At 43.2% G+C, this 71,097-nt stretch overlaps 5 protein-coding genes across 9 annotated transcripts; 3 read left to right on the top strand and 2 right to left on the bottom strand.

The window, feature by feature from the left end:
- Positions 1–17: 17 nt before the first annotated feature.
- LOC121698547 (leukocyte cell-derived chemotaxin 1-like) lies at positions 18–8,734 on the bottom strand. Its single transcript, XM_042080735.1, has 7 exons — positions 8,518–8,734; positions 8,014–8,154; positions 7,022–7,162; positions 6,227–6,340; positions 4,396–4,549; positions 3,589–3,704; positions 18–918 (listed from the first exon to the last, which is right to left on the bottom strand). The coding sequence occupies exons 1-7, from the start codon at positions 8,587–8,589 to the stop codon at positions 694–696; spliced, it is 963 nt and encodes a 320-aa protein (XP_041936669.1). The 5' UTR covers positions 8,590–8,734; the 3' UTR covers positions 18–693.
- Positions 8,735–10,115: 1,381 nt separating this feature from the next.
- LOC121698933 (protocadherin-8-like) lies at positions 10,116–14,035 on the bottom strand. Of its 2 annotated transcripts, none has more exons than XM_042081463.1 (3): positions 10,907–14,035; positions 10,585–10,786; positions 10,116–10,467 (listed from the first exon to the last, which is right to left on the bottom strand). In XM_042081463.1, exons 1-3 carry the CDS (start codon positions 13,349–13,351, stop codon positions 10,124–10,126), a joined length of 2,991 nt encoding a protein of 996 aa, XP_041937397.1. In that variant the 5' UTR covers positions 13,352–14,035; the 3' UTR covers positions 10,116–10,123. The 2 variants fall into 2 exon arrangements, with proteins under 2 accessions (XP_041937397.1, XP_041937396.1); XM_042081462.1 differs by having other exon boundaries at positions 10,585–10,789; positions 10,907–14,033.
- A 28,925-nt stretch (positions 14,036–42,960) lies between these two features.
- On the top strand, positions 42,961–54,199 carry LOC121699039 (protocadherin-8-like). Its single transcript, XM_042081637.1, has 6 exons — positions 42,961–43,065; positions 45,734–45,755; positions 50,293–52,604; positions 52,725–52,804; positions 53,161–53,294; positions 53,689–54,199. The coding sequence occupies exons 1-6, from the start codon at positions 42,961–42,963 to the stop codon at positions 54,093–54,095; spliced, it is 3,060 nt and encodes a 1,019-aa protein (XP_041937571.1). The 3' UTR covers positions 54,096–54,199.
- Positions 54,200–55,754: 1,555 nt separating this feature from the next.
- On the top strand, positions 55,755–61,135 carry LOC121698875 (uncharacterized protein CXorf38-like). 4 transcript variants are annotated; one of them, XM_042081357.1, is made up of 6 exons: positions 55,755–55,777; positions 56,837–56,971; positions 57,379–57,501; positions 58,849–58,998; positions 59,613–59,783; positions 60,245–61,135. In XM_042081357.1, the coding sequence occupies exons 1-6, from the start codon at positions 55,772–55,774 to the stop codon at positions 60,404–60,406; spliced, it is 747 nt and encodes a 248-aa protein (XP_041937291.1). In that variant the 5' UTR covers positions 55,755–55,771; the 3' UTR covers positions 60,407–61,135. The 4 variants fall into 4 exon arrangements, with proteins under 4 accessions (XP_041937291.1, XP_041937293.1, XP_041937290.1 ...); XM_042081359.1 differs by lacking the exon at positions 55,755–55,777 and adding an exon at positions 55,809–55,959; XM_042081356.1 differs by lacking the exon at positions 55,755–55,777 and adding an exon at positions 55,966–56,623.
- An 835-nt stretch (positions 61,136–61,970) lies between these two features.
- Positions 61,971–68,537, top strand: LOC121698210 (uncharacterized protein CXorf38-like). The gene is made up of 6 exons (XM_042080093.1): positions 61,971–62,324; positions 62,657–62,788; positions 64,094–64,219; positions 64,544–64,696; positions 64,945–65,112; positions 67,465–68,537. Exons 1-6 carry the CDS (start codon positions 62,127–62,129, stop codon positions 67,603–67,605), a joined length of 918 nt encoding a protein of 305 aa, XP_041936027.1. The 5' UTR covers positions 61,971–62,126; the 3' UTR covers positions 67,606–68,537.
- Positions 68,538–71,097: the final 2,560 nt, after the last annotated feature.

Genomic DNA, 71,097 nt, shown 5'->3' with positions numbered 1-71,097 from the left:
ATGCATAATGCATGGACTTAAAAAAACAAGAACTTTTATTGTTTGCTGCTGCATTTTTAAAAGGCACTTTAATACATATGATGTCATATAAAGACAGCATAGGATTCTCTTGCATTACATCTGAAGGAATATTTTGGAATATTAATTGTTTCCAAGACAGACAGAATATTTTAAATACAGTCATAAGAGTGAATGCACTACCTCTGCTGTTCTAAAGGCTAGCAGTATGCCGATGAAAAATTGCACATGTATTTACATAAAGAACATACAACATATTGCATTTTGGAATACAATTCAGATAAAGATACTTTCATAAATACATATATATCTGTTACTTTTGTCTTCTTGAATGAAGGTACACAATATTGAGTGTCTTAATGAAAGCCAATATAAAATGCCCACTTCAGTTTTCCAAGGACAAGTTAGAATTATGATAAAGAAACTCTGTCCCCATCCTTCGCAACTATGATGCATTTTGCTTTGAAAGTTACATCTGTCATTCTCTACCATTTAATTCTAGTTGAAATGATGAGACACATGAACTAACTGTACGGATCACAACTCACAAAAATGTGTTGCCTCAATGCCAGAGTCTGCACAAGGTGTTGAGGGAACTCTATAATACACTCTCTTACTGGCCATGCACTCTGGCACAGTCAGCTCGAAGGCGTAGCGCTGCTTGGTGCCAGGGCCTTAGAGGATGCCCAGGATGCGCCCGACCCACCAGCGGCAGGGCATGATGACTCGGCATGCCACGCGGCAGCCGCGGTAGTGGTAAGGCCAGGGGTGGTAGCCGCCCAGGGGCTCGCAGATGCGCTGGCACTGGGTGTAGCTTCGCCGGCACTCCGTGCAGCACACACCGGTGTGGTCCAGCATCGGGTCAAAGGTCATGGTGCCCTCCTCACCCTCCATGCCGCGCTGCAGACGCAGAGACGAAGAGATTGAGACCAAGCAATACATTAAAGTGCCTCTAAAACGAATGTTGAATTTGAGCCACGGGGAAAAGAAGGTAGCCATGAATTCATTCAGGAATGACATCCTGGTCAAATTTGAGACCAATGTTATATTTTTAGGCAAATGCCTCACAATTTCATTAACTGTCACTAGCAGTAGCCTACTGCGCTCGTATGTATTTCTATTAGTATGTGTGCTTCACTGGTACTAAACCCACGCGATGACCTTGGTGGTGTTCACGCCGTGCTCTACCAGTTGAACTAGAGGAACATAATATCTTAATATTTCTCAAAACAAACACCTACATAAATAGATTTTTTCCCCCGTAATATTGGGGCATCTATTTTCCCCCATTTGAATCCCCTTAGTAGTAAGCCATGTGGGCTTTCACAGTTTCCTGTTTCTCTTCCAGAGATAACGTCAGATCTCATCCACACCTCCTCTCTCTCTCTCTCTCTCTCTCTCTTTTCCGTTCTGATCCAGCCACAACATCTGGCCCTCCGGGGTTCTAACTGGCCATGATAGATTTCACACACACACACACACACACACACACACACACACACACACACACACACACACACACACACACACACACAAGCAAATATGTATGTGTCCCAGTTTCCCCTCCTTCCCTTCCCTCCTCTTCCCCTCCTCTCTTCTTGCACAGAAGGGACGGGCGGGTGCAGGGATTAAGAAGGGATTGGAGGCTCCGGAAGGGGTTGAGGGATTTGGGGGAAAGGGGTTATACTTTGGTTCGGTTTGGGAATGAGGATGAGAGGTGGGGGGGGGCTGGTGATGGGGGAGAAGGAGTGGGGGTGTTTTGGTGAAGGGAGGGATGGGGGGTGAGGGTGGTGGAGGTTCGGGTGGAAAGGGGGGGGGGGGTTCTTTTGGTGAAGGGAATTGGGAAGGTGGGTGTGTGTCTGGGGGGATATGGGATGGGAGGTGGCGGGGGCAGGATTTGCAGGGCAATGCAAACACAAAGGCTGTGGGAAGGTGAATGGAGCAGTGTGCTGCCCTGTGCAGCGGGCTTGAAAGGGGGCCCGTGAGAATAGACGGGGTGACAGGCAAGGCCTCTCTGACTGACCCCACATCTGCTCTCCTTCCCACAGCTGCCCGCAACACAACGCAGTGCAACCCAACGCGACGCGGCACTCACTCAGACAAGCAGACAGACAGACAGACAGACAGACAGACAGCCACCCTGGCCTAGTCTGGTGTTTGTCCCAGAGCTAAACCTTCACATTCAGATACGGCCACAGAAATAGAACTCATTATAATCCTTCACATGCCATTAGGAAACAGCAACAGTTATTATAAAAAAAAAGTTATTCAGTTTGCCCAATCACCATGCAAGACTTTATAAAGAAACCACCCAAATGTTGGAGACCTACTCCTTTGATTGATTATATGTTGCTATGGTGTGGCTATCCCTTTGGATTTGGGCTGTGGTTGCATAGAGCAACAGTGATGCAGAACTGGAGGCTCTGCTGTTTTTGCCTTTTTCTTCCATTAGGACAGCTGTGCTTTTTCAGGATCCGTACTTTTTGAAGACAGGCAGCCCAGGCAGATGAAAGCCACACCTACCACACATGGAGATGGAGACAGGTATTTGTGGATAAGACTGCTTAATAAATCTCATTGTTAGTCGTTGGATTTTATTAAATGGACGCAAAGAAGGCCAATCATTTGTTCTTCCTTGGATCTTAAACGATTCTGATCTAAGGAGAAAAAGTAAAAAGCATTCTGTCATCCAGCGCCTGTCGTAAAAGAGTATCTGTTCTATCTCTCCTGTCGACGAAACCAATCTGCCTCCTCAGCTACTGCAGCGCGCGGGCTAGCAAGCGAGTGCTGCATAAGTACTTCAGTCAGCTGCTCTGGCATCCCCCGCTCACAAGCCATCAATTAATAAACATACAAGAGTACGAACGAGTCGTATTTTAATTTGACTAGCATTTTTTTGCACCAAGGAAGCTGTCACTGGAGAGGGAGAGAGAGAGAGAGAGTGAGAAAGAGAGATGAACTTGAGTATCATGCAGAGGGATTTCAAATGTCAACCAGTGGACTGACTGATGTGATCCAGCGCATGACCTAAGGCTGTGGGAGACTATGATTTGAAACGACAATACATATAAATGGATCCCCCTGGTGAATATCAACTGAGTCCTTATTTATTTAAATACTCGATTCACCACTTAACTGTACACATACAACTGTGCCTTGTGTTGTATATGATACATCCTTATGTACTGTGAGAATGGCATGAAAGCCTTAATAGTATTCAGACATGCAAATAAGGTGGAGATGGGTGTACTCAAGTGTATGCGATACATTATGCAGTTCCCCAATGTCTGTTAAAATACATACATGTTAATAAACGCTATCTGTAAAGGAGACAAGGGGGCTGCTATTTAAAGGCTGTGGACAACCCTAATGATCCCAAGGATTGGTATATGTGCGTATTACTTGTGTTTAGTGAGGTGTTTGTACCAAGACCTCTGGCTGATTCATTATTTATGATTATGCACATAAATCATCCTCAATCATGTTATCTTACAGACGACAGAAGAGGAACTGACACACATTAAGGATACGCTGAGAAATCCTTGTATTCTCTGAAGGTGTGGCACTCACGTGATAGGGGTTCTCAGGGTTGAAGGGCGGCTCCTCCTCAACCGGCTCCTCGTCCTCCGGACCGACCACCTGACGCCTGGCACGTGACGGGAGGGCTCTTCTTTTCTTCTGCCCTCCTGGCCCAGTCATCGAAAACCACAATTCAGAAGAAATCAGAACCTCCTGCACCCACTTGGCCCAAAGTAGCACAGTTGCATTGTTAATTCACTGTGAAAGTGACCCTGCAGTCGAATGCAACAAAGTGCAATCGATTCTTACAGGCTAGTCATCTCCCTCCTGGGTTGACAGAGAACTTGTGCCTTGCTGGAGTTTTATGAGGCTCCAGGTAATTGCCATTTTAAACCACAGAGGAAAGGGGGACAAGAGACACAAAAGTCAATTCTATCAAATGGAATTCGACGTCTTCTTGAGTTTCTTCATTACATAGCCAAGCCAAACAAGTTTCAAGATTTAGGTCTAATCTAAAATCTTCAAAATCTCTTGGCTATTTAGAAAAGGGTATCAGGCTACCATTGGTGTACAAGTTTTGAGGTTTAGGTTTCATTTGTTAACCTAGAGAAACAGTGAGAGGCCATGTACATCCCAAAAGCCATTTGGAGGGGTGTAGGATGTAAAGTATATTAGTATACAAATAATAAGAGATGATCTGCACACCATGGAGCACCTATTTATGTTTTTTTAAATAAATAATAATAATAATATTTGCAGTGACGTTTAAAGCCCCATGGTTCTTCCTCATCTCTTATCTCTTCATCTGTTAACTTTAAAAAATCTCTAAATATAAAACAAATAAGGGTGACACGGTACCATTGCGGTAGGTGGGCCTGAGCCAGAAGATTGGCAGGTCAGCGCAGAGGTCCAGGATCTTGGTGCTCAGGAAGCTGCTGTCCTTGAGAGGCGTCCCAGAGGCCACCCATATGAGAGACTCCTCCTCAAACTTGGCTGGCATTATCTCGTCCTCCTAGGGGAGGAAATGAAGTGAGTGCACTGTTAAATCTACTCTTGGCAGGAAGAGACGTTTCTCCTTCCCTGGAACTGCCTCTCAAGAGCATCACACGATACTTTGCATTAGTTCTTGTCCTGACCTGAACTAAAGCACACAGGTTAAATAGAGTGGGAATGAGAGAATATGCTTCTAAAAAACAAGCGTCACCTCATAAAACAGGCTGGGGCTGATGGGAGCTGGTGAATGCGTGGCTGTAATCGTTGTTTGTGTCGCACAGATAACATACCATGGCAACTATTTTCAGGGAGGCGTTTAAGAGTTGTGTACGTCTGTTTGATGCCTTTTCAACCGGCTCTGTGCACAGCACACACCACGTGTAAACACACACAAACACACACATACTGCTTATGCATGTATGTGTGTACCTATAAATACATGCACGCAGCAAACATATTGTTTGGGGTTGGTGTGCGACGGCCGTGGAGTGGCGTGAAGACATGCTTTTTGTGAGCGCTCATTCTCACGACTCCGGTCGACTCACAATGAGAGCATTCATCCATTTCCCACTTTTCCTCCACGCCGGCTCGAGCGGAGAGCGCGGCAGAGAGGAAATGCGCTGCGAGGCTGCCGCCGCCACCGCTGCCGCTGACAGGACCACCCTTATCTGCGCTCTGCAGCTCGCGCGCACAACACATGAATATTCACACGGCCATTTACATGCAATCACTTCAAAATGGATGCGTGCTGGGGGAGGAATTTGGATACGGCCAACTTTGCCTTTTGCAGTGGCGGTGGCGGACGCTATTATGGGGGGGGGTGGGGGGGGGGGGGGGGGATGTTGTCGGGAGAGAGAAAGAGAGAGAGAGACAGACAGAGAGAGAGAGAGAGAGAGAGAGAGAGACAGACAGAGAGATAGAGAGAAAGACAGAGAGAGAGGGAGAGACAGACAGAGAGAGAGAGAAAAAGAGAGAGAGGGAGAGAGAGAGAGAGAATGCCACAGCTGGCTGTTCGGGATGCATTAACTGTCTAATTTGGAGATTTGGCGAAGGCAGCGCGCCCTACGAGGGGGACGTAGAGCGCAGGCAGGCTGGGAAGAAGCACCTCAGGCAGTAAACGTGGGTCTAAAGAGGCTGAACGTGGGCCAAAAGCAGGGGACACATGCACAGTCGTTCACTACAGAAAAGGTTTTGTGGAGGATATTTCCACATGAACACAAAAGGGAGGCATCTATCACTTCCGAATGGTTTTGTGGAGGATATATCAACATGAACACAAAAGACAATCTGACAAGCAGGGGATGCTGTCAGTAATCGATTAGAATTGTTTGAGGATATAAACATTAAAAACCTATTCATGAGGGCCTATGATGGATTTTAGGTCCAATCTAACAGTCACTTAATCAGTCCAGGATAACACATCATAATGTTACTTAAGGAACTGCAATCAGGTTGTTCTGAATTAGGGCTTAGTGCTTGCTATGTTTTTTTTATTTTTTTTATTCATGTTTCTCCTTCCATACAATGCAACACACCACTGTGGCCTACCCTGTGTAGGGAAAGAGACATGCATTACATAGCTAGAAAGCATGCACTACATAGCATGCATAGCTGGAAGATATACACTTCTATGGAATGCGAATGAGGACAGTTGAGGAGAGGTAACAAAATCTGTGTGGATTGTGGAACAACTTACCAAGTCAAACATCAATGAGTCCTTGTTCAGGCTCTCCACGTCAGGGAGCTGACCCTTGGCTTGAGTCTTGATATAGCACTTTTCTCCACCGGCGAAGCGGATTCCAGTGATACCCTGTCAACGAATGGTGCCAAGAAAACAAACAATGTGAGGGGCTACTTCTCAAAAAGAGTTGTTACGTAGCAGCACAATAATCACTTTTAGCTGTGCCAGTGGTGACACTGATTATGAGTTAAATAATTAATTTATTCAACTGTGACTCCAGAGAAATGAGGCTCAAATTTCAAGTGGTCCAAACAGATTAAATTTAAATTTAAATTTAAATGGCTTTGGCTTTGGCCTTGACCAACATTGAATCCGTGATCAGCTTTTATACACAGATAACCGTCCTTGACCATGACTCTTTATAGGCCATGGTGTTCCTCAGATACATGACTTCAAACCTACAGGAAACACAATGTAGGAATTGGTATTTATGCTGTGACGTCAATTTACAATGCATTAGATACACCTTCAGTGCACTAGATACACCATTAGTGCTGTTATTCAATGGACAACCATGCTAGGTAACCACCCAGTTTCCACATAGAAAAGTCATAAAAGGGTCATGCTCCCTGATTCTTGAAAATGACATAGTGCCCAGTGGCCATGACAGACATCATTCTCCCCATTATAAGTCAGTACACCATGAAAATGAGTTTGAATCCATAATTCTATGGAAAACAACAACAACAACAAAAAACAGACATAGTGTTTTGTTATACAAATGGCTCACTGGCGAAAGTGGCGACTTACAATGTGAAAGTCATGGACCTCCATGGCCTCATCACTTCCGCTCCCAGTACGGAACCTCTCAAGGTTGTTCACAGGGTCAATCTCCATGGACCCCTCCTCCACCTTCCCATTGATGCTCATGCTGTAATGGACATTGTACACCTACAGGAAATTCCACAAGTCAGAGATATGTCAGAAATGCCTTTTGGGGGGAAAAAAGAAAGAAATCCATGTGAACTAGTGATTTCAAAAGAGAATTGCGTGTACAGTATGACTGTATGTTATGATCGGTGTAGTAGACCACATCTAAACGGCCATATCATGTTTCACACTTGGAGTTTGAATATTCATCACCCTGGAGACCAGGAAAAACATAAAGCGTGAAATATCTCTGGAGACAGAAATTTAACATACAAAAGATGAATGTCCTTGCTGAGTTTGAAACACCATTTCTTTCTTAAAGTTTCTAGTCTCCAGTAAAAAAGTTCTGAAAGTTTCTAGTCTCCAGTTCTAGTTTCTAGTCTCCAGTAAAACTAGTATGATGGATCCAAGTTATTTTTCATGTTATCCAAACTATGGATTCTATATATATATATATATATATATATATATATATATATATATATATATATATATATGTCCTATATGTCCTTAATAGAGAGGTTTCATACCACTTTCAACAAAGGTTAACAATCCATATAGACGTGATAGGAGACAAAAATATCCAATATTATCTTTACCACACATATTTAATGTGGTTTGATTTCCAACTAAAACACTATTTAGGTTTTTAAACATAGACACCATTAATTTGCATTCAGTATATTGTAGGCCTATCTATAGCACCAAATGCTCCATCTTTTGGCACACCTCTCGACCCTGGGGCTTCGGGTAGACCACATTGCAAAAGCACTGGCACTTCAGTCTTAAGGTTAAGGTTGGGGTATAACCTGACAGCTCGGATACAAGAATAACTTTACAGTACAGTTTGAGTAAAAAATAAAAGTTCTTACATGCTTGTCGTTGACATTCCAGAAATAGAAAGCCCCAATGGCTCCAAAAAGGAGAAGCGCAGCTCCAACAATAAGCACCGCAACTCCAACTTTAAGCAGACGTCCCGAGTGAGAGGGCTTGACAGTCACCGCTGTGTAAGCCTGTGCAAATTGAAACAATTTGACAAATTGAGTATTTGGTGCACACAAGTAGCTTTTTGGTATTCTAGATCGTGTGCGCGATAGTGACAAATGAAGTGGACGTGTTCTGGCACAACATCAAAATGACAATAGCCGGGCTACATCATGCCATTTACTAGATCAAAGTGAATCAGTTCAAATTAAAATCTGTCCAAAGGCTGTTGGCTTTTTCAAGCCAGTCAGGCTCTTTGTAGGCTAATTCTCCTCTTCTCCTTTCAAACCTTTTTTCTGTGGATAAGACATTGCTATCAGTATCAGTTTGGCTCGAAAACAACGTGCTCAGGTGTTAAGCGCTGAAATAACGTACAAGTTAGGATTACTTACAGGTGGCATAAACTGCTGTAAATCCTCGGGACCAGCTAAAGCAATGGGTATTTTCTCTGACGTCGCTGCCATGGCTGCGTGGAGACGTCTGCTACGAAAACTACCCTAGTTGTGCTCAGTCAGGCCTTAGACAGGAGGAGGAAAAACTAAGAGAAGAGAGGAAAAAACGCATTTGAGAAGGAATGGCTTGTGTTGCTGCAGCCTATTACCTGCTGGGGGGGCTATCCTGGTTCTTGGCTGGGCCGTCCCAAGTAAGGTATTTGTTTTCAAATTTTGTCAGATGGTTCAGGTTGTGAGGGGTCTGTAGCAGGTCACTCGTGTGGTAGCCAATGGTAAGTGTTGACTTCTGCTGCAGCTTTTGTGGAAACTAACCTATAAAATGAACTGCCCTGTCATTAGATAGCAGTTTAATTCAAAAGACGTCATGAAATAGCAGAAACATATCAACGCGACTAACAACCAATGACAACCCATTGCGCGCATAGCCGCCATATTTCCGCCTAGAATTGGATGCATTTTATGCAAATAAACAAAATGCTTACATTTTTCCATATTGAAAAAAATCAGAACACGTTGTCTTCAATGGTGACAATGCATTTTTTTTCAGCTGGGGCACAAATGTTATACTTGGTTGTCATGTCTCGAACCAACATGTAAAACGTCACACTTGAGGCCTACAATGAATGGCAACATTCCTACAGCGGGAATGGAAAGGCGCATTAGGAGCCTCACAATGTTTACACTACTGTTTGGTCTCCGTATACAAAAATGCTGTGCTAAAAGTGACCAATTTCAGACATAGCAGTCATGCATAAGCCTACGGTGAAGACATGTAAGAGATTTAACATATTCGTATGTCTCGCTCTTAATCTGTGTAGCTTTATAGTATTTTAATGCACTTGGAACCGAGCATGATCCTTTTAATGACGCTCACATCCTGTGGATTCCTTAGTTAAAACAGAAAATCAGCCTCTATCTGTGGCCTTCAGCATATAGCCGGGGTAGCCTACATCAAGTGTGCATCGAGTGTCAACTTCAGCAAGTTCTGGTTTGTAAACAGCGCCATCCTCTGTCCTTGAACAAACTGATAATAGGAAAGTTTCAGCTGTGCTGACAAAGGCGAAAGAGAACAGCATTATGTTCAGTAGTTTATTTTCAATGTATGTGATAGAAACTTGAGCAATAAGAGAAACACATTTGGCATTCAAATATATTCGTACAATGTTATCAACTTGATACATAGGGCTTATTGGCCATACAAATGAACCTCGTGGCCTTTTAAATAATAAACATGCCATTAAAATAAAATACTCTCAGATTCACAATCTGTCTTCTTTTCAATAACATTATAAAAATATACTCTGTATTTACAAAATCCCAATATACATAGTATGTTCAACAAAGTCCACTGATTGGATAGATCGAAATTGGACGAGGACTGACATCAAAATGCACTCTACACAAATATTATATGTTGGCATATATTTTCTCTGTAAAATAATAATGATGATAATAATAACAATGATAATAATATTGTCATACATTTGCAGCAACTAGCTGGTTTCAAATACATAATTAACTTAAAAATAAAGCGCATACAGAAGCCTCAGACTTCATTAGTTGAACAGCGTGATGTCGTGGGTGAATACACAGGAATTGTAATATCATTGATTTCTTGCACCCTCACAGGTCTTGGAGGGGTGACCAACATGTAGTCGTATTCTCTGTGCAAGACTTTCTCATAGACGCTCTGCAGGCCCACGGTTTTGGGTAAATGCGCCTGGTAATAGTTGTCTCTGCGCAGGGTGTCCCTGGGAAGCGAGGCCGTCTTGGCGAATGACGAGAGATGCTGTCCATGAGCCGAGTTGCTATTCGCCCGGGTAGCTGAAGGACTCCAGCATCGATCTGAGTGGCCGAGAATCTTGCATTCACTAGTGCATGCCCACAAACCTGGTGAAAGAACAACAAGAGATTAGTTGTCTGTTCCTCGTTTCGTGCGTGTTTTTGCAGACAACTCTAACCTGGGTGGTAAAATGTCAGTGTTCAATCAGAATCAGATTTGCTTACCATTCTGTGCGTTACTCTGGTCCTTTTTTAGACCATCCCCGCTGATATCAGAATCACTGTCGTTGAAATCGCTGTCTCCTTTCCCGCTATCCTTCCCGCTGAACTGTGGATCTCGTGCTGAGATGGTTGTGAAGGAGTTGCCTTTCCATATGGTAATGGGTCTGAGGGTTTCCTTTCCGTAGCCTGGCAGCGTAGAATATCCCTGCTGAAATAAATCAGAGGAACGTTAGAGACAATCATTTAGTGTTGCAATAAAATACAATGCCTTATAAACATAAATATTCTCTGTAGACTAACTCAGTCAGTGAAACCACTAACTCACCTCGAGTTTGGCGACGTGGGTTTTGTTGTCTGGCTCATAGGTGCAGGTGGCCTCAGTGCCGTCTTCGGAGTTGGAGCAGGTGTCGCTTCCTGTCTGGAGAGAGCCCGCGAAAGAAGGCTTGTTTGTGTAGGGATGCACGTCAAACACGTTCTCGCTGTGGATGGGAATGAGCTGGTCACTGTTGTTCTTCCCACCCTCCATATTCGCCATGCCATCTTTGTCTAGGTCGAAATCGTGTCCTCTCTTGACTGCTTTGCGTTTGTTGCAGGTGGTGGCAATGAGTATGATGGCTAGCAGTAGCAAGGTGCAGCTCCCGGCAAGGACAACAATGATGACAATTGAAAGGTCCCATTCACCGGACTCCCCGTTGCTAGAGTGCCTGAAAATGGTTCGGTCGCTGGGGGGAGCTCCGGCTATTATGGTGAAGTGTATAGTAGCTGTGGAAGTCAAAGAGGGTCTGCCGTTGTCACTGACTGTGACTGTGACTCGCAAGCTTTCGTCGACATCGTAGTTCAGCTCGCGATTTAGATAGATCTCTCCGCTGGCTTTGTTGATGGAGAACAACGAGACTTCGCCAGAGGTTATTTTGTAGGACAGCTCTGAATTGGCGCCCTCGTCCGCGTCCCTGGCATTTATCTGGGTTATAACATAACCCGAAGGGGCATCTTTAGGCAGTAGAACTTCTGCGGAGCCGTTATTGAGGGCGGGCTGTGTGATGGACGGCGGGTTGTCATTCTGATCAACTATTTTTAGGTTGATGGTCGCGGTGCTGTGGAGCTGCGGCGACCCCCCGTCGCTCGCTTGGACTCGCAGATCTAGCTGTTTGATGACCTCATAGTTGAAACTTCGCAGCGCGTACAGTGAACCCGTGGCGGGGTCCAGGGAGACATATGTCGACACCGGTGATCCCATGATGTATGAGTCCGCCAGCTTGTAGGTCACTTTGCCATTGTGCGCCAGGTCCAAGTCCCTCGCCACCACAGTTGTAATGTAGGCACCAGGCGCATTGTTTTCCACGACCGCTACTTCATACACAGGTTTGCTAAAGACAGGGGCGTTGTCGTTCTCGTCGCTCAGTCTGATTGTGTATTGCGTTATCGTCCTGAAAGGCGGAGAGCCCAGGTCTTCAGCCACCACTGTCAAATTGTATTCAGGGATCTTTTCTCTGTCCAAAGGTGATGTGGTGACAATCATGTAGCTGTCCTCGTAAGCCTGCTGAAGTTTGAAGTGGTCATGCCCGTACAGGGTACAGTGAACCTGGCCATTCGCCCCGGAGTCTCTGTCCGAGGTGCTGATTAGAGCGACAAAGCTGTCCTTCGCAGCCGCCTCAGTGATGTAGGCAATGCCCGCTGTGATAGAGGTCATCGGGGTAATGCTGATTTCTGGCGCGTTGTCATTCACGTCCTGCACCTGAATGATTATTTTGCAAATAGTAGGGCTCGGATTTGGACCTAAATCAGACGCCTGGACGTCAAACTCGTACGTTTTCTTGCTTTCATAATCAATGGGGCTTTCGAGGGTCAGTCGTCCAGATTTTCGGTCCACTTTAAAAAGTTGACGGATTTCTGAGGGCACTTGATTTCCAAACCCGTACACAACTTCCCCATTTAAGCCCTCGTCCGGGTCAACTGCGTTAAGATCCAGAAGCAGAGTTCCAACCGGTGAGTCTTCAGGTAAATCGACAGAGAAGTTGTTCCGGTCGAATACGGGGCTATTGTCATTGTAGTCTTTCACCTTGACGTTGATTCTGGTGGTGCCGGACCTGGATGGGTTTCCGCCGTCGGCTGCGACGAGCTCCAGTGCATAGGATGCCTGTGTCTCCCTGTCCAGTTCTTTCATTAGAACCAGCTCCGCATATTTAACCCCATCCGCTCTGCTCAGAACATCAATAGTAAAGTGACTATTGACTGAAATCTGGTAGTTCTGTATATAGTTTGTGCCCACGTCCTCGTCTACAGCCACATCAAGGGGGATTCGGGTGCCCACTGCCGTATTTTCTGAGATTTCAAGGGTAGATTCTCTCCGGGAGAACTCGGGAGAGTTGTCATTGATGTCTTTCACCTCCACTTCGACATGAATTAATTTGAACTGTTCTTTAGAAAAACTGACAACGTCGAAAGCAATGAGACACTGAAGAGAATGCTTACAGATTTTTTCTCTGTCGATTCTCTCCCCGATAGTTAGTTGTCCATCATATTCTCTCAGTCTGATAAAAGAGGAATTGAACTGTTTCATCATCCTGAAATTGGCCTTGCCCCCCAGTGACAGACTGATAGACATGTCCTTGGCCAGGTTGCCGATGACTGTACCTGGGGCGTCTTCTTCATAGGTTTGGTATTTCATGGTCCTTCCATCGATGAACGCTGGCAGAAAAGCCAGTGCGCACGTAAAGGTGAAAATCATCCTCCGTTGCCACGAGAAGAGAGAGTTTCGCCTGTCACCCATGTCCGTGACCAAACTCAGCTGAGCTTCAGCACTAAGAAATAGACGCTTTTATTAAATCAAAAGCACTTGTCAGTTTAAATTTGCCGTAGTTTCATTGGCACACTGTTATTTCTGAACCTTGGATAAAAGTGTATCCCTGGTGCGCACACGTTGGTGCTTGCGTCCTCAAACCTTTAACGCAAATGGAGAGATCTGCAATGGCGGGGGGTTTATAGAGAGCCACATGCAAATGAGATGAAGTGTGACCAATCCCTGCTTTGAAAGGGAAAGGGGCCTTTAAGCCTATTTAGAAATTCCTTGAAGCAAAGAACTTGGCACCAAAATCCACTTCCTGGTTTGTTGTACATTTTATCACATTTTTTGTTGTTGTCTTCCTCAGACTGTATTCGGGAATTTCATGCAAACAAGGTAGTTCAGTCCAAGGGGTCTCTCACCTGCCAAGATGAATATCATTTTATTTGGCACATTTCTAGGACAGAAGTCATTTTTGTGTAGTTGTATTATAATGGCACAGTTTGATCTTCCTTGACTTTGTTTCTGTGAGTTTGAGTTTGTTTCTGTGACATAGATCACTTTCACATTGATTTTATCTATCAAGAAGTATGTTTTCCTCCATGTCTAGTAATCAAATGTATCTGTTCAGATCAAAGTAGCTCTTATACGCATCCACTCAAGAAGCGGTTTTATTTAGATACTGGGCTACTTGAGTGTTTTCCTCACGCGATGTCGTGTGAGTGGAGTTGTAATGTGCTAATGAAAATGGTTGGCCCGTTTTAACATGCATGTCACTCCTGCGTGCCTTTTCCCGTAACCTCGCCTGCTGGAGCAGGTGAAGAAAACCCGTTTCCAATAGGATTTATTTTAAGCGCCCGGAGATTTAGACGGATTTCTATAGTCAGATTATATCAAAGGCGTATGAACCCCTCGTTAGCAGCGAGGATATAATAGCGTGGTGGGGTATCCCTTTGGAGACATCAACGGCTGTATTATTCTTCCGTGGCAGCCTACGGGGAGCAGAACTTCCCGCAGTTTTCACAGAGGGCTGTGCCTAAGTTGAACATAATGAGAGAGCGCCACATGTAGCCTTTGTGCCAGCTCCCACAGCCACTACCACGGCCATAACTCTTTTGACTAAACAAGGAGGAGCGAATGAATTGGCCAGGACTGGGGTCTTCTATTAAAATACGTTTAGAGCTCGGCTGAGTCCGTCACGGCTACTTAAGGGACCCCCCCCCCCCCCCCCCCACACACACACACACACACCTCTTTTGCAAGGCAGCACTTGCCGTTCAACAGAAGGACTAGTATTAGTGGGCACACAAGAGCGAGGACCAATAGACCCATCTGCTCCCGATGCCCACGGACTTGATAAAATTGACTTGACTGCTCGAAGAATGAAATCATTTCACGTTGATGCTCTGCTAAGAAACAACTCTTGCGTATTTTTGTCACAGCTAAACATGCATCCCAATTAAGTATTGAACTATATTCAATTTCTGAAAGATATATGAACTATAGGTTGTGTGGCTTGACAGTCATTATATTGCCCAATACTAACTATTTAAATCTATTTAGTAAGCCTAAGGGCTTGTTCTGTCTGTTTGATAGTGGGGAAATTATGCTGAATGTAATTTACATGATTTAGCTTAGTCTTCAAATGCAATGCAATGTCTAGTGAAAAAGGGCGGTAATCAAAAGCAAATTACATCACGCAGAAGCTTCAGTGGACGGATTATTCTGCATTGTGGAGGCTGTGTGAGCCTCTCAGATTTGTTTGAGGAGACAGATTTTTATAAAACTTTGGGTGCCTATTCTTAAGTCCCTCACAACTGCACCCCGACTCTATTCTCTCACGTGATTGTTGTGTCAATCTGGCCGTCTGCACGCGAGCGCCACAATAGTAGAATTAGGCAAACTGAGCCAAATTCTCGGTAGGCCCATTTGAATTTTTCTTTTTTAAGTTGTAGAGGCCCTTCTATTGTCACTACATTTGTTCTCATGAGGGGTAGGCAGTTGTTGTCTAAAGTCTGCGCATGAGACGTTTGTGTGGAGAGGCTTAAGTCTTTTGGTATGATAACTAGGGGACTTAGCCTATTGTCACTCAGCAAAGCGCTGGGCCAGTTTCGCGGGGAGGGTGGGCATGTGTGTGGGTAGGTGGACATGTTGGGATGGGAAGGGGGGGCGCAATCGATTCACAGTCAAGCCTCTCCTCTGCCGTCGAATCCAGAGCTATCCCCAGTGACATGCTTAACACGCGTGCCATCACACCCTCCAGTAATTACTTCTTAATGCAATTCAAAGTTAATTAGGCCCACTTTCGCAGATAAGACGACACTGAATCCAACCATTTGTAAACAGAGGTGGTAATTGCCCTGTCTGAATGCAATAGTTGCACCTTGCACGGATTAAATAATCAGAATCCGAACTCTTGAACTGAGTTTTTTTTTTAATGACTCCAACTCAGACAGAAGGGAAGGCTCTTCGTATAGGCTCTTCTATAGTGGCTAAATTACTGGCTGACGTCTGAGAACAGCGTTATTTAGGCGAATGTCTGTCTATATTTAATCTTGTGTGCTATCTCCCTATGTTGCATATATCCTTCCGTCTCTGAAAGTCAAATGCACACACAAAAACCTTTTCATTATCTGGCCAAATGAGCGTCCTGGATGCATTAGGGCCTTTTTACTGCCATCTGTGTTTCAAGAGTAAAACACTTTGAATAATTTCTCCATTAGGAAACAAAATACTTAACAACTCATGAATACACCCTTAACACCCGTGCTGGGGGAAAAAACTTTTATGAGCGCGGAGAAAACTAAGAAATCTGTCTTAAACCACTCCCACCTTTCTTCCACTTCATTTCCAACATTATCCAAAGGGGCGGCGTCTTTGTGCGCGGTGAGCGGCAATCTGTGCGGCCCACCCCGCCAGATTTCTAATGATTTTCCAATGATGATTTAGGGGTCCTCCTCGCCTCCAGCTCCTTTCAGTCCTCAGAGAGCCCTTGCATATCATGCCTTTTTGTCTAGGTCTCGCCTCATCGCCCTCATTGCTACGGTGTTTTCACCCTCAGTCACAGCAGGGCAGAGAGGCAGCACATCGTGCCTCTCAAATTTGGGGCTATAAATGCATGGCTGTTCCACTGGAGATTGATGAGGGGGTACCCGCCTTCATAGGGCAACAGTGGGCCTCATCTCCTCACTGAGTCTTATTTTAGTTGGGTTGAAAGAGGAACGGCCTGTGTGCTGGAACTCAACAGGGAGAATTGTACAACAACAATGCTCTTGGTTCTTGCTGAGTGGTGGTGCTGTGAAGCGGTTTCTGTGAAGTTTTGAAAGAGTTCTTCACGTTAGAAAAACATCTAAAGATGATTTTCCATTGGACTCGCAGCAGTGTTCCACAAAGAAGCCCTCACCAGTGGGTTTCAATGGAGTTTAGTGATGTAGAACTTTATTCAGTTTCTGTGGAGACAGGACAACTTTCAGGAATGTTTATGATTACAAGAGCATTGGTTTTCAGATCAACATGGTAGAGGAGTAGACATGATAAATGCAAATATACTACATGCAATGAGTGTAACTGAAATGGAATTGTCTTGCCATATTAAGATACTTTATATAATAATATAAATAACACAATCAGAGGAGATGCATTCCATGAGTGGCAATATCCCAGGACATACCCATTGACTTGATACCAACCCCACACTCACTTGCGTCATATGGATTTATTTTCCCAATCCAAGACATACACTACTCATAACAAGTTAGGGATATCTGGCTTTTGGGTGAAATTGAATGTTTCAGCACAGAAAGCACTGAAACATTAAACTGTTGGGCATGCACATTCAAAAGTTTAGAGAAGGTCACATTAAGTTCACCTGTAAAGGTTATAGTGGATTTTAGGTTCATCCTGATACTTCACCCAAAAGCCAAATATCCCTGACTTTTTGTGAGTAGTGTATATGTACCTAATATGGTATCACCTTATACAAACATATTCTAACATAAAGAGAGTTGCAAACTTCCCTTTTCCCCCTTTTCTCACCATCTTGTATTTCCTTTCGATCTCTTTCTCCCACACACACACACACACACACACACACACACACACACTCTAACTCTTTCCATAGCTCGACATGTCCCACTCTCTTTTACAGTTCTTCTTCTCCTTCTTCTTCTCTTTCTTCTTCTTCTCTCTCTCTCTATCACCCTCCAATCTCCATGTGTGTGTGTGTGTGTGTGTGTGTGTGTGTTTCAGCAGTTGTAGAAGAATATCTCTCAGATCTGTACATTTCATACTAAGCTCTCTTCAGACTCAGCCATCAACATGTCAAAATATTGGCTCCTATATCCCATATGCAATGCTGCTTGAAAGTTTGTGAACCCCCAGACATGGTCAGGTTAGAGGGTCAACTGACATGTACTGTCCGCTTTAGATCTAGCCAAAACATTTTTAAATTGAGGTCTGGACTATGAATTCTCTTGATCTTAAGCCATTCCTTGGTCATTTTGCTTGAATGCTTATAGGGTCATTGTCATGTTGTAAAATCTATTTCCTCCCTAGCTTCATCTCCCTGAATGACATGAGGTTCAGATCAAGAATGTGTTGATAGGCCTGATAATTCATGGTTTCCAGGATGGCATGGAGTCATTTAGGTCTAGAGGCAGAAAAACAGCCCGCACCTCCACATTTTCACCACCATGCTTCACTGTTGAGAGGGGGTCTTTTTAGTGATGGGGACGAGACTGCCTATGCCGAGTCCGAGACAAGACCGAGTCTTTGAAGGGTCGAGACTGAGTCCGTTGGTTTTCAAATACAGTCGAGTCCGAGTCAAGACCGAGTCTTTGAGGAAGCAAGTCCGAGTCGAGACCGAGTCCTTTAGGAGTCGAGACCGAGTCGAGACCAAGACCATAAAAACATGTCAGTTTTCATATTCATGATTTAATATCACCCCAATTACTAATCAACAGTTAGGGGCAAGGCCACTTGGCCTTCAGTTGGGCATATTTGGTGGGGGGCACAAAGGCCACATGTCAGGGCACCAAGGCCAAAGTTAACTATACAGTAGTAGGCTATAAAAATAATCAAAGTTGTATTTAGCCTATTTACAGCAGTAGACCTGAATCACTGTATGAAACATTACAAAAACATGAAACATGACATATTACATAGAACTGTAAATCATCTGATCATCTAATATTTAGATGTCTAGGCTATATTTAATATTTATATTTATTTTATATTTGGCCTGTTATGGAATCATGTATTGAACAATTTAAGCACAGCTCAGCTTTAAGAAACTGATGCAACCTAGATGCATGCTTAGCATTTTTTGATCATTAAGACTTCTTTCACAAACTCTTACTCAGCTGTATATCCTCTGATTTTAATATTTACCTATATCTAGGCAATATTTGTAACATTTATTTTGTATTTGGCCTGTTATGAAATCATGAAGAATGATTTAAACAACTTTTGAAACCTAAAGACCAAAGTTGGAGACATGAATGTAGACCTTGCTGCCGATTACATTTTTAATGTAACAGGAATACTCTGGAACGGCTTACTGTACAGGGGACTGCTTTACACCTTTGTGTTCGGTAAGGTCTGTTGTTTATTCTGATATATGGTTTGTCATGTGTTGAACGAAGGGTTCGTGAAGTATTCCACCGAGATGAATGGGTAGGGAGATGGGTGTAGCAACTTATGTAGATGTTATGATTAAATGTAATTATATTATTTACTTTTCTCGCGAAGAGTTCACCACAGCAATTAGCGTTTAACCGGAATACTCTGGAACGGCTTACTGTACAGGGGATTGCTTTACACCTTTGTGTTTGGTAAGGTCTGTTGTTTATTCTGATATATGGTTTGTCATGTGTTGAACGAAGGGTTCGTGAAGTATTCCACCGAGATGAATGGGTAGGGAGATGGGTGTAGCACCTTATGTAGACGTTATGATTAAATGTAATTATATTATTTACTTTTCTCGCGAAGAGTTCACCACAGCAATTAGCGGCTAACATTGTTTAAAAGCTGAGAAAAAGTTCTTTCATGTGATGTGATACATGTGCCCGTGTGATGAGTAGGCTTAGCGATTGCGAGTATTTCAACTGAGAAGAATGGGTGAATTTGGACGCACTTTCTGTCTTGCCATGCGCTGTCATTTTCTCCACTGTGTAAGACTGAATTAGTTTGCGCTGTGATGCAAAGATTATTTTGACAGGCTATAGGCTAAATAAAAATCGCTATTAAACGGATGCAAAGCAGAATATTGAAAGAAGGGGGCACCAAGACCAACAAGGGGCAAAGACGTGGGCGCCGTGAAATTTCATTTTGATTTTTTTTTATATGAACATAAAAAAATGCGTTGGTCTGAAATTACGAGTCCTTCTCCTCCCACTGTGGTCCGAGACCGAGTCTTTGAAGAAACAAGTCCGAGAAAGCAGAAATCGGTCTCGAGACCGGACTCGAGTACTACATCACTGGGTCTTTTCTTGGTATACAGTGTTGGTTTTCCTCCAAACATGACAATTTGGATTGTGACCAGATAATTCTATTTTGAACTCACTTGTCCAGACAATGGACTTCCAGAAGGCCTCTGAAAGTTGAATCAGGCAGTTTTGTTCTTTCTTGAGAGCTTGAGGCTTCCTTCTAGCAAACCTCCCATGAACATTGTGTCTGTTCCAGTTTTGTCTGATTGTAGACACATGTAGATCTATTACAGAGGTCTGTAACTCTCTGGAGTTTATGTGTGGGTTGGCTTTTACTCAATTTATTATCTTGGTCATACTTTTGATGGGCATCCACTTCAAGGAGATGTTGCTGTGATGTTGAATGCCCTCCATATGCAAATAATTTGTCTTACAGTAGATAAATGGAGCTGGAATCTTTTAGAGAGGGTCTTGTAGCTTTCCCCAGACTGATGGGCTGTCTCTACTCTCTTCTTTATGTCCTTGGAAATCTCCTTTCCTCTTGGCATTGTTGATTCCTGTTGGTGTCTTGGCACTACAGTGGTTTAGTGGATTTCCTCTCTCTTTTATTGATGGCTGCTCAAACCCTTTCCAAAGGAAGTCTGTTTGATTAGTATGCTTAATTGATTGTTTCAGCAACCACAACACTTACTTTTGTATATGAATTTCATCTTTCATAATTGTTTGGCTTGTCACGTACAGTAATTTCATCTAAACAAGTCCATGCATTTGATAAGTAGGCCTATAGCCTACACACCTGACAGTTCATATTTAAAAAACGGTGATGATAAAATAAGAAAATCATGATATAACAACAGAAAACTCCAAACTGTTCAAGGAGTTCACATACTTTCAAGCACCACTGTACACCATAACACCAGAGAACCTGTTATGGTATGGCATATAGTTAGAATTTCATATGAGGAGTATGACTTGCATTTGCATAGAGTTGGATGAGGCAGTCTGGGGCACCAAATAGCTGCAGATGCGCGGGTGTATTTTTGGCAGATGGACCCACATCCCAGGGCAACTCTTTTGACTTCCACCCCCTTAGAAACTAGCAGGGAAAACCTCGGCCAGGATGGAGCGTAAAATCGTTAATATGCCGTAACGGAGTGGTCAACAGCGAGAACAATCAACCAGGTTATATGACCACCGCTTACTGCGTCACGTCGTTCGTTACCACATGAATTATGCCATTGATTGTCCGGGAGATGAAAGACCGCATGCAGATATTCAAAGGCAGTTTGATGGTCTAGTTAGGCCCTGATGACCTGAGGCGAAATGAAAGAAACATGGGAACGCTGACTTTAAATTCCTAATCGAACCCTTAATATTGTTAAATAACATAGCCCCTCCACTAATGCCATTAGTTAATCTAGATGGGTTCTCACTGGCTTATTGGAGAAGTGTTGCAAGAGGGGAAGGTGATACACGTTACTTCATTATCTGCACTTACTACAGTTATAGATGCGCTCGATATGTAACTTCAACAAGCCACATATAGGGCACTTTGACCAATGTGACGCCTAGATCGAGGGCAGGTGCACGCTAACGAGACAATGACATCTGAGTGTGCTTTGTGCAGCGCGTGAGGAGGGTGACATGAGAGAGGGCAGGTGAAAGCCCACATTGCTAATGAGCAATGTATTTAAGAGTTTAAGGCGCCCTGTGCGTCCTTAGTCTCCTTTATGGAACACAAAGGAGGATCGCGGGTGTTTTCGTCGCTAAATGTTCTGCAATGGACGCTCCCAGCGTGAGCTGCATTAAAAAAAACACCCCGCGGACATGTCCTGCAACTATTTAACCAAGAGGAAAACCACAGGGTTGCTTTTTGCTTTAAGCAAACCCAATTCAAAACTCTGAGAGAAGGACATCAAAGACATAGCTCACTTGGTTAAGTGGCATCATGACTGAATGCCACTTGAACCCACCAGCCTATACTTTGACAAATAAACAGTATGCTGCTACACAGAAACTTGAATTCAACCCACTCATTGTTTACACCAACACATTAACGTTTAATCAGCATTTGCGCATTTGTGTAGCCTATTGCCAATCAAAAGTTGCAATTTTGGTTGGTTTTTGCCTGTAAGTCTTCACTGGCTGGAGACAGCAGTCATAGGGCGATCCCAGTAGCCTACCACATCAGAATGCCTCTATTTTCGCCGCTTGGACAGCTCTTGAATCACACTAATGTGCTGTGATCTTCAAAAACCATTATCATGATTTATAAATGAATTGAGGCATTTATTAATACGTGTGTTAATTATTAACACTTGCGGAGCTTACATTTGTGCTTACACGTCTTCGTGATATCTTCCTGGATAGTCACATATGGCTGTTCACTAGGTTAGTAGTTTACACCAGAGCAGAGGCCTGAATCCTGATATGATGCATCATTGAATCTCATTGTACGAAGCACATCTGCAGTAGGCTAGACCTCCTCACAATAACTGCGGAGGCTATACTTTTGTCATTACAACAGGACAGGCATGACCAATTCAATCCGCGCACGGTTTTGAGTGGTCGCAACTTTAATTATGCCATGGTAGGTATTAGGCTACGAAAAGTGTGTCTATGATAAATGGGGCGGGGGCGATGGTAAGTCCATTGGAGAATTAACAGATGTCATAAGTGGCCTAACAATTGCATCATCTGATCTCCGCGCGGCGGGGGTTAAACGTGCGGTAATTACTTGCATTCTTCTGCAAAAACGCCACGCGGGCTCCAGATACACGGGCGAAGCAAGCGAGTCTTGGAAGAGTCGGGTGACTTAATAGGATGGCATGCGTTTAAGAAAGAGACAGAAGATTATGCAAATTTATTCCCCACCTCATGCAGAGTAAATTTGCCACCTACGTCCTCTCAACCACAAAAGAACAATCTGTCACCATCTCCAAAGTAAGGTTTTCAGCCTCCATTGTTTTTTTTTATTTTCTTAAATGCTTCCCTGTGTCTTCTCTTTAGTAATGATCACAGTGTTTAAATGGAATTAAATTGCGCTGAATAAACGCTCAAGGAAATAATAGAGAGTAGGCTATTAATTGTATAATCACGCACTATTTCTCACATTAGCAGAATGGCACCACCATGCTCATAGGGAAACCAACTTAGTTTACTGTGTTATCCATATCCATCTGTGGAATATTTCACCTTCATTTAGCTTCCCTTTCTCAACCCACTTCACCAGTATAACCATGATGCCATTAAATCATAATTATGGCCACACATCATACCCTCATAGATCCAGTCTTGGTAGTAGATTTGATACAGATCTGTTTTAGCTTACGTAAGTTTTGTGTAGCCTTTACATGGGTAGGTCCAAATGATGGACAGAAAGGCAATGAGCCCCCCCCCCGAAAAAAAATAGTCCATAATAGACAGTCACATGTTCCTCACTGAAACCCCCTCTCCTTGATTATGAGACCTTTAAGGTGTCAGGTTGGAGCTGAGCCCCTGTAATTGGCTCACTCAAAGGATGTGAGGCAAGGACAATGCAGTTGAGGAGCCCCCTTTGTATCACTGTGGACTAATCTAGTTTACAGCATGAGCAGGTCACATGGCACTCGGGCCTCTTCAGAGAAGTGTCTCGACCCTGCTGACCTCACGTTCATGTAACACACTCTCAGTCAAGCCACCAGAAACAGCCGTGTCTACTGAAAGGCCGTGTAAAAGCATGACACTGCACCCTGCACCCATTTTTATCAACCATTTATGCAGGAATCCTGGAGCTTTTTGTGTTTGTGTGTGATGTGTAAATGTTTTGGTTGAGGTTTTTTTGATGTCATACGGCGTCTTTTAAAGACCTATTATAGGAGCTAATATTACTGTTCTCTCAGGTTTCTTTGATGAGCAACATCTCTTTAGGATTAAAGTCACCACTGTTAGAAGAATAGCAGGAATTTCACTTGAACACAAAGCGTGCCCTACTTTATGTTCACAAGAAGAATATAAATTAGCCTAAAATGATTTTCCTAAAGCCTGTCAGATTTTAATTAGGCAAAGCTGCTGTGTGATAAAGTAAAAAAAAAAACACTGTCTGTATCTTAAAAGGCATTATTGGTGTACCCCTCTTTTAAAGTTAAGAGCGATCGCTCTTTAAGTTGAAAAATACATGAAATGCATAATTTAAGCAAATGCCCATGAGCTTTCCATGGCACTGTAAGACAAGCGCACACTCCTGATACAAAGTTTCTCTAGTCTTCTTTGCAGGCAATTACCAACCCTGTGGCTTAGGGTGTTTTTTTTATGAAATTATTATTTTTTTTATTTAATATTTAATTGCATGTTTAGCAATCTGATATATCTGATTTCTGTTGTGTGAATATTGGATATGATTTCCAGTCTCTTAGCTTACTGTACATAATGATTTTTTTTAAAGCTGTGCTGTACAAGAGTGATCAGATTGTCAATTGTTGCAGTAATAACAAGAGCACAATGTGCAGATACCAGATATAGAAAAAGAGGGAGAACGAGAGAGACCAAGACAGAGAGAATACAGGAGTGAGAAAAAATAAGGACTAGAAAAGATATAGAGATAGAACAAGGAGGAGAAAGAAAAATGGGGAGAGAGTGGTGAGAAAGAGATAGAGAGAGGGAATATAGAAGAAGAGAAAAGAGAGCACGAATGAGTGTGTGTGTGAGAGAGAGAGAGAGAGAGAGAGAGAGAGAGAGAGAGAGAGAGAGAGAAAGAGCAAGACGAGAGGCTTGGGGCAAGCTACACTAACAAGCACTTTTGTGCTCGGGGCAATAACTGTGATTTTATGTTATTTTTATCAAAATTGACTGCCTAGGGATTTCCAGTTTGGCTGCCCTGCTAATCTCAACATGTCTATCTGCTCAGCGCTGGCCTGTCCTGCTCTTCATCTGATATCTGTAAGGGCATCTCTCCACGGACAACCCTCCTCTGCCTCGCCTCAGCCTCAGCACCACCCCTGGAGCTCCGACGCATCTTTGTTAGACACTCAGTGGACTTTTGGGGGGGAGAAAGGTCACTCAGCCAAAAATGTCTCCAACGACAATGTCCTCAGTAATGAGCAGCTTGGACAGGGTGGTGTCACATCGTGCCTGCCCAGGTCCCGCAGCCTCGTAGCTGGGAGGGAGGCTCAGCCCGAGATGGGCTCTTATTTTGACAGGAAGGGCCTGGCTTCAGGTGATTATCATGAGCAGAGCGAGAGAGAGAGAGGATGAAGTGTTTTTAGCGAGCGTGAGGGTGGGATGAATTTATAGTGTCATACAAGTACTTGACCTATGTGCTGTCTGTTTCAACACATACAATGTATTCCCAGAGATATCACCAGATATATTACCATATGTGCGTAGTCAAGTTCGAAGGTGTAAAAGACTACAATATTTTTTGACAAACTGAAGTGGGTGAGAATATCAGAAAACCCAATACAAAACTAGATGCACTGCAGAGCGGTACAAAATATGACCGCCGCCCAGCACATTTTTTCCACAAAAATAAGTCATGCTGAAAGGCATATATGATTCTAACTGTCTCACCGAATTGCATTATGCACACTCAATTCTCACTGGTATCTGCTAGACAACAAGTATCAAAACATGATTAGTTCATAGATTTCACATGTAAAATACATTTTATACAACCCCACCCCCATTTTGCCTGTTCATAATTCTGAGAAATTCTTGAATTGTGTACATGTGTGCATGTACATGTTTATGTTTATGTGTGTGTGTGTTTGTGTGTGCATGTGCTTGTGTGTGTGCCTGCGTATGTGCCTGTGTCTGTGCATGCATGCGTACATATGTCCACTGTGTGAGTATGTGTCATACGTATGATTACTGTGAATGTATGTGTGTGCGTGTGTATCTGTTTATGCACATGTGTGCATATGAAATGAGTTAACATGACCCCTGGAGGCAAACATCTTAGTCATCTTAGGCTCTACGGTTCTCAAGATATTCACAGAAAACTCTGTTGGTGTACGGTCACTAAATGTACACATAAATTATTGTATTGTATGGCCCCCCATGAACGAAAGTTCATGAAACTTGGCATCCATTCGGAGGGTGTCATAATGATCCTACACTTTCAATTTCGTGCCGTTTTGACCATGTCAGCCAGAAATATTGTGATAAAAACACCACATTTTTTGCTTTTTAATTTTTAACTAGGTGGCGCTATACATGAAATAAGTGGTAATGTGATGGTAATGTGATGGGACATGGCCCCTTAATACCAATATACAAAAAAAAGGTGGCCCTACGGTTCTCGAGATATTCACAGAAAACTGTCTCCGGCCACCTACAGGCCAGTTGGTGTATAGTAACATAAATTCATTTATTGTGTGGCCCCCCATGAACAGAATTCCACGAAACTTGGCATGCATTCAGAGGGTGTCATAAGGATCCTACACTTCCAATTTCGTGCAGTTTTGACTATGTAAGGTCACAGATACCTGCGATTACAACATCTCATTTTTACTTTTTTGTGTTTAACTAGGTGGCGCTATACATGAAATGAGTGGTTATGGAATGGGTTGACATGGCCCATTGAGATCAACATACAAAAAAAAAGGTGGTCCTCCTAAACCCTACAGTTCTCGAGATATTCACAGAAAACTGTGTCTGCCCTACCCTCCTTTCGGGGGGGGGTCCAGTCCAGCGGGGGGGCTACAGATCAAAACGAAAAATGATGGTTCAATGCTATCCATGTGGGGTTACATGCCCACCAAGTTTCGTGTACCCCGGTCTTTCAGTGTCCCGGGAATCCTTGACGGAAATTTGGCCATGCAAAAACGAAAAAAGAAAAAAACGAAACCTTCGTTGCGCGGCGGTCATAATAATAGCAAATGTCTAAAATTACACTAAGCATTTTGAAAATGTATTTTTGTTTCAGCTACAAGGCCAGTATCTGTCATTTGTGCATATTTTCACAAGATGCACATTAAACTAAAGACCTCCCCCCATTTCTCTAAAAAACAAACAAACAAACAATATTACATTTTGCTTGGCTTTTCATTATTTTTCACTGCCTACTGCATTCTGCCTATGTGTGCCCTGACAGAGTGTGCTCCTCTCTCAGTGGCAGATCCACTTGACAAGCCCATTCCCAAACACATTCTCACAGCCCCTTGCATTTATTTTATGCATAAGATGTGTGTATGAGCAGAAGAGGACACATTTGGTCTCAGCCTCCATGCAGAGTGCACCATCAGTCATCCTGTAATTGTCCGAAAGGCATCTGTGTGCAGTTTTTTCCCCTTTACACACAATGCACACACACACAAACCCACACAATCACACACACACACACACACACACACACATTTTAACATTTTAACATGAATAGCAGCAGCTATACCACATATCAGTACTGGCACAACTTTTTTCAAGTACAAAATACATACATACATACATGAAGTGCAGAAAAGAAGAAATATGAACAAGTAGCAGAGCACACACACAATCACACATACACAATGCACACACACAATCATACACACACATACACAATGCACACACACACACACTATACAGTCACCCACTCCACCATCCTCTGTCGAGAGACCTCTTCAGCGTGTAAATAGTGAGCTGGTGGAGCCAGCATGAGTGAGCGGGGGAGAGTCCATGCCCTGCAGCGCCCGTGGTGTGAGTGCCCCAAGTCAAACCTGACCACGCCACACCACACCACATGAGGCGACACAGATCGAGGCTGCCTGGTGCCAAGCTGCCATCTTTGGATGAGGCTGTGGCAGAGGGAGATCCTCACCTGTCAGTGTGGCATTGGCCCGGGATGCTCGGAGCACCTGACAAAGAGCATATATTCATAGCATGTCTCGCTGACACAAATCCCAGCAGCGCTGCCCATTAGCATCAATATTTGAGCGGTGGTTGCATGGGGGGGTGGTGCTGGGTAGGTGGAGGATGGGGATGGCCCTGTTGGCCCTGTCACTCTGCCTGGGACCTGGGGCCCACCTTCATTTAGGGACCACCGTCAGACATGAATTCTTCATAGGAGATGTGTGTGTGTATGTGTGAATTCATTCGTGTGTGTATGAATTCCCATGTGCATTTGTGTGTGTGTGTAGGTGTGTATATTTGTGGCTGGCTGTGTACACATGTGTGTGTGTGTGTGTGTGTGAAAGAGTGAGGGGGGCACCTACATTTAGCGAGGCTCCCTGGCGTACTGCAGACGTCAGCAGGAATAACTGAGTAGATTGACAGCTTCGAGGATTGCCTGTCTGTCTGCCTGCTGTGCGTGCGTGTGTGTGTGTATGTGTGTGCGCGCACACGTGTGTCTGTGTGCTCCCAGCACAGGAATGGAGGTTGTGGAGGTGTCGTCTCCACAGACAACAGATGCAGTGAATGTCAGTGAATGGGGGTCAGTGCGGAATAAATTCTTGTTGACCGCTGAAAATTGCTATTTACTGACACTGGTCAAACCGGTCCAGAAGCCTCATGTTACTGACGACAGCTGTCTCTCTCTGGTGTGAGTTTGGCTCAGACATGATCAGAACCTGGTCTGGGCCATTTCAGATCGGGCCCTGATGAGGTCAGAACCTGGTTCTGGTCCGTTTTAGAGACCCATTGCTTGATCCTAAGGATGGAAATAGAAATGGGGAGAGTGATGGTGAGTCATTCTGATAGAGACTGACCAGATGTGTGTGTGTGGGGGGGGGGGGGGGGGGGGTAATTCAGACTCTACCTTGGTGTAAGAACCCTCTAAATGAGACACAATGGTGTTTAGTGGAAGATAACAATACCTTAGGCCCTAATTTACATGCTGAGCAAAGTGCAAAGTCAGTCAATGAGAAAAGTGCCTTGTGCATGAAATAAAGTTAGTGTGTGGCTTGTGAGAGCATTGAACTAACCCATGTTTTGACTTAGGAACTTGTGGTATTCAATTAGCAAGTATAAGTTGCTTAGTTATTAAGTATAGTTTAGACCAGTGGTTCTTAAACTGGGGGTCGGGACCCCAGTGGAGTCGGCAAAAAATTTTGAGGGGTTGCAAAATGATTTGCAGTCTGGATTAAAGACATTTTTCTAAAGGTTTTTAGTCAAAGGTTGCCATTGACATGTCTTTGGTGTAGACATTTCTGCCTCTGCTTCCAATGGCCATCTCGCAACATTTCGAAACCAAATTCTGCCGGTTAGAGAGAAGGGGGGTCGCCAGACAAAAAGTTTAAGAACCACTGGTTTAGGCTACACTTTATCATTGAATCACAACCCACTGTCTTACAACAGCATTTCAAGCTTCTTTTTGTTGACAGAAATGGCTGCATACAAACCAGATTTATTTCTCAAAGGGCACTACATCAGACTAACCTAGTTATCAGAAGATTAACATATAGCATCTTTGGCTTTAATGTGATATGTTTGGTCTTTTCTTTTTAAAAAGGAAATACAAAAGAGAGAGAGAGAGAGAGAAGCCTCCAGCTTGTCCTCTCTGAAGGGGTCTGCACCCTTCCTTTATTCCAAGGCAGTTCCTGTCGTTTTGACAACCAGTCCCACCCGACTCTCAGTCGATCAGAAGCAGTGGCATAAATATCTTCTGTGTCTCGCCTTTCTTGTGGGTGGGTGTCAGGGCGCGCGAGTCGCTCTGGAGGGATGAGGTCTTTGGGCAGATTTATGGAGGGTCCGTCTACAGACGGGGCCGCCACAGTGGCCTCAGAGCCAAAGACGAGAGAATGAAAGGAAAAGAATGAAAGGAGAGAAAGAAAGAAAAACTCTTGGTGGTGCTCCACCACTGGCTTCTCATGAATGGACTTTTCTAGAAAAGGAAGAAAGACGAAGGGGAATGGTATCACAAAGGCGAGGGCTCTCGTCCACGGGGGGGGGGGGTGTTTAGGAGGGAAAACTTAAACCTTTTTTTCACTTTCTCTCTTTTTTCTGATGATGTCTTTTGGATGGATGTGTTCAAAGTTTACCACACAAACGACCTCCCACCCTCACACTCCCTCCATCCCTTGTTCCAACGGCCCCCACATTGCCATGCATTCCATCTCATATGTTCCTCCATGTTACCATCCATCTCCAAAGCCCCAAGCCTTTGAACTGCAGGATATAATCTCTTCCACAAAGTCTCCACTTCAGAAATTCTCTCAGAAACCCCTAAAACATCTGTGATGTTGAATATTTAACTGTAACTCGTTTTTCTTTTGTTCTTCTGAGCCTCTCCCTGTTATTGGGGGCTGTGGGAGAGGTGGGAGAGAGGGCTGGTGAATTATAGATTGGACTTGTAATCTGCCAAAGTTAGCCTCATTTGCAGTGGAACAAAGGATTCAGTTTTTTTTTTCTTCCTGCTTATACTATAACCTGAATACGTTGTGACATACGTTAATGCTGGCATGTGAAAAGGGGCAGAAAAAAATAAATAAATAATAAATAAAATGTTAAAAAATACACACACAGACACAAAATACAAATTAGTGCATCAGAAGTGAGATAAACATGGGGCACCATCTGAGAGAGAAGGGGCAGCAGAGAGGGAGGGAGAGAGAATGAGTGGTTGAGAGAGAGAATGAGAAAAAAAAGGGGAACGATAGAAGCAAAAAGAGAGGGGAAGAGAAAGAGAAAAGGGGGGGAGAGGGAGGAGAGATAAATAAATAGAGAGAGAGAGAGAGAGAGAGAGAGAAGGAGAGAAAGAAGGATCAAGAGAAAGTGAGAGAGATGTGAGGGTGGGGGAGGGGGGGTTGGGAGGAGAGAGGGATAGAGAGAAAGAGAGAAAGGAAGAGTCCAGCCAAGCGTAACACGGCAGACACAGGGAAACACACTCCTGAGCTCCCTGTGCCGTCTGCTCAGCCCGGCCCTGCAACCATCGGGCCCAATTAAGCATGCAGGAACACTAAACGCCCGCTTTTGTAACGGCATGCCAAAGTGCAAGGCTTCGTCAATCTTTCATGATTCCTCATGCTTACACCTTCACATAGACGCACACACATACACACACACACACACACACACTGACCCCAACCCCCCTTTACCCGAGGGGCTAAGGATTGGTGGTGGTGGGGGGGCGGGGGGGAGTGCTCAGCTAACACACCACAACACAGAAATGCCATAAACGTCCAGCTAGACAGTAAAATACATCTGACACACACCCCTACACACTGGCATGAAAATGTAATGAGTGCATTCAAAGGCTCCCCTCTTTTAACCTATTTCCCTCTGGAAATGGGCCGGATACAATAAAAGACCGGCATGGCTGAAATCACAGCGTTTAGCAATCAGAATCAATTGTGAGACTGTGGGAGGTGTGTGATCAGAGAACTGAGACGCGAAGTGAGAGGATCAGGATACAGAACTCGGAGAGGATCTAACGCACTGCAGCACACCAACACAGCGAAATGATACAAGACAGCCGGTGTTTTTTTTGTTACTGTCAGAGTCGATTGCTTCTCAGGGTTCCGGAAGTGGAGCAGATCTGTTTGAGTGGAATAAAGTTTGGGGAAAGTTTCAGATACTTGGACAGGATGTGGACAAGGATTACTCATAATTTAAAGATGATCAGTCAAATTAAAGTATGTTTAAAGTCTTCTTTTTGTTTCTCTGCAAACTATTCCCTCCTTGTTCTATTTCTTTATTCTTTACCTCAATTATTTTACTGAGTCCTCCACTCTCATCTCTCTTCTTTCTCTTTGAAGATCTTAGCTCCACAATGCTTGTGGGAGGTGGGTGCTGGAGAGAGTGTGCTTAGCTATGCTTCAGTGGCACATAGAGAGTGCAGCAAACGCAGAGGCATGAAGGAGCAATATTCCCAGCAGCCGCGCATAACACTGCGGAAAAGTACGAAAAGATGGAAATGTGGTCAAGTGTTCCGGTGACACTTTAAAATGGATTTTGTCCCGTATCTCCACTAACCCCTCTGGGTGAGGGGTCGGATTGGAGTTTGTGTGTGTCGGGTGGGGGATGGGGGGGGGGGCTGGGGGGGGGGGTCTTATGGAGTCTCACAGAGATAATCCAAGCATAGTCGCACAAAAAAATGCCCTACTGTGTTTTTCTCTATGCAAATGGCTGTCCATGGTTCATAGTGTGTCTCTCTCTGTGTGTGTGAGAGTGTGTGTGTGTGTGTTTGTGTGTGTGGTGTGTGTGTGTGAACACAAACCCCCTTACTGGGAATCACGATGCTTCAGTGGCAGGCTATGCCCCCCTCAAGCAACAACAGTGCTGCTGCATGTGAAATAGAAATCAGGCAAATGTTGCTATGACATGGGAATAACAATGAATGCACATTTGCCGCTGCTACAGAGATGTTGAAAGAAAGAGAGATGCACTGAACAGCCTGCTAAGCATTTATTGTGCATGCACACAAACATTCACTCACAAGAACACACACACATACAGAGTTTTAGAGCGCCATAATGCATTCCGTGGTGTTAAGCCTTTCGAGAGGAAAACAGGGAGAGAGAGCAAAGTGTTTGGGGGGTGGGGGGGTGTCACCCATACTGACACGACACAAAGAGTAAGCTTTGGGTCAGCGAAGACAAAATGCATTCTCAGGAAGGTAGACCAAGGGGCCGAGTGAACAACAAGAATAGAGAGGGATGGGCATGAATTCACATGCACACACACACACACACACACACACACACACACACACACACACACAGACGGGGAGAGAAAGAGAGACAACCCTAAATCATCATTGAAAAATCATTAGAAAGCTGGCGGAGGGAGAATGCCCAGATTGCAGCGGGAAGGAGACAGACCTCACATTCAGCGTGCACACAAAGACAGCAACGAGCTGGAAGAGAGAGGGCGGACCTGCCAGTCACATGCTGTCAACCGCCCCCCAACACACACACACACACACACACACACACACACACACAGCCCTCACACTCCCTCCTCCTTCCTAATAGATAGACACTCTCTCGCTGCCCTGCCCACACTTTCTCTCTCTCTCTCTCACATACACACGCAGACACACACACACTTATACACAAGGACACCACACACACACACACATACACACACTTATACACAAGGACCCACACACACAGGCACACATACACTTACACAAACACACACACACACACACTCAAGCATTCATGCACGCACACTCACATATTGCAAGAGGAGGAGACAGTCCCTCCTTCTTTATGACCCCCCCCCCCCTTTTCAGAGCAGTGTTTTGTTTTTTTGGATGTGTTAGAATTTCATTCACGTTGTTGTTAACTATTGTGCGCGCCCGGCAACATTTTATCTGTCTGACCTCGTCCCCAGGCCATATGTCGCCCTTAAAGTCTCGCTCATCGTTCCCTCACGTCAGCCAGCGTCTGGACCCTACAACCGCTCCGGCCCCCCCATTACTCTCCCTGGCCCTGAATGGATCTGTTAACACTGCAATCATTTTTGTTCAGCTCACTGGGCCCAGAAGGAGGAAACAGGCTTTGAATAGATGGCTAACATTAAATCTATCCACATGCCATATAAACAGTTAGCGTCCAAAAGAAAGAAAATAAATAAATAAAAAAGGCCAGACAAAGGAGAGCTTGACTGTCCCTGCTTTATGTCCTTACATGAAGCCCCGTCGGTTGCCATGTGAGTCTAACGCATGCTGTTTATGTGCGATATGTGGAAGCGTGACAGAGTTGGAGTGGATAGGCTTAGGTGTCCCCCTCACCACCACCACCACCACCGCCACACAAGTCTCAGTCCTCAGCCCCCTGAAATAGAGTCCAAAACTGTCGCCATGCTTTGGTTTTAAGGCAAACCAGATTCGTCAGATTTAAGTGGCAAGCATGCGGCCGTCTGAAAAGGGTGCTAATCTAGACGAGACTTCTCAGGGGCTAAAGTCTCTATCCTTTGCGGGCAAGAGGAAGAGCACGCTGAGGTTTTTATTCCTCTTCTTTCTTTCTTTCTCTTTCTTTCTCTTTATTGCCTTCTGTCTGTTTGCCCCCACTCACAAAAGCTGTGGCCAAGTTATTTTGAGGAGGCCGTGGATATAGCCCTCTCTGTTCTTAATCTAGTTGGTATTCCTGCAGAATGTGTGGGGGTTTGTGTGTGTGTGTTTTCGTGAAAGCTCTGGGGTCTTCTCTCCTAGTGCTCTGCTACTTGTTCATATTTCTTTTTTCTGCACTTCATATGTATGTATTTTGTACTTGAAATAAGTTGTGCCAGTACTGATATGTAGCTGCTGCTGCTATTCATGTCAAAATGTTAAAATGTGTGTGTGTGTGTTTGCACGCACACAATAAATTCTTAGCAGGCTGTGTGTGTGTGAGTGTGTGTTTGTCAATGAAAATTTGTGAAACAGATTTGATATAGCAGTTGCTGTCAGCCAGTATATTTCTGCGTCTGATTTTAAAATGCCTCCAAAAAGCACCTTGAGTTGCCTTACTGTAATGTGTAAAACATGTCCCCATGCCCTGCTTAGCCTTGTTATCGTTCAGCATCACTGACTAACCAGTCCAAAAAAGGCTGCCGCATGTATAAAAATGTCAAGAATAAGCCTCACTGATTCTCATATATGGAGCCTAATAACTCACTTAAACATTTACTTTAGATTTAGACATTAAAGGTTTGCACATTCCACAGAAGGGGAATTGGTCAGTAAAACGAGTGTGTCATGTTGGAAAGGGGGCTAAGATGCCTGCTAATGGCTAACTAGCTCTGTGTGTGCTTGGCTGGCAGGATTGGAGACATGAAAGTGAGATCACACAAGTCCTCTTCTTAACATCTGTGGTCTTTGTTCTTTCCCTGTTGTAGTGAGAGGAAAGCAGATTAATACTGATTCTACTGAATCTACCAAAGCTGCCAAGTAGCCCTAGGCACAGACACACACACACACGCACACACGCACACACACACACACACACACACATGAAAATAATCATTCATGAAAATACACACTCATGCAGACACATGTGCACACATATATTCACACACACACACACACACACACACACACACACACACACACACACACACAGACACGCACATTCAAACACATAGACACACAAAAACATATACTGACAGGCAATCACACACACACATACAGACACGCTCACACACATAGAGGCACACTTATACACTGTTTGATTCCTCACATAGCATAGCCGTGTCAGTGTGTGGCCTTACAGGAGGCAAGCCTCAGGTAGATGTGCTGCAGAGAGTACCTCTCAATATTAAATTAGAGAAAGAGAAGCACACATAAAACACACACACACACACACACACCCTCCTCCCCATTCAATCCAACCCCGTGCCTGAAACAGCAGCAGTGGCTCCATGCCTCTGCCTCGCTGTAAATTACAGAAACATACATACACACACACACACACACACACACACACACACACACACACACACTCAATCACAGACACACATACACACACACACACACTCAATCACACACACACACATAGACACCAGCACTTGAACCAGCAGAGGCTCCATGTTACCGCCCAGTCGGAATTCTGGTAGACTGAGTCTCCCACTGCCTCCGCCTGCCAGTGCATTCATCCCAGTACTGTTCCCCTCCGAGGGGAGCCCCGCAACACAAAGCCCAGTGCATTGTGGGAGCCAGCATCATGAATGATAGATTCAAAAGGGGATCCGTTTGAAGCACAGCGCAAACATGCCGCACCACGGACCCTCTCTTATTCTCCACTCTCTTTCTCTCACTGTTTCTCTCTCTCTCTATCTCATTCTCTCTCTGTCTCATTCTCACTCTCTCTCTCTCTCTCTCTCTCTTGCTCGCGCCGTTGGTGGTCAGGCTGCAAGAAATGATCCGAGAAATTAGAAAACAGGTATTTTCTCTCTGCGTGCCATTTCAGTCAGTCCGATTCAAAGAGAAGTGGTCTCTCTCTCTCTCTCTCTCTCTCTCTCTCTCTCTCTCTCTCTCTCTCTCTCTGTCTGTCTGTCTGTCTGTCTGTCTCTGTCTCTCTCTCTCTCTCTCTGTGTATGTGTGTGTGTGAGAAACAGAGAGAGAGTTGTGTTTTACTTTCACAGCTGGAGGGCCATAGTGAGAGGACGGTGAGAGTTTTTATGCATAATCCTGACTGGATGCCTTTTAGTTATTCATGCATTGAATAAATTTGATCAAAACAACATGGCCTATGGGAACAATACATCAATGCATGATTGAGAACACATCCATTGGCCCCTCAGGGGCCCGCACGCATGCACATAAGGCTCTTTTTCTGTGCAAATACACAGAAACACAGAGTTCATGTGAAAAAGCAAGAAATGAAAAAAAAACAAAAACATCTGTCAATCTAGCAAGTCTATCTATAATGCCTGGCATGTTCCAGGACCCTTTGAGTCACATGCACATACACACACACATCCACAGCCCCCCCCCCCCCCCCCCCCCCCCCACCAACACACACACACATCCGTAGTTATAGATTAGAGCCATATTGTCACATTTACCCACCTCCTTCCACCCCCTACTGTTATGGCCTTGTTTGCAAACCAGGATCATATAGTAAGATAAAAGAATAAAGCTGCCCTGTTCTCCTTGATGTATGTGTTAGTGTGTGTGTGTGTGTGTGTGTGTGTGTGTGTGTCTTTGTGTCTGTGTGTGTGTATTAATGTGTGCGTGTGTGTGTGTGTGTGTGTGTGTGTGTGTGTGTGTGTGTGTGAAGATTTTGTGTTTTGTTTTTTGAGTTTTGCCATAATTGTCATGCATCTGAGGATAACCCATATAGTTATCAGTGCATCCCACAGCAAAGTGTTTCTCAAACACTAAATAGGTCACGATCACCCCCTCAATTTTCTTTGCACTCAAACAAGGTGGAGCTGGTTGAAGTAAAAGCATGAAAACAGAAATACCAACACAGAGGGAGCTTTTGTGTGTGTTTGTGTGTGTGTGTGTGTGTGTGTGTGTGTGTGTGTGTGTGTGTGTGTGTGTGTGTGTGTGAGTTTGTGCGTGTGTTTGTTTGCGTGAGTGTGTGTGTTTGTTTGCAAGAATAAGTGTGTGTGTGTATGTGTGTGTTTGTGTGCAAGAGTGAGTGTGTGTGTGTCTGGTGTGTGTGTGTGTGTGTGTGAGAGAGAGAGAGAGAGAGAATGTCTGTATGTGTGTGTGTGTGTGTGTGTTGGCACTATTTTCAGCGTTGTGTCTTCCCACTTGCATGTCTTCATCAGGCATTTTGGCATTTGGCTTTTACCAGTGCTCTAATGTAGTCGCTAATTAATGTACACCGCATACATAAATAAACGTCATATTTCATGTGGACACAATGACATACATTTGTGTATTTATGAGTCATTAGAAAGGGCCCTGTCTGTTTTCCTCACTTAGTTATTCAGTGGAAGCCACATGCACTAATTAGGCCCTAGGAGGACCTTGGGGCGATTTCAACAGCCCACTGATTAAAAAACAAGTCTGCTTTCACCCCTCAATCACACACACACACACACACTTGCATGTACACACACACACACACACACACACACACACTCACGTACGCATGCACTCACTCACTCAGTCGCTCACACACACATGTGCAACTCTACAGTGTGTGCATACATATGTGTGTACACCCACACTCGCTGTGACACACACACATACTGTATCGACACACAGTACAGAAAGAGAGAGAAGGAAAGAGAGAGAGAGAGAGAAAGAAAGATGACATGGCTATGATATGAACAAAATGAAAAAAATGAAGAGACACATTGGCAGAGAAATACACAGTGCTCACCCACCCAAGTCTATATTTGCATATACCAGTCTGTCTGCCTATCTCCCTCTCTCTTCTCTTACTTGTGCATATGTCTGCTGTCTCTTTTTGTGATTTTTCCTTCCTCTCACACACACCCACACACACACAACAACACATTCAAATTCACAAAGTTTTTGTCCAGAAAATGAAGAGAAAGCGAGAGGAAGAGGTTGTACTAATAAAGCAACAAACAGCAGATTGTTTCCCCTCACTCCCTCACACACAAACACACACACACAATCCCTCACACAAATACACACACACACACACACACACACACACACACACACAGTCTGACACGTGCTCGCTCACACCTCTTGCAACACATAAACACAGACAGACAGACAGACAGACACACACACACACACACACACACACACACACACACACACACACACACACACACACACACACACACACACACACACACACACACACACACACACACACACACACCTTCTGCGCCCTCTGCCCTCCTCCTCCCCTGCATAATGTGGTGACAGCCCGCGCTCCTGTGAGTCCAGAAGGATGGAAACTCCTCTGGCTCTTCTGCAGTCCTCCCCTCACCTACGGCAGAGAGTGCCCACCACGGCAACCTCACCTACGGCAGAGAGTGCCCAACCTTCTGCCACTCCGCGGCATTACCCCCCCCCCCACCTCACACACACACGCACACACACACACACACACACACAAATCTCCACCCCCTCCCTCTTCTACAGCGCATGGAAATGAGTTGGTTCAATGCAGGCGAGGTAGCTCAGGCACCCCCCATCCACCCCCCACCCCCCTGGCCCACCACCACCACCACCAACCCCAGAGAGGCAACAGTTTCTGTCTGGCCTTTCCCATGACAACTGTTTCAATCTACTGTGTGGCATGGGATTAAGGTGTGGAAAAAAAGCTCAAATCCAGAGTTGGTTTTGACACAAACAGTAATTCAATTATTATTATTTTTTGATCCGTTTGAGATCAAAGGTGTTAATTAAACCATTTTAATTTGTCTCTCCTGATTAATCTTCTTACCTCGTTAAGTCAGCAGATTGGATTATTTAATTGTGGTTTGTGCCACACATATCGTGTCAAGTGAAATGTTTCAGATAAGCCTGCTATCAGATGTGTGTTGTTGTTGTGTTACTAGCTTCTGGTCTTGAAAGAGCTTGAGCAGCGAGAATTCTCTCTATCACTCCGTGGAGTATTAGTGGTGTGTATAACTTCTTGTCGCACACTTCAAGTACAACACTTCAGTTGTTGGACTGCAATCAATTCCGCTGAAGTTAAACTTTACCACCACACAGACAGATTATGGAGTTAAATAAAGTCTCGCTTGAGAGAGAGGAAAGAATTTTGCTGAGAGGATGTGTGGGTAGCGGGTGGGGGGGTTGAAGAAGTGTGAATTTCACCTCAGCGAGACAATTAATTACAGACAGCCTCTCAGGGTTGAGAGGCTCTGGAGAAACGAGAAGAAGCAGAAAAAAATCTTTTCAAACAGCACACACAAAGAGAGGTTGGTATTATTGAGTTTCGCTGAGGTGCGTTAAGTGGAGCGATTCATTTTCAGAATGAGTTTGTTCCCCCCTCAGAGCTCTCTTCCTCACAGAATGGTTGCTTTTCAGTGTAACTAGGAGCTAATTACGTTGTGAGCACAATCAGTGGCTCAAGTCGCAGCTCTTAACAATGACAAGCTCCTCAGTGGTGCCGAGCACGTCTCACTAAATGCCCCATGCTATTCAAAGAATCTCGTGAGGTCACACACACACACACACAAACACACATACATACACACACACTCATATGCTAAGACCCCCACCAAGACTCGCACACTCACACTTACATATACACATATTCTCATGCACTCTCACACACACACTTTTTTACTTTTTACTTTAGTCTTAACATATACACACTGTCACCTTTGATATTTTAAATAGGTGTTCCGTAGTACACAAGCGAAAGTTTCTGCCTCACTATATTAACTCAGTTGCAGTAACACTCAGCTCTAGTAACCCTAACACAGAGTTAATATGACCCAGAGCCGCCTTCAGAGCCATACTGAATTTTTCTGTGTGTCTCTGTGTCATTGGCTTTATCTGTAGACACTGTAATTTCAACTTCAGTGCCAGAAGCAAGAGCAAAGCCAATCATTGTCTCATTATAAAGAGCATTTCAAATCCTTCTCGCAAGTGAGGAAGGGAAAAAAGTGCTGCATGTTCACAACACGTTAAGAAAAAAAAAAGGAGAAAGATTAACTAGGCGTTTGAAACACACATAACTCTGTAAGAGACAACCCAGTGTGCCTGCAGAGTGAACCCCAAGCTCCCTGGTTAATGACAACAACAACAGCAAATCCAATATACGGTTATTCTTTCCTCCCATTCCTTCCATTTAGAACAGATATGCTTTTCTTTCAAATAGCACAACGCAACGCGACACAACATGCTGCTCTTAACCAAGGCCGAGGTCTGCACTCGGTTTTGTGTTTGAGCCTGTGATTCAAACTCCAATACAGTTTTTTTACTTCAAACTGCTCTTCACGGTCCTCTTGTTGTGTGTTCAATGTGTGTCCTCAGAGTGTCCTTTCACAGTCGCTGTTGCTGAAAATGGGGAAAAAAACAAACAAACAAACAAATAAACAAACATAGCAGAATCAACAATTGTAGCCAATGAACTCCTTGAGTCAGGACCACTAAAGGCAGAAATGTAATTCAATCGGCTGTTGAGCTCAAATATCAACAACATTTTGCCAGAATCACGGACGTTGCCTTTAAAGGCCTCACAACTTTATTTAGCTCCTCAGGGACGTTGCCTTTAAAGGCCTCACAACTTTATTTAGCTCCTCAGGGACCATAGCACTTCTCCAACGAGGTGTTGTTCAAGAAGCCTCATGGTAATCAGCCAGTGGCACTAGATATAGACACTCACACGGTAATATATTCCATGCAGAGCACTGTGCAAGCGTTAAGAGCCTGTAGCTCTCCATGCATCACCATGGCTGGGGATTAAAGCTGAACCCCCGTGATCATTAGTTCAACAGTAATGATAATTATATGGTTTAGGAAATAGAGGAAAATTTCAAACCATCTCCATAGAGCTCCTTTTTTTTTCTTTATCGAGCTATAAACAGAGCTGGAATGATCTAATTGTGAGATGAGATCCCATAATGCAATTGGGTGGCCATTTAAATATGAGGCTGTAGATGACACAGTGTTTGTGGTATGGATTAGATGGCCTGAAATAATACATATTCAAATGTCTGCTCTTTGTTCACATGTTAAAGGCAAAGACAACAAGGGGGAAAGAGAGAGTGAGTGGGAATGAGATGCACAGAAACAGAGGAACAGATAAAGAAGCTGAGGAAGTGAGTGAGAGAAAACGGTGGGGGAGAGAACAAGTGAATGTGTTTGTGTGTGTATATGAGAGAGAGAGAGAGAGAGAGAGAGAGAGAGAGAGGGAGGGAGGGAGAGAGAGAAATCAGACCCTGTTTTCTCAGCAGTACTTCAGCTATTCAGCCCGAGCAAACAATTACTCCACTCGTACAAATAATGGATTGAAACATGTGGACAGAGGGGGGCTCAGCAGTAAGCCTTTGATGTTTGTGCCTGACCTCGCATATCACGCTTCAAAACCATGCCAAACTCTCGAGCCTTACAGTTCTGTGACAATTTTCAATTAAATTACTCCACCCCATCCCCCTCACCACTCTCTCTCTCTATCCTCCTCTCCCTCTCTTGCCCCCTTAGCCTTTTAATCCTAATTAATTAATAATTTACTTTGTCCATCATCGCTTCAATGATTTGTTTTAATCTTATTTGTTGAGTGGCCATTAGAGCAATTCATTATAAACATAGATAATAAAAAAAACAAAAATAATAATCCATTCAACCAATTTGGCTGTCTGGAACAAAACAAGCGGATGTGGATGGGATGGAGATGTGTTCTTCTTTTTGGTTTGCTTTTGTGTTTTTTTTTTCACCACAAGAGATAATCATACAATGGAAGCCATATTGGAAAAGGGACGTTTGTAATGTGTTATTCTAATGTGAGTTTTGAAGCAATCTAATTGTAATAACACATAATAGCATTATGATTACTTCTGTATTGTTCATTCAAATATGTCCATTAATATTGTGACTAGAGCATAAACATCAACCTCATCAAAAAGTGCCAGAGGTAAAGCCTGCAAAATGCACGAACACACTATCATGTCCAACTCCTGCGTGAACAGGATGTCCCCTACACAGTACACAAACACACATACACAGCAAACAGACAGACAGACAGACACACACACACACACACACACACACACACACACACACACACACACACACACACACACACACACACACACACACACAAACAGACCTCTGGTCAGAGTACTGGGTTTTGCTTTTCAATGGTTTACTTTTAGAGGCACACACACACAAACAGACACTGCAACAATGTCAGTAATGCACATGCTTACTTGCATTTTACCACTCTCACCTGCATGCAACACCGACCGCCAGGAAGGCTCAGGGTCATATTGGGAGCCCCAAAGATACCCCTTCGGAAGGGAAACAGGGTTCCGGTGCCTCTCTCTCTCTCCCAACCTCACCAGTATGCATATGATGGTTTGTGTCAGATGGGCCGATGGTTCTCCTATTGGGTTCACACATAAAGGGAAACTACATCAGGCAGCATTCCATTCACGGAACAGACATGATAGCGGTGTGTGCATTCGAATAAAAGAATTTGTATTAGAACAGTCTTTAAAGCTATTGTTATGCTCCACGAACGGCGTGCTTCACTTGCGAACCCGGTGAAGCTCAGGTCCTAGAGGTGAAAATATTATCCCTTCATTGCTTTAGCCAACCCCTGTTCCATGATGCTACCCATCAACCCACTCTCTCTCTCTCTCTCTCTCTCTCTATCTCTCTCACACAAACATTCTGTGTAAGGACATGGTCCATTAATTAGTTTGTGGGTAATTATTTTATTTGTTGGCAAGAAAACAGAAGTCCTTCTCTCACTTCTTCATCGTCATCATGGTCGCCCCAAGGCTCAAGCAGTCTGTCCATAAACCTTTATTGCAGTAATTTCAATAAAATGTTTTCGGGCAATCGCTCATGGAATACCAAGGAATCTAAACATTCAGATTCCCTTTGAGTAGTATCTCATTCTTTGCCATCTTCGAAAACTGCCCTTTAGCCTAAACGTTATAGTATATTTGTTGTCCCTTTGTCAGAGACAAAAACAATCCTTCGGTGTTGAAACACAAAAAAGGCAAAGACAGGAGGAGTGTTTTACCAGTGATCCCAGTGGTTGTGTGTGTGTATGTGTGTGTGTGTGTGTGTGTGTGTGTTGCAGTGTGTGGACAGATGCATTGTGAGTGGCTGCTGCTTCTCTACTAGCGTGGTCTACTAAAGCTGCTGACCTTGGCCGGGCTACAGAGAGAGCCGGGAGGCGGGGAGCATCATCTATTGTAATAGCAGGACAAGAGCCTCCAGGGATGCCCAGGGAAGATGGAGTAGCCACCGCTGGCCACCAGGGGGATTACGAGCCCAACGGGCACCATCCGGCCCACTGCTCACACAGGCCAACACCACCAGTGAGAGTGAGGAAGGGAGGGGGAAAGAGAGAGAGGGAGGGGGAGGGAGAGAGAGAGAGAGAGAGAGAGAGAGAGAGAGGTGAAAGCCAGGGTGGACTCCTATCGTCACAACCTTGGGCTGACGGGTTGACCCCACAGGCAAGATGTGACAAAAACAGACAGATGAGAGAGGGGATAGATATATAGATAGAGAAAGAGATTGTGTGTTTGTGTGTGTGTGTGTGTGTTTAAGGGTGGGGGGGGGGGCAGTGAGATAGAAAGAGAGAGAGAGAGAGAGAGAGACAGAGCGAGAGAGTGATGTGATGGGAAGCTGGATTAACTTGACAGAAAAGGTTGAGACCTGATACTGTCCTACATGAGTCCACTGTAGAGGTCATGGCTGACACAACTACAACGACAGGAGTGTTTGGATGGTTATATGCGGGGTGTGACAAACAAACAAAATGCAAACAAATAAAAAAGGGAAAAGATTTATACTTCCATGGTGGGCTCTCTGGTCATTTCAATTATAGCCTAATTACTATCTTTACCCAATGGAATTAACAAGCTTGCCTGTTTCTTTGAACTGCACATTTTCGTTTTCCTTAGGTGCTTTTAATATTGGTCTTTTTAATATTGATCTATCCTTATGGATCAGTGTTAAATGTAAAGTGTTAAAATACAGTAGTGACCTTTGATGTGTTAAGGGCTACGCCTGCTTCTGAGAAGCTTAAAAAGCTACGATGTATGCAAATGTATAATAAATAGGCCTATATGTGTAAAACAATTCAGTCTCTTAACTGTTATATTATAACTAAACGATCCACAACAGGGGTCTGAGTCCGCGAATTCGACAGAAGGAACAAAAGACCATGTCCAAGCTCTCTCCAATAACTTGCTCGCTGTTGCCATCTCCTGGTCAACTAAAAATATAGTCAATGTAATTGCATGAAATTTGACGTGCGCGGATGGCAATTAAATCACATGTAGGCTAAGTATAAATATAATTATCAAGAATATTGTAATAGGCCTATATCAGATGGCAGCAGTCCAAATATAGTGTTTTGTGTGTAGGCCAGTCATGTTGGCACATGGTCCGACTCCGAGTAGGCTATATCCAGCAGCTATCATTAATCAAGATCGGCAGGACGTTTTTTGTCACACCAAACGTGTGCTTCACACCAAGAGTGTTCAACAGACGAATCTGACGGAGCTAAGACCACCGGAGAATCAACATTTGTCGCCTCCGCATCTTCGCGGAATATCACACCCCACTCACCTCCTGGGCTTTGTCTCTATGTGAGTATGAGCATGACAGCGGGCTCACATCCGTATGCCTTTACTGCCCCATAAAGTCAAAGGTGTAGCCTAGTGTGCAACCTGTGTGTTCTTCACCGAGGGACAAGGGGGGTGAGGTGGAAAATGCACACTCGCACAGGCGTGATCGGGGGAAACAAAACACGCATGGCTGCCTGTCTCTCTGGGTTTCCATATGTCTTACCTTGCGGTGATAAAACGCAATGCAATGCGCACTGTGAAATTGGGTCAACACAACAGTTAATAAAATGCGTCTGATGCACACACAGCCTCTGCCCTGCGCCTTCTGGAGAGCCTATCTGCATATTTATGTGGGCATCACGGGTCCTCAGAAGGACATCCCATCCCATTCATGGCACGCCCACGGAGGCAGTAGCCTAACACACTAACGCCAAGAAGTAAGGTGACGGTATCACTCAGGGAGGGAGCACAATTCCTTATTAGATCTGCAGGGGACGCTAGGCTCATGTCTTTTTTCTCTAATATCTATTTAAGTAATAAAGAAAACAAAACTAATACTTGTGTGACAATGTGACAATTTTTTTGTGAGTGATGTGTGTGTGCTAGCCCAGGGGTTCCCAAACTTTTCCATGACAAGGCCCCCCAAATACCACTAGGTTCTGACCAAGATTGATGTGTTATTAAACCCATCAACAATACTAAATGAAAAAATACATTAAGCTAATCCTAATAATTATTTTAGCCACAAGCACTTCGCGATGGAGCATACAGTGTGTAAAAATTGCATTTGGGACTTTCTGCTATTATGAAAGCTATCACTCTACTATTATTCCCAGTCATTATCATGGAGAATATAATGTTCAGATATGCAGCAAACTATTATAATGGCATTGTATAACAACCCAATATGTGTATTTTACATTTTTCAAATGTATTTATTTGTTGCTTTTATTCCAACTTGCTGAGGCCCCCCTGGCACCCCCCGCTGATTGCTGTACCTTGGCGAGTAAGGAGATTTGCACAAAATAAACAGAATCTCATTGTTTATTAATTCAGACAGTCCTATGGGAAACCAAACTCTTGTGTTTTGGGAGATGGGATGGGTAGATGAATCTTTTGAAGACTGCAATAACAGTCCAATTTGAATGACTAAGGGTGTGAGTATCTGTGTGTGTGTGTGTGTGTACTGTCTGTCTGCAACTACCTCTTACTCTCTGTATGTGTGTGTGTGCATGTCTGCACATCTCTGTGCATGTGTGTGTGTGTGTTTATTTGACATGCATATGTGTGTGCACTTTTGTGGGTATCTGTGTATCTGCATGTGTGTGTGTGTGTGTGTGTGCATGTGTGTGTCTTACTCTCTCTCTCTCTCTGTGTGTGTGTGTGTGTGTGTGTGTTTGTGTGTGTGTGTTTATTTGTTATGCATATGTGTGTGCACTTTTGTGGGTATGTGTGTATCTCTCTCTCTCTCTATCTCTCTCTCTATCTCTCTCTGTGTGTGTGTGTGTGTGTGTGTGTGTGTGTGTGTGTGTGTGTGTGTGTGTGTGTGTGTGTGTGTGTGTGTGCGTGCGGGTGTGCAGTGGGGGCTGGGGACTATGGAAAGAGAGGCAATGGTGTGATTCATTTCAGCATGATAATGTATCTTTTGATCTTCCCTGCTTCTCTGAAAGGGTCTGGCTGTGATCACATGCTGAACTCACTGTCGTGTCCCTGATAGGTTTTGGTCTACCAAGATGCAATCAACACACACACATACATGCAAACACACGGACGCACATGCAAATGAAGGACTAACACATGAGCACACACATGCTTTATAAAAACATTTATGCATGCAGAAACACACACACACACACACACACACACACACACACACACACACACACACACACACGCAAAGCTGCCTGCCTTAACACTGCCTGCACAGCTGTCTGCCTTAACTATCATCCCCATCGACTCCATGGAGATCTAATTAGATACAGGGATATTTCTTTTTCTGTTTGCATCCTAAAAGACTAATTAATTTTCATGTAAAGATAACATTATTTGATACAAACAATCTTCTAATTCACACGTTCCAGTAATCATCCTTTGTTGTACAAATCTGCTTCATTTTTTTCTAACTAAATATGCAAATAATTTGTTTGTTTGTCCACTGACAAATTACAAAATGGAACTGTTCTCCCTTGAAACAGACCAACACAGAGTTATTTTGAAACTGTTATGTTGGATTAAGACATAAAAGAAGTTAATTTGGATTTATTAAGGCAAATGAATGTGTAGACACATGGAGCGAAACAACCACAGCTAAATAGACAGAGGTGAGAAGCAGTAAGATGCAAGAAAGAGCGAGAGAAAGAGAGGAGAGAGTGAAGAAGAAGAGTGAGGAGAAGAGAAACAAACAGAGAGACGCACTGAAAGAGAGAGACAGAAAGAGAAAGATGGTGACTGAGAGAAAGAAGAGGAGAAGGGAGGACAGCCTACCTCTTTACGAAAGAGACTGCAAGAGGAAAGGGAAAACAGACTGAGAGAAAGACAGGGAGAGAAGGAGTCGGCGAGAAGGATAGAGAGAGAGATGAGACATTCAGAAGGAGAGAAGAATTAAGAAAGGATGGCTGAGAGCATGGGGGACAGGGAAGAGAGAAAGACAGCCAACCAGAGAGAGAAGAGAGAGAGAGAGAGAGAGAGAGAGAGAGAGAGAGAGAGAGAGAGAGAGAGAGAGAGAGAGAGAGACCGAGTGGAGGTGTCTTAAGCCTTGAGAGGGAGCAGCAGCGTGCGAGGCAGGCGAGCTCTCCATCTGTCACCCTGACCTGCCCATTTGCTGCACCATGGCCTGGTGCTAAGCCTAATCACCTCGCTCTGCAGACCAGCACAAAAGGCCTCCAATTTGATGTCACCCCTTGCAAATTTCAATTGACCCTGCACTACCTTTGAGGTGAAACTTTTTTTTACATGCTCAGGGCAAATTCAGTTTAAGGCAAGAAGGCAAGTTAAGAGAACCCATTTCAAAGGTCACTAAGAAGAGGGGAAAGAAATTAATTTGATAGAAAAGGAATGAATGGGCACATATTTTTAGTTACTTTCTTTGTATGAAAACAAAACAAGTTGGTCAATAAAATGCCAAAATTGCATTCACACATTCAGCATTAAATGTGTATTGGGTGTTGGCCTCCCAAATTCCATATCTTTGTGTATTGAGACTTGTGTAATAGTATGTAGGCCTGCTTTTATATGGTCTGTGGGGTCTCTTCTACTTATCTGGGGATTTAGTAAAATGCCTTCACGCCCAAACACATGGCTTATCGTCACAGTCTGCCGTTAATGATCTTACTGCCACCACACAAGCGGGTTATCTCAGCAGTGAGGTGTCAAAAAATAGGTAAACTGGGGTCATGGGAGAGCGTCCATCGGAACGCATTACAACCGGCTTCGCCACATACAATAGCCTAAATGCACCAAGTGTTATGTTTTTAAATGCTTTCTGCTAAAGACGGGCGCACGAGTGGGGTTTCCCTCTAGATATGTCTCAGTGATCTGTCTTTCAATAAGACAGATAAGATCACGCCAAATGGTCAAGGCAATGAACAATGCAGCCAAGCTTTCTTAATCATCAGATAATCCTTAGCTGTTAAGCAGTTAGAGACAACTTTATAAATTGTTTTAGATTAAAGTCTATGTTGCCGACTTAACAATGATTAAATTGTTTCCTTCCATGTTGTCTGACCTTCTACGTTCACATGATGAAATGTTTACAAACTTCCCAATACCCAAATACAATGACAACCAGGAGACCTATAGGTACTCGTATTTCCTGGAAAGATGTAAAGTAGCTTAGACTACTTCAGGAATTTTCGGCTCAATGTGTAATTCCTACAAATACCAAACAAGCGAAAAATATACTTCGTTTTTTGTGAAACCGGTTGTGAAAGCCTTCTTAAGCTTATCATTCTTTTACACAAAACAAATAAAGATGAATTGATTAATCAATTAATAACAAAAATAAGTGGATACTGAACCTTTCAGGTTTTCCAAGTAAACCATTCGTAGGCTACTTGTTCTAAGGATAGGGTAAAGTAGGCTAGTGGACGTTAAATCTGACAAAATAACCCTTTTGTGCGTGAGACGGGCGAAGGCCATGAGAAACTGGGTGCGGGGCAAGCCGCCTATTGTGTCTGTCTCAGTGTTTACCAGTTCATTCATGTCTGTATGGAGGCACGTGAGCCCACAAAGAAAACCGAGGATTCCCTAGTTTCCCTCGGACGCCATATGCCATGCGAGCAACAGGTTGAAGCCGCGCTGGGGCAATTTGTTGGGTGTAGGGTTTGGTCAACACTTTGGAATCGTTTATCGCACAATGTAGCACAGTCGGGAAGAAACGTCTGAGGATCAAACAACCTAAGCTCAAACCCCTGGAAGTCATGGAAGTAGTTTGAAGCATGCAGTTATATCCTGAGGCCCAGGGCGAACAATGCAACCCTTTAAAACTCATTAAAAACTACTTAACATAGGACTCACTCAATGGCAAAGGGGGGCCGCGCCTTTAACGCTAATTACACGTTTGTAAAGAGTTATGTGGAACTGAATAACTCAGACATTGTGTTGATGAAGGTAATCTAATCTGTGCAATTAGGGATGTAAATTATAGTTTACTGCTACACAAAATGGAATAAACAAACACACGCACACACACACACACACACACACACACACACACATATTTTTGTGCCAGCCTGTTTATGTATTTTGTTCTATGGTTTTTATTTGTGAATTAAGCGTAGGCCTACATTCATTCAATGCATTCACATGCATTCCATTAAAACCAGTTCAATTCGATTTGTTTTTTTAAAAACTTTCTTCCTCATGAGTCCTTTGTCATGGTTGAGCTAGAAATAATCTGTACCGTGACCCGACTGTGTCACCTTGGTCTGGCTAAAGAAATATATAAAAAGGGGAGAGCTTTAACACCTTACGATTTGCGCATCGATGACAGATGGCCAGTTGTCATTCTTCCCACCTTGCGGTCTGGGGACATCCAAATTGTCACTTTTAAACCATGCAAACCTACAGTTGTCACTTTGACATTTGCACTGCAGTGAGAACACACAGTGTGTTCTGCATAGTCTACAATATTTGATGAAGTCAAAATATGAAGTCATGACAAAATGTATTTTATCCGATACAAATCTCCACACAATCTCTTCACTCTTTGATAAGCCTCACGCACGGCTGACAACGTTCAACAAAACTATGAAAAAGATCATCATCATCTTCTCCATGTAGTGAATTGCTGTGTAGAAAGTAGAAAAGGATATGGATTAAAATAGGCTTTTTAAATTGTAGACTGTAGTGACATTGAACATTAATTAATTAAAGACTGAATACATTCTTTATAAAATGTCATTACATAGGCCATGAGATGTGGCACCTATAATGTGCGACCTTTCCAAATTTAACCAGGGTCTTGCTTATGTATAACCTACTAATATTTTAAAACTAATGACATGCACAGTCTGCATAAACCATACGAAACTACAACGTACACACGAAGCAAGTAGCCCAAAGCATTTGGATACAAACATTTGAGGACTGTTTTGTTACTAAACTTTATAAACCACCCTTTTGCAGCAAACTTGTAGGACACTTTGCCTTTTGCACCAACATATAAAAATACAGTGAATAGGTGTTACCCGACATCACCTCCATTTGCCTTAGGTTACCCGACGTGATTGGTCAGCAAGTCTTCTCATTTGCATAGGCTGTGCGTAAAAGCCAATTGTGTTGACGCTCCCTGTATACCCACAGAGCTGGTCAGTCCATCAAGACGTTGTGTGTCACTCCGGGTAACTCAACATTTAAATGGATTGTTAGCTGATAAGTAAGCTTATTTTTTAGAAGTAGTAGTCATGAATAATAGCGTTAAAGGGACAATTATGAGCGTCAGCTTTGTGCTTCTCCTGGCACTTTCTGCTGTGGGTGGCACAACCACAAAATACTACACCTACGAGGAGGATGCCGTTGGCACTTTTATTGGGAATTTATCTGAAGACTTGAAAATCGACCCAGCCGAGGATCCCGACACAAGTTTCCGCTTCATGCAAGAGACAAACTCCACTTTGATCCACATGAGAGCGACTGACGGGCTTTTGACTGTAGGGGATCGCATCGACCGGGAAAGCCTCTGCCAGCGCTCCCCCCGGTGCCTTATCACTTTCGACGTGGTGGTTTTCTTCAAAGAGAAGTTTCTTTTGATCCACGTGGAAATCCACGTCAAAGACATAAACGACAACTCCCCTGAATTTCAGAGGAACACAACGGACATGGAAATATCTGAAAACGTGCCAGTAGGCACACGGTTTCCACTGGACGCAGCGGTCGACCTAGACGTCGGTAACAATTACATTCAAACTTACCAACTTCGTCTCAACAACCACTTTGGCATCGAGGTGCGGCATACGGAGGATGGGGCAAAGTTCCCCGAGCTGATTCTGCTTAAAGCGCTCGATAGAGAAGTCGAAGACAATTACACTCTTAAAGTAAGTGCCACTGATGGTGGCAGTCCGCCCAAATCTGGGTCAATGACCGTAAATGTTAAAGTTATGGACTATAATGACAACAGCCCTATTTTCGAGCACGATACTCTCAAAGTTGAATTCCCAGAGGACGCACCGGCCGGATTTCTTCTCCTTAAAGTGCACGCTTCTGATCCTGATCAGGGGCCCAATGGGGAGGTGCGCTACGACTTTGCGGAGGGGTGTCAAGAAGAGGCCAAAGGCACATTTCAAATCGACCCAATTACTGGCGCAGTGACCCTGAAGTCACTGGTAGATTTCGAGACGAAGAGATCATATGAGCTGAATATTCAGGCTTATGACATGGGTCTTAATTCTATTCCGTCGACCTGCAAAGTCATGATTGAAGTCGTGGACGTGAATGACAACCCACCTGAGATCAACATTAAACCGATGACGTCGATGAGTGACGGAGTTGCGTACATAACCGAGGCTGCTGCCGTGGAGAGTTTCGTGGCTTTGATCAGCACCTCGGACAGGGACTCGGGCGAAAACGGCTACGTGCGGGTGAGTTTGAATGGACACGAACACTTCAAACTCCAACAGGCCTATGGCAATTCTCTTATGGTTGTCACCACGGCCACGCTGGACAGAGAAAAGATCCCAGAATACAACCTGACATTCGAGGCCGAGGACACGGGCTCTCCACCTTTCAAAACTTTGAAGCAGTACACCGTCAGGGTAAGAGATGAAAACGACAATTCGCCCACATTCAGTAAATCAGTATACGAAATATCAGTGATGGAAAACAAAGCACCGGGCACTTACATTGCCACAGTGGTAGCCCGTGACCCCGATGCCGGGGAGAACGGAAAAGTGACTTACAAACTCATAGACGGCGAGTCACCAGGGGGGGCGCCACTGTCCTCCTTCGTTTCGGTAGATCCCCTCTCAGGGTCTCTCCACACCGTCAGCGCTTTTAATTACGAGTCTGTTCAGCAGTTTGACGTGCCAATTGAAGCCACAGATGGCGGCTCACCTCAAATGTCCAGCACGGCTGTGGTCAGAATCAAAGTTCTCGACCAAAACGACAACGCCCCTTTCATCATCTACCCGGTTCTTCTGAACGACTCTGCCAATGTGCCCATTCCTTACAATGCTCCAGCAGGCTACCTCGCCTTGAGGATCAAGGCCCGGGATCCCGATGAAGGCATGAACGGTGAGCTCACCTACAGACTGGCGGAGGACAAACAGCATGTCTTCTCAGTCAGCAAACTCAGTGGAGAACTGGTGCTCAAGTACGGCCTATCATTCGCACTAGGAGATGTCCTGGAGGTGAAGATTGTTGTCACAGACAGCGGCAGGTCACCACTGTCCTGCATCGCCACCGTCCGCTTTGTGGTCACAGACATGGCCATCAACGAGGAGCCCATCCTGGTCCTCTTGCAGTCCCATGAGGACTCTGCGGAGGAACCTGAGGTCATGGACGCCTCTCTGGTCATCATCATCTTGCTTGCCATTGGCTGCGCCCTCCTGCTTGTGGCCATCATGACTGTGGCCCTCTCACGGAGGTGCTGCCAGCGAGACAGGCCTCTGGACCCGAAGAAAGGCTTTAGCGGAGGCCTCATCAGAAGGATGCCCCTCCCCGGCCACAGTATCGACTCAGGGGAATCCGACACCTACATGTCCACCCAGAGCTCCACCATCAATGAACAACTTTCCTCTGTCTCCACACAAGATGACTCCTATGATGAACAAAGCACAGACTCCAACAATAAGGTAAGCGATAGCCACAAACAACAGGAACATAACTGACGTACACTAACCAGATGCAGTGTGAGCACTAGTCCATACAAATTGTATTAACCAATCCTCTAATGTGGTTCTTTTTGTGTTCAGGTGTTCAGACCTCTCCTCAGCAAGAGCCATTTTGAATCTGTGGCAGTTTGGCAGGGTGACAGATTCACATCACAAATAAGGTGAGTCACTTAACCGTGAATGTCATACCAAAGGGCTTACATTTACATAACTATGATATTCTCTGTGTAAATGCACACATATAATTTTCATAACCATGCATTTCCAAATGCCCAGTGGTAAATATCATAATAATAACTGTAAAGTTGTTATTAAGTTTATAGTTTGAGATGCAGTGAATGTATTGCCTGTTTAGCGTTGGCCCTCGCGAGCCTGCTTGCTGGCTTGCTTGAGACATGTGCTGAATCACAATGCCTGTGTGGAGCATTCACTGAGCTTCCGGATTGGATGTGATGGCACTCTGCTCATGCCTTTCTGTGTGTGTGTGTGTGTGTGTCTGTTGTTATTCCGTTCACAGTGGCACAGGCTCCACTGATCAGACGAGCGTGAAGGACAGTGGGAAAGGAGACAGCGACTTCAACGATAGCGACTCCGACATGAGCGGAGAAGCTGCCCGCAAAGCGCCGTGCAATATTCAGCCACAGGCAAACAGTGAGTTTCCTAGTGCCACTTCTCTTTAAGAGTTGAATATTTAAATGAAAGTTACAGTGTGCTGACTGTGACTATTTAGGACTACACCCTCGTAACCCAGTACTTCCTTTTGCATATTATGCATATGGGAGGGATCCGCAGTCTAACTATCATCTTACTTTACAATAATAATAATAATAATAATAATAATAATAATAATAATAATGGTGATATCACTTTACTTTGTCACAATAAAAATGTTCCTGTGCATGGATCAAGCCTAGTACTAGACTAAAAAAATCTTAATTTAGGGTTATATTTTAGTCTAGGACTATGCTCAATACATGTTTATGGGAAACCGGTCCATGACTACTCATATAGCCAACCACCTAATGAGCATTCTATTAATTCACAGGCTCATTCTACACCGGACCAGTGGATCGATTCGGTCAGCCCTATGAAATCCCCACCTACTCCTCCAGCAGTCATATGACTAATGGTGGTTACACCATAGCGTTCTCCCGTGCCTCAGCCTATGGCCCGATGCATGCAGCAGACCCCCAGGTCCCCGTCTGGAGAGAGTATGGATACCATACACGCCTCCCCAAGGCGGCTGCCCACCACCACGGCCAGCGCCCAGCTCCCCTCTGCCACAGGACGGGCACCCTGCCCACCCATTTCAACAACCATCAGTACGACTTCGGGGCCCAGCTGGAGCAGCAGGAGTTTCACTATGCCCCAAATGAACTCCCAGAGCTGGCTATTCAGCCACAGACCTCCTTTTTAGGGGCAGAACAGGCTCTGCCACAGACCTCCTTCTGATGGGACCGGACGGGAGGATGATGATGGCTTGAGATGACCTGAGAAACAGAATGAATCCTTTTGTATACATTTCACAGAAGTTGTTTTCTTTTTTTTTATGAATTCATTCAAAATGTTCTCATTTCCAATCTCCGCAGTGGCCAGAGGGGTGAATATATATGTGTGCTTGCTTGGGCATTGCTTCCTTGAAAAGTATTTGACAGTGTAAATATTCAAATGTATATATGAAATATGTATATAGCAATATATTTATTCTTTTGATAACATTTTGTGGTTTAATGTTTTGTACAACATGCCCCCAAAATTGGGGATTGATGTAATTTTTAGAATAAAACATTATAGTGTAATAGATATCAGTGAGATAACCAAAATGTCTGTTTTTTCTGTGTGCACAATCATCACAGAATAAAGACCAAAGTATAGAAAATAATTGATTGGTTGTTGCGTACTATTCTGGAGAGTCCCATCTGCAATGATGTTGATGTGGCCTACCTTCCCTGTTTATGAAACATGCAGGCTTCCATTCAAAGATTTTCACACCATTGTCAAAAGTCGGCATATCTCAAGCAGCTTTAGCCTAGTTTAAATAGATGTAATAACTTTTGCTGCAAGGGCAGTGCTTTCAAATAAGAAACAATATAGGCTTATCCAAACCATTTCAGCTGAACTCGTTACCTTAAATGGATTAAGGTGAAGGTCAGCAGAGAATCCAGTTAGTGTCAGAGGTTGAGAAGACAGTCAAAGATAGTCTTCTATGCACCTTATTCATTCAGCGGCCAGAACAAAGCTACAGGGTACACTTGCCATCACACCTAAGTCTAGCAGATGGTGGTAATGCACTCCATTTGCAAACTGCTAAAAAAACCCTCACTGAAGAAGAAGCAGAAGGTTAGGCCTACTCCAGAGACTTTCTAATAGACCTCTGAAGTTCGCCTACAAAAAAGAACCAAAACTGCCATCTTTACCCAAATAATGAGATCTGGGTGTTAATTGAAACTACCTATGGCAAGTTGCATTGCAAGTTAGCTCTGGGGTAGCAAAAATTTAAGTTTGCCGTCTTAACGTAGGCTACCAAAGATTACACACTCGTACTCGCAGGCAGTGATCAAAAGTGTGTTGAGCAAAACGTCTGCATTTCAGACTTCTTCGTCCCCGCGAGAGTTTAACAGGTGTGATAATTCAAAATCCCCATGTTATTTTCCACTAGGAAAAATCGCAAGATAGGCCTACCGGCTCTCAAAGATGGCAGCTTTTTTGTAGGTGAACTTCAGAGGTCTATGAGGAGACAGCACTAAGAATCTCCTATTGTAAATGTATGGGGTTAGTTGGCAACGCAAACATGTCAGTTGTCTACACATATTCTGCCCCTTCCTCTGCCAAAAGTTGTCATGTGAAGACATCGTGCCAATCATGTGTTGTGATCTTGCAGCTGGAATGAGGTTGGTGTCGTGAAGCTTTACGCACGGCCAGTTCTGCCCGACATAGTTGAAAAAAGTGCCCAAATGGAGTGCATTACCACCATCTGCTGGACTGAGGTGTGATGGCAAGTTCACCCTGTGGCCTCTTTCTGGGTTGCAATGGCCGCCGGAGGCCAGAGAACGGGACTCTGATAAGGCGAATTGCAACATCGACAACACATGACGGGCTTATAGCACCATCTGCTGGGCCAGGATGTCATGGCGGTAGGCTCAATAGCTCAACAGAAAAAAGGCTGAGCTGCGGGGTCAACATTTAAACCTACAAAACATTAAACTGAGGGCAATGAACAGACTGGTTACTTATGCCAAAAGTTGACTACAGCTCCCAAAATGCATCGCAGGTCGCGCCGAGTTCTCGAGGGCTCGTTTTTGGTGCGTAATGAAAGGTATGCCTAGCCTACTTTCCGGAATATCCTATTTATTTATACAGTCTTTAGGAATAGCGCGTCATTTATGTTGTCGAAGTTCGGAGTAAAGAAAGTTCTAAATCTATCATTCAACCTGGAATGATAAGCAGTCAATAATTTAACTTAATGGATTTCTTTTGTGCAGGCATTAAGATACGAAACACTCATACCAACACAGCCAAGCCACTTGTGGTCACAAAACAAAACAATCACCACTGTAAGACGGAAGTCGGGGACATTCCGAATTTATTGACAGTGGTGTCTCTTACCTCTTTGAGTTTCAGCTCTTTTCGAACTCAGTAGAGACTGAGATTTAAGATTATAGATAAAATCCGAGGTTAAGATTGTTAACCTAATCGCTGGTGGTGTAACGATATAACAAGCTAAAGATTAGCCTACTCCCACTGTGTTCCAATTCACAGTTTTCATTAGCGCTATGGTGTTAGCAGAATTAAGTTTGCGTTTGAATGAAGTTGGTTATAAGAACTGGCTTAAAGCTGGTTATTGTTTAATGAAGTTAAAGGACGGCTTGCAAGGTTTCGTCAACAATGAAATGAAACTTTTCCATGAGAGGGTCATTAACAATAATGCTATTCTGCGACGGGGACCATGCAGAAATAACTGCAGAGCAAAGGGAAACCAGGTGTGTTCTTGTGTATGGGCCTAATATATACATTTGGAAACTATGTAAGCTAGTAGGAACAGTATCTCTCAAATAATTGTGTTACACAAAGATTTCTTGTACTGTCAAGGTTGAACTTCAACCCTCATGTCAGTGTTTTATGATGTGGACCAACATATAGTTGAAGTATAGTGCATTATGATGACAGTGCTGTCTGGTTTTGATTCTCCCTAGTTGCACTCTCTGTGCTCACTATGTAGCGAGTGGAGGAGGGAGATTCTGAGACACCACACTAACCCTTCAGCAGTGGTGAACTGGAGCAACTGCAGACCATGGCTCTGGTCCGCTGAACACTGGGAACTTGCAAAGGTAGATTCTGTTTTAATCATCCGTTTCATTTTATGAACACGTATGAATTTAAGGAACTGTAGACAGAACCAAAGATGTTAAGAGTGGAGTGCTTTAGAATCTTTGGACAAGTCCGCACTGAAACAATAACACTTTTCTTACCAATGTAACGACATGTTGATTTTTTTTAATATTGTCTGAACTATGTGCTAGTATCATATAAAACCAAACCAGCATGCTTAAATATCAAAGACCCTATAACTACTTCACACATGCACAAGACAATTGTAACAATTTGACTTAACTTTTCACTCTGTAGCAATAGTGGTCAAGTCCTTCTGCACTGTGGACACCCTTATCTGTTTTTTGCCAGTCTTGTGCACACAGTTTAACCGGTTTGCGTATATGTGTGTGTCCTTCTATCCAAGGCCTTTATGCCTCGAGGACAGGCAGATGTGACTAGAGCTGAGCAGTGTGATGCTGCTGCCCTCCTTAACCTCCTCCACTTCTGCGACCACTTCAGCTATATAGACCCGAAGCTCGTCAAAGAGGTCAGCACAGCAGCAGTACAGGAAGGTCTGGGCCTCCGAACCCTAATAGACCTGTACTGTTCAGTATTGTCTGCAAGGACAGAGTTATCTTATTCATCACTCTTTCTATCTTGTTCACTCATTGTCGTTCATTACTACATGACGTAAAACCTACCCAGTGTATAAAACAGTGTCTGTCATCTAACCCAGTGGTTCTTAAACTTTTTGTCTGGCAACCCTTCAAAATAACTGGCCAAGTCTCGCGACCCCCTTCTCTCCAACCGGCAGAAAATAGTTTCACTTTGGAAAATGTTTTGAGATAGGCATTGGTGGCAGAGACAGAAAATGTCTTGTCAACACCAAAGGCACTCAATGGCAGCCTTTAACAATCTGATTTATTATTTTCTGATGGATAACTAGCACTTGTTCAATGTATCATTGGCTCTCCTGTGGCAAAAAAGGCTGCATTGTGTTCTGTCACTGGTAAGCTCACACACAGTAATTATTGCAAGAAGCGCAGGTAGAGATTTAAACAGAGCATCCACTTTCAGAAGAACATTATGGAAACACTGAATTGTAAGCCTACAATTAGAAAGTAAGTAAGAAAGTAGTAGAAATATTTATTGTTTATATCATGGCATACATATTTTGGTGTATTGGTTATCATGGCAATGACAGTCCTTCTTCAAATATGACATAGAATGGAAAAATATTTTTGCCTGGGCTGTTTTGAATAAGGAGAGTTTTGGCCACAAAGCTACCGTGAACAGGAAACATGGTTGTTTCCTCCTTCATATGCAAATCTGGGACCACAAATGACCACTAAAAAACAAAGACAGACTATGACACAAACCATCCCTCAGGTAAGTTGGTCTTTGGCTTTAAGGAAGCCAATCAGCGTAAAGCCTAAAAACATGCTTAGCGTAAAAACACCTGAGCATGCTTTTGACCAAAGTTACAAAGTTATATGTTAAGATTAGAGAAAAAGGTAAAATACCCCATTCATCCATTCCATCTTTGATTGATCTATTTGTTGACAGCGGACAGCTGGCCAGTAGTGATAGCTTTGAAATTTCAGCAGAAGTTTGTTTACACGGTGGCAACATCTTGTACAACGGGCTACTTAGGTGCGGTATCAGCGCAGTCAGTGGACCGGCCCACACACTTTGAGGGCAAAATATACCCCTCAGATCTTCATGATGTTGAAGCGTAGTTTATCATACCTCTCAATATTTTTATTTATTCATTCAGATTTTTCAGAGTGGATATTAACACCCTTTTCTGTGATGTGACCAACTTAAAAAGTTTACAGTGACTTGTCTTTAAACAGTGGTGTAGCAGTTCTAACCAGCTGCCTGTGGCCTGCAGGTGATTCGTTGCAGGAACGAGCTGATGCACTCGTGTGAGATGCGCGTGTCGGCACAGTGGATGCGGTGCTACCAGAGGAGCCTGGAGCAGCTGCTGCAGCCGCTGCAGCACGTCCCCGAAGTGGCCGTCACCAGGCAAGACATTCAGGAGGTCAGACAGTCAGTTGGTAGTGCACAACCTGCATGGGGTCAGGGATGCTGTGAGGGGTGTGGATGGGTGGGTGGGGGCTATGACTATTTCAAGGTCCTGCATGGATATAGTCCCTCACCCCCCATATCCAAATATTATAATCTTTCATAGAGCCATGCATTTCACATTTTTAGTAGCAACCCTGCATGGGGTCCTCAGTGTCCTTCATTTCTGAAAGCCTCAGATTCTACATAGATTGACCTCAAGTGCTATATAGTGTTCATTTTAAAGGAATACATGCATGGAGAAGCAGAGGGCAGATGATACTTTTTGGATGATGGAAGGTTCTATATGCAATAGCTTTCCCAGGACTTGGAGGCATATTAGCCATAATTTTAGATGTATCAGATAAATGTACCGTAGAAATATATTGGCAATATGTTAGCATGAGTGAGTGGCAAGATTTAATCAGTGAAACATTTAAAAAATAAAATGGAATTTTTCAGACAAAATCTGCACACGTGGTAAAAATATCGCTTAAGTGCTGGAATTGGCTGGACTGTAGTTTTTCTATGCTCAACTACTGTGTGTGTGTGTGTGAAAATGCTTTGTGATTTTTTCCCCCCAATCTGCAGACGCTGTCTATAGACTGGTCAGTTCATGTTCCCGGAGTGGACAGAGTGGATGGATCCGAGGTGAAGGAAATAGAACTGGAGTCCATCAGCCAATGGGAGACAGGGTTGCTGCGGGAACGACTTCACGAGCTACTGCTCTGTGCAGACCAGGAGGAGACGCTGAGTCCAGAGGTAAAGCCTTCAATGACCTACTTACTGCCCACCTTTAAAGCCACAGAGAAGCACCATGTTCTCCAGATAGTGCTAAGCCTCAGATCACACAGAAGTTGAATAAGTGGGAAATTATTCCAGTGTGGAGTGCTACATGGTATGTAGGAGGAAGATGAAGCTATTTCCTGCGCTGTACATACTGAGCAGTTCCCTACTGCTGTCTTCTGATAACAGAGGAAACAATGTTGTTGTGTAACTCTTCATAGTAAGTGGCCCATAGATACTGGTATTCAGTGGCACATTACTTTGTTATTTAGTAAAAAAAAAAAATAATGCAAACAAATAAAAAGTAAAAGTTGTCAAAATGGCTAATTTGATATGATCAGTGTTGTAAATTTTTTTATCCAAGGCAACCTTTCTATTGTAGCAGAGCAAGTCACATATATTGCCTTAACTATTTTTTTAAATTTTTTTTATTATAGGACCAGCAGAGCTTGCAGACCCTCAGTGCCTTTTTACAGAATCAGGAGGACCTTAAAGAACTGTTCAAAGAGGAACTTGAAACTCTTCATGCCATGGGAGATGGACTCCAGAGGGCAGCAGAGGGAATACAGAAGTCAGAGACAGAAATCAGACAGTGCTGATGTTCTTAAAAAAAAAAAAGAAGAAGAAAAGAAATCAACATTTTGTTTCCTTAAGAAATATTTCCTCTTTACCTTAAAACATCCGGGTGGGTGGCAAGATGGTTGTGAATAATACATTTGCATATGTTTACATGTTCTCATGACACAATACAATACCCTCAGAATGTGGCACACATTCCATCAGCATATGTGGTTTTATACCCTCAGGAACTATTGTCTCTGGAACTAATACACATTTAAGCAATTATCAACACCACTGCACCACACATATGATAATGCATCAGTCAGTGGGATTAACAATAAGGGTAATCATTTAACTAAAGTTGTGTGTATTTTAAGGACACAGTGATATGTGCAAAAATGTCCATGAATTAATCAAGATAATCAAGAAAAGATTGCCTTTATCTTCATTATTAACACAAACGGTCCTGCCTTTCCATTCCTCTGTTCTAATACAGCTAGATGTATAGATCAGTGTTTCTCAACCAGTGGCCCGGGGCCCATTAGTGGGCCGCGAAATGTTTTCAAGTTGAAGCTATTTTTTTATTTCTATTATTATTTTTTAGCGAAATAACTGTTTTGTTTGTAATAGAACACAATATTAATATAATCTGTAATGGAAATTAGATGTTTAGAGTAACCACGTTAAACGTATAAGTACTTGTACGAATGAAAGCAGTTTTAGCAAAACCACTCACTAACTTTACAAAACTAAAAGCGCAAACACTGCTTTGCACTCAGTTTGCAATTTTGTAACACACACTTTGCAAAACTGTAGATAAAATCCACTGCACAGCACTCTTTTTGCAGAACGACTCACTGCTTTACACTCAATTTCCAAATGATCAACACACTCCTAGCAAAACTATACACATGTATGCCTATTATTTACACTATTTATATATATATTATATTTACACTATATATATATTTTGCCCACTGTCTGGCACACTGTCACATCATGAAAACTGTTTTAGATAATTAGTTCACTTTGCAATCAGCCTAAGCAGTGTAAATAAGCCACAGGTAAGCTGTCCATGTGGAGTACAATGGAGGGAACAGGAAGAGTAAGAAGAGTGAGAATTAGAGGAGGCCTAGGAAGAGGATGGTGGAGGTGAAGAAGCAGGAGGAAGAGGACGCAGAGGTGAAGAAGTGAGAGGGAGAGGACGACAAGGACGAGGAGGAAGAGGAAGGGTAAGAAGAGTAAGAAATAGCCCTTTCCCCCGCTCCAGCCAGGGAGACGGATCCCTGGCACCAGCCCCTCCTTCCCCTTGTGTGTTACACAGGTCATCTGTTGGAAAAATTAGGCCTATTTTCATGTCAAAGTTTTCTCCATGGATTCCTGGTCAGAACCCCTATTGGAACAGATTAAAACTTGTTGAATTTTGTCCAAAAATCCAATATGGCCCGTGGCCGTATGCGTCTCGGGGGAAAATAGGGGAATGATGCATGACCATTCAAAAATATGGGTTTCTAACGATACAAAGCGTAATGCAAATGGGTGAAGTGTCCCTTTAAAATCGAATTTGTGGCCCCTCCAAGTACGATCTGGGTTCCAAAAAACGGTTAGATAGAGCTCTCTATTGTGCAATGATTGAAAACGTTTCGCCTATGATTTATTGAACCGCAATACGCGAATCTGCCAATTTCTGTCAAACTTTAAAATCGAAATAACATTAACATTGCCGGAGGCCTACCCCACTGAAAAATATAGCTACAAATGGCACGCTTTAAGGACGACAAATACCGTAACTGGCTTAAAACTACAGAAAGTCTTCTCATACTGAGAGAAGGGATTCGCCCCTTCCTGGAAAACGAAACTGAAAATTACCACTTCACCCTTCAGAGTAAACTTAGCAGCACTTTGAAAGAGGCCATCTGTCAAAATAAATGTGATGGAAGCGAGTGGGAAAACAAAGTAGGTGCAGATTTTTGTTACTTTACTCTGGCTGGCATAACATTCAGTTGCATCATTCAGTCATAACTGACGGGCCGTTCACTGACAAGGCTACTAAGGATAAGAAAAGTATATCTCCTTGTGTTAAATGTGATGGCTAAAATTTGATGGATTCTGATCTGCCGTGCCAGTTCTCAAAATTGCTCTGAAATTGAATGTTATCGTAGTTATCGTTCTTGGCGGTCTGTGCGGTATTTTATTATGCGCCAAGGAGGTTTGTAACCAATTTCCAGCCTATGACTGTAGGTCTGCATGACTTGGCTACTTTTCTCAGGACTGAGTTGCTTCCACAGATACCTGACTGTAAGGTCTGTACACCATGGAAAAAGGAACTCGTGGCCAATCATGCAAAAAGTAGGCCTATGATTTATTGGAACAACTGCATGCCGTATCTGTGGCCGAAAGAGAAATGGGAGGTGGCAAAGGCGAGTTCATTATTCATCATGTAGCCTATTACATTTAATTAAAAACCCAAATTGATATAGGCCTATTGTATTGAGCAGGAATATAGCACATGCTTCTTTGGCTTTGAGCCTATCATTAGGACACAACTATCAGACAACTGCATGAAACAATTTCGCTCCAAACCCAGTCGCCTGAACAGAGCATTTGCAGGGCAGAGCAAGATGTTCTCCAACTCAGCCGGCTTCCGCCAGGGGCCAAGTAGGCACTCCCTGCCAGGAAAGGAGCAGGATGAGACACCACTTCACCAAGATTGAGGGACTCTGCTTCACCTTTGTCAGGATGAATGGCCCCTGTATCTTGGTGGAGTTGATGTCCTTCTGCTTCCTTGCTGTCCTAGGTAGGGAGTGCTGACTCCAGTCCACACGATATATCTCCAGCAGTTTGTTGATCAGGTCCTTGATTTCATTTTATGTTTTATGTTTTCTTTTTTATTATGATCTTTATTATTTTTTATTACAATTTTTTTTAACCATTCTTTGACTGTTGCCCTTCTATGCTTTTATTTGCTATTACTGTTTGCTTTCGTTTAGGTAAAGCACATTGAATGACCTCGGTGTATGAAATGCTCATACAAATAAACTTGACTTGACTTGACTTTTATGGTTACTCCGAGATCCCAGTTCTGCCAGCAATGTGAAGCAGGAACAAAGTGCTGTTTATCATCATGCATACAATAATCAAGCAAGAAACCCCGGATGCAGAAACGGAAAGAGAGGTCCTCAGTTGACAGACACTGATGGTGCTTAAATACTCTTAACTGGGAATTAGGCCTAAAACAGCAAGGAGACATGGGCAAAATGATAACAGTTACACACATACTAGTCACAAAAGGAAGACAGAGCACCATCACAAATCCAACACACACACACACAGAAACACAGAAGTATACATTCACACTGAACACACACAATTATACATGGGATTGACCAACAACACATCACACCCAAAGGCTGTGCTACCCCTTGCACACAATATTCAAATGACAATGAACAATGAAATGGTTGGAGCTTTGAATTGTCATAAGTGAATATGCCTGGGAAATAAACAGCCTTTCTATTTTGTAGGTTACAGGGTGTTTGTTGTAAGAGATATAAGATGTAAGTCAGGAAGTGGTTCTGTTGTATTTCTGCCATGCAAAGATGTAAAGGTTCAACTAGAGCATATTCTCTCAAAGGCTAAATGTGGTTTGAATTACTATCTTATTTTTCTTATTTATTTATTCCTCCTTCTAAATATATGTCTGTGTCATCATGAATATATCTCAGGTGTACATGCCGAAGGGGCACAGAGGCCATACCACCTATGATGACTTTGATATTGCAGCGTTACTTAACCTCATGGGCCACTGTGCTCACTTCCGCAAATTTATTAAGGGCCAGCAAATACACAAGGTAATCTAAAAATCATCCAGATGACAGCAAAAGGGAATGCAACTTTCATAATGAAATTAATTTAAATGTTTATATTTTCTTCATGGTTTTGGCCACTGGTGTTGCCAGTGACCTTATTTGTATTCTTCCTATTTTAAACAGACTTCATATGTTTTGTACTTTGTTGTCACACTCAATGTATATTTCAGAGGTGTAGGCTATTTTCCATATGTTGTATGACACAGACAATTCAATAGCAGTGGCTTAGTGAAGATGTGACCACAATTTAAAGGTATCATAAACTTAACCTTGTTTGTGTGTTCATTTAATGGTCTCCTTTTTTAGGTGATTAATGTGAGAAATTGTGTGATGCATTCACCTAACCACACAGTGACCAACCAAGACTTTCAGGAGCACTTGGAAAAGATCAAAGATTTTGTCCACCTCTTGGACAAATATGCCAATGACCTAAAAATGCTGCCAGATGAGATTGACAAGGTAAGCAGCCAGTCAGCAAGCTAAACAGACATCTGCAGTATAAAATGCTGACTTTAGGTTTGATCTTTGAGGCTAGTTTGACTGCTTGTAATGTTTTTTTTTAACTAGGCTACTTCTACTTTCAAGCAATGTATGTGCTACCTTGTATCTGCAACTGTAATTTCCACTATGTTAATGGAATGAAAAAAAAAAAAATCAAACTGAAAACTGAAGATGCAATCACAGCATAACAGCATGTTCTGTTACAGTCATGTGAGGCAGTGGATACAGGACTTCGTTGTTTCATATACCAGAGTATGGCAGGAAATATCAGATATATTCCGACAGTGGAACTTACAAAGATAGAGCAGAGAGCCCTGAAAGAGAAGATTGAATATTTGACCCAATGCTGTGAGGAGGACCAAGAAGACATCAAAGTAATGTATTCTTTAATTTGCATGGGTATGGTATGGTAGTGTAATGCATGCACTGCCCTCTTTTTCTTGTCAATTCAATACTTTATTATCTTGCTAATTTAGAGAATCAGCCTTGTTTTATCTGAATTAATGACTTTTTATGTCATAAAGAGCTGCTTCTCTGAATCATTGAGTTTATTGTCTCATTCATTCAGAAAAACAGGGCAAATTGTTTCTCAAGTGAATGAATAATGCTTCCATAGCATGGACTTAAAGACAGTCTCATTTAATTCACGTCAACTAGTTGTTTATTCATTATTATAATTATTAGACCTACTCTATACATTTTTTGTAGGCTATAGATTTTACCATGATGTTAATGGTAATATTTGTCTAAAAAGTGTCTAGTACAAATACTCATACTGATGATGTGGAAATTATGGAGTTAATGAGTGAGCCTTTAAGTTGTTGAAAAGCAGGAACACTTGGTTGTGACCCATTCAACAGTAGGGGTTAAGTCATTAAGAGACCTCAGACCAGCCTCAGACGAGTCCAGGAAGTGACGTCAATTCTGGATATAAGTACATAATTTACTTTACTCTTTATGGAGAATACAGCGAGAAAAAACGTGTTTTCTTTTACAGTTCATGGAAAAAATAGTCACATTAGGTAGAAGCTTTTTATTATTATTCGTAATTCACAATTATTTATTAAATAATCGATCGCGACTGACTGTCCACGTGATCTGCCAGAGTTAGAGGAGCTTGTGACTCACGCATAGGGACTCACGGCAGATATTGCGCGAAATTTTGGTTTATGGCTATGTTTTAAATGTCCTTCCTATTCATTAACATGAACATGATGACTGACGAAATAAATGACTATGATGTTTAATAAACCATTGTAAGCATACATTTAACAAGTTATCATTATATCACATCAATTAAGTGTTCTGTAAAATCAGCAGGCTATCAACATGTTTGCAGTATCACTGTTGCAGAAATCACATAAAAAAAGGCATCCTCTTGATTGTTTGTACATTTTTGCACAAACATTTTTCCAACATAAGGAAGCAGCATGAGGAAACTTGCCGTTTTTCTGCCTTATTCTCTAACTAATTTTAGGAGTCTGCAGTATCACCTAGTACAGCTGTTACAAGAGGGTCTTGCGTCCCTTTGTTATGATGCACTTCCTGCGACGGTCACTCGTCTCTAAATGACGTAACTCCCATTCAGACCATCATCAGGGCAAACAATCAAAGAGAAGAAACGCCCAGACTGCGTCTAGTTGACGCTAGATCTGCCAATCAACTAGCCTAGCCTTTACAAACACACCTGAAATTCAAGTGGTTTTGCTGGAAAACGAGGTACTAATTCAGATTTTCATTTGAGCGGAGCCATCTTTGATAAAGGCATTTAGTGACGTCACCAGAACGGTTTAGCTTCCATGGAATTATACATTTGACACTGTTGCTGCTTCACTATCCTACCTAAATAAAGGCAAAAAAGCCCCCAAACTTATACTTAAACACTGTTGCAGGCGTAAATATGACGCTAATGTCAATGTGGATACCATAAGAACATTTTAAAACAACCATTACATTTAATATAATAAACACTCATGATTCATCATGCTAGATGCCTTCAAGGCAGATTAATCGTTTGATAGGCAGTGCTTTACCTTTCCATATCCCTATGGGACTGATGGACGCAAAGTGCATTCAAATTCACGTTCCATTTGAGTTGCTCACAAAGTACTCATCACACAAATATCACATGCATATCACATGAAACTAAACGTCCTAAGCTTTCGAATGGCAAGGCAATTAACTTGTAATGAAATTGAATCATATTTACATTCTGCATACAGCTCTGCATCTATCTCAACACACCACTCAACACAAGACAATCATTTATCAAAATAAACAGACCTTTCTGAATGCAATGATGTAAAGCATTCTTCTGTACAATTAGCATTTCCTGAGTAATACGGTTTTGAACTCATGCTAAACAACCATTTTTGTGACGCCAAACCATGGCGAACACAATTCAACATAAAACCATGCTTTTTTAAAGAAAAGGCTTACTTTTATGAATGGTTTATATCGTTCATTGATGCTATAAATATGTATTTATATCACTGCTGCATTTCCACTTTAATGCAGGGACCACGATCAGTGCCTTCACTGACCACTAGTGGGCCATGAACCAATGGTTGAAAACCCCTCAACTGATGCATGATTGACACACACACACACACACTTTGGAATAATGATCATGTATTTTAGCTGTGCAGAACAAACTGAGTATCCACCCTCTTTGAATTTTCAAAATAAATCACTGATGTTTTTAAAATATGTGTCTGTTGCTGCAGGAGGACATTAAGGGCATCTGGAACTTTGTTCAGAAGAATGAGGACCTGAAGGTGAAGCTGGCACCACAGATGGAGCAGCTGCTCTCTAAGAACAGATGGCTTGAAGATTTGAAGGAGAGCACATTTTGTTATCTTTTTTAACAAATCTAAATGGCTAGGTATGGGCAGACAGTTTGTTTGATTTCTTTCACTTTTGTTAAAAAAAACAAACACAGCGTTAGAGGGTAGGTAGTAACACATGACGTTCTCTCTGTTACGTGGTCATAAGTATTTTTTTTTCAATAACATGTCTACTTACAGTAGAAGTTAATGCAGTAAAGTAATGCAGAATATTTTAACTCTTAATGCACTGTACACTCCTTTACATAAGGCTACACATAACATTTCACTTAGATTGTCCGTTACTTAAGTTTAGATCGTAACATAGCAGTCACCAGCGTTGAGGGCGGGGGCTTGCATAGTCGGCGCATTCCCAACGCACTTGTAGCCACAACGCTAAGCAACTTTCATTTCTTCTTCAACTCCGATGCAGTTGAAAACGAATGGACATGGGATGACAGTGTTATAAAGCGTTCACATGTTAGATTTGCGTACTCTTTTTGTTAAATTTTCACTTAGATTGTCCGTTACTATAGTTTAGATCGAAACATCACGCTGGTCACCAGGGGTGTGTTTCTCAACTCTAACTAAGTTGATGCCTGACTTAAAATCGGCACGGCCAAATAAGAAAATCGGCCGATGGCGATTGATTAAAAAATAGCAAAAATCGGCCGATTAAATCGGCTGGCCGATCGATCGGTCGGTCTCTAATATAAACTTATTTTGTTAATAATTTATAGCATTTTATGATCTGCATAAATACTAATAGCTACACATATTTAGTCATTTAAATACTTAATATCCGGTCTAATTGAGTGCCTGTCACTTTAAGAAGAACGTGAAAGTAGCCTAATTAGCTTTCAGTGTCACTGTTTTAGCATAGTGGAAAATAGTTGCTCATAGTGCAAGGATATGTGGATGCAATTCATCATGTTTTCTATGTCATTATTATATATAATAAATGTTCAAAAATCTTTCTGGGATCATAGGAGATACGTGTCTCTCAATGTTCATTTCTATGAGTATGGAAATGCATGGTTTATCTTTTATTTATTTGCATTGTGCAGGCTACACTCACAAATACATTACATACACTGAATATAAACTGGAAAATGTCTCATATCCATTGTTTATTTCAACTGCAAGAAAAGGTAATTAACAGTCAGTGTCAGTAACATAACTATCATGATAGCACGATTCTGTTGTGCTATATGTGACTATCCATGCTGTACACCCCCCTAATCAACATGGTTGAAAGGTTACAGAAGCTAGTTTAGCTGTAAGAAGTTATTTACAAAATTGACCTTGCCTACTTTCTCCACACGGCTTGCTCTATAAGAGCATCACAGTCCCGTCCACAGCCGATTCCGGAAGTAAGAATTCAATACAATTTCTCCATTGACAATTGGGGTATAAGCCATAAAAACGTAACCACTTAAAACCAGCTACGGCTGTACTAAGCGATTGTATGCTCATATAGAGGGCGAAAATTCAAGGGGCACCAACCTTGTTTTGAGATAAATGTCTTTTATTCGCGATGTCTTGGATAAGTACTTTATTACCCATAATCCTGAACAATCCCACAATCCCACAGTGATGCCTCTGATTGGTTGAAAGTGCGTAAACCAGAGCCCGTTTACGGAGAGCCGGATCACTCCCTATTAACTCCATTGTACCTGCAATCTGTTGCAGTTCCGCTAGGGGCGATCACGAATAAGTGCAAAAACAATAGGGGTCTATGGAGCTAGACGGCTAAATTTGTCTCTTTCACCTGGTTGTCGTTGAGAAATTGAAATTGTGGTTTCTGCAAGCTCAATAAGGATTATAGATCAAAAGTTGAATGAACGAGTAGTCACGTCCTTTAGATTTCTTACATGTTGGGTCGTTGTTGCCCACAACACACTAGCTTTCTGCTAATGAATGACGTCATTGACACATTTGAAAGGCTTTTTAGAACAAATAAGTGACTCAAAAAATATAATACTCAGCGGTGTGTATTTTCTCTGCCCCCTCTTTCGCATGCAACATTAAAATTTCTGCGCAAAAAATTATATCCAGAGAAAAGTGGATTTGAGGGGTACAGCTCCATAGACCTCCATTCATTCTGCACTTATTCGTGAGCGCCCTCATGTGGAACCAGAAATGGAACTGCAACCAATTCAGAAACCGGAAGTTTCCCGAGAGTGGCGGTTCTCCCCTTATCAGACATAGACCTCTCCGGAATAAGTCCCGCCTCCGAAACAGCCGTGTCCACCCAACTTCCGGGTGTCGAATGTCTATGGGAAATAACACGGCGTTTCGAAATATCCTACCGGTATAACATCTGTAGGTGGCGAAGTAGGAAAAAATGGTGGGCCGATTGGCCTACACACTTCTGCCATCTAGTTTCCACTGGGTTTTTTGATTGTCGGTGCCGTTAAAGTAGAAATATATCAGTAAGAAGCACTAAGCTAACGCACGCTTCAGACGCCGCGACTCCCCCAGTCAAGGTTGCATAGCAACGGCAATGTTTCATAGTCTGTCTTCACTGAAATGGAGTTTGTGACACCAGAGCCTGTCTACGGAGGTGGCACTAACCCTGCGTGAAATCATCATGTTTGATAGGTTGTTAATACATTCTGAAAACGTTACTGTTCTGATCAAGCAAAATAAAGCTAGACTCAATACGATTCAGCCTCTGATTCCTAGTCTGCTTATCATTATCTGTTATTCGTGAAAAAAAATCTCATCTCGTCATGTCTTTAGTGTCTTCGTCGGCAATTTTTTTCTTTTTCAAATATCTCAATAACAGCCAACAAACAATGTATGTTGTGTGATAGGCCTACCATTTAGCCAGGAAAGCTAACAGTTTTCTATTAGGATCTAGTGCAATTTTGCTTTTAGAAAAGCTCTGAAACTGGGGTGCGAACGTGTCGCAGAGGGGACAGCGTGGACATCTCACTCACAAACTGAAACATTTCTGTGGGGCGCCTGCCATGGACCTCGCAGTTGCAAAATGCAAGGGACATGAATCAGCCTTTTTGAAAAAACATTAACGGACACCATCTCTTCAGCTTGACCGATTAAAATCTAGTTACTGTGCTGTCAACTAAAGCAGACATCCGTATACTGGACATGGCTATTCAATTTGCGTCATAGGCTGTAGATATTTTCAATTGTAGATAATAGGAATTGTAGTTAATAGCAACCTCCTCACATTCCTTAATATTTCGGATTTAAAACACACTACAGCACATTGTATTAGGCTACTGTACAATTTAAATGGACATTTTAAATGCTATTATTTCCTCTCATTTTCCACCTCGTAAACTCTACTAGGCTAGCCTACAATAAAGGCGCATTATCTTTTGGCTATTGCGCAAAAGCCTCTATAGTTCAATTCTTACAACATAGCCTGTCACAACATACCGTGCTAGGCGTATCTTTTCGGTAATCATTTCCAACTTTCCACGCTGATGATGCTCAAAATGCAACACAACTGTGCTCAAAGCAGGATGAGAAAAAGCTGAGGTTGTGTGTTTGTACAAAACTTTT

Source organism: Alosa sapidissima, chromosome 23 (assembly GCF_018492685.1).
Source record: "Alosa sapidissima isolate fAloSap1 chromosome 23, fAloSap1.pri, whole genome shotgun sequence".
Classification (NCBI taxonomy): Eukaryota; Metazoa; Chordata; class Actinopteri; order Clupeiformes; family Clupeidae; genus Alosa; species Alosa sapidissima.
The sequence above is the reverse complement of the archived record's forward strand: the minus strand, read 5'-3'. Positions and strand labels throughout refer to the sequence as shown.

Bases quoted from the DNA above. Each gene is read 5' to 3' on its own strand.
- LOC121698547 (XM_042080735.1), bottom strand. From the start codon at position 8,589: ATGGCAGCGACGTCAGAGAAAATACCCATTGCTTTAGCTGGTCCCGAG. The intron at 8,155-8,517 runs GTAAGTAATCCT...CAATTTGCACAG, and splicing joins TACAGCAGTTTATGCCACCT to GCTTACACAGCGGTGACTGT. The intron at 7,163-8,013 runs GTAAGAACTTTT...AATTTCCTGTAG, and splicing joins GGAATGTCAACGACAAGCAT to GTGTACAATGTCCATTACAG.
- LOC121698933 (XM_042081462.1), bottom strand. From the start codon at position 13,351: ATGGGTGACAGGCGAAACTCTCTCTTCTCGTGGCAACGGAGGATGATT. The intron at 10,790-10,906 runs GTGAGTTAGTGG...GATTTATTTCAG, and splicing joins CCCACGTCGCCAAACTCGAG to CAGGGATATTCTACGCTGCC. The intron at 10,468-10,584 runs GTAAGCAAATCT...TTCTTTCACCAG, and splicing joins CCAGAGTAACGCACAGAATG to GTTTGTGGGCATGCACTAGT.
- LOC121699039 (XM_042081637.1), top strand. From the start codon at position 42,961: ATGCCCAGGGAAGATGGAGTAGCCACCGCTGGCCACCAGGGGGATTAC. The intron at 43,066-45,733 runs GTGAGGAAGGGA...GTGTGTTTATTT, and splicing joins GGCCAACACCACCAGTGAGA to GTTATGCATATGTGTGTGCA. The intron at 52,805-53,160 runs GTGAGTCACTTA...TTCCGTTCACAG, and splicing joins AGATTCACATCACAAATAAG to TGGCACAGGCTCCACTGATC.
- LOC121698875 (XM_042081356.1), top strand. From the start codon at position 56,417: ATGGTGTTAGCAGAATTAAGTTTGCGTTTGAATGAAGTTGGTTATAAG. The intron at 56,972-57,378 runs GTAGATTCTGTT...CTTCTATCCAAG, and splicing joins AACACTGGGAACTTGCAAAG to GCCTTTATGCCTCGAGGACA. The intron at 58,999-59,612 runs GTCAGACAGTCA...CCCAATCTGCAG, and splicing joins CCAGGCAAGACATTCAGGAG to ACGCTGTCTATAGACTGGTC.
- LOC121698210 (XM_042080093.1), top strand. From the start codon at position 62,127: ATGGCACGCTTTAAGGACGACAAATACCGTAACTGGCTTAAAACTACA. The intron at 64,697-64,944 runs GTAAGCAGCCAG...GTTCTGTTACAG, and splicing joins TGCCAGATGAGATTGACAAG to TCATGTGAGGCAGTGGATAC. The intron at 65,113-67,464 runs GTAATGTATTCT...CTGTTGCTGCAG, and splicing joins AGGACCAAGAAGACATCAAA to GAGGACATTAAGGGCATCTG.